The sequence below is a fragment of the Equus quagga genome, chromosome 9 (genome assembly GCF_021613505.1).
Source record: "Equus quagga isolate Etosha38 chromosome 9, UCLA_HA_Equagga_1.0, whole genome shotgun sequence".
NCBI classification, from domain to species: domain Eukaryota; kingdom Metazoa; phylum Chordata; class Mammalia; order Perissodactyla; family Equidae; genus Equus; species Equus quagga.
In genome coordinates, this window is record NC_060275.1 from 95,241,072 (window position 1) to 95,313,160 (window position 72,089).

A 72,089-nucleotide genomic window follows, 5' to 3' on the forward strand; every position below is an offset into this window, starting at 1 on the left:
GTCCCCAGTCCAGTGACCAGCAGCTGAGGAAGGGATGCTGAGTGGGATCTGTGTGGGAGGACAGGTCTTGAGCTCTGGTTCCCCCACCGCCTTCCTGGGGCAGGCGTCTTGAGCAGGCCTTTCCTCTGTCGGGGCTGATCTGAGGGCAGTGCTGAGCCTCCGAGAGCCTCCAGGCAGGGTCTGGAGTGGGGCTCGGGCCTCGGGAAGCAGAGTCCTCCCTGAGGAAGCTCAGAAGCTTCTGGACGTCTGCGAATGTGCGTGATTCTTGAACAGAGGAACAGTGATGAAAGAAATCCATGGTGGGTCTCACATAGAAAATCCTTCCTCACGTTCTCCAAAGAAGGAAGACACCAAAGATCCGTTTCATGTTCTAGTCTCCACTTCAAAAATGAGTAAAAGGAAAGAAACACCCCCGGGTGCCAGGAGCTGAGTGTAGGCAGTCGTCTTCTTCATAAACGCTAAGTGTCCACGGCTGGTCCAGAGATAGGAGAGGGAGCCCCCACAGCTTCTTCTTTTTTCTCTCATTTCAGCGTCAAGTGGAGCCAAGAGGGAAGAGCAGCAGGAGCAGGAAGAAAAGGGGAGCTTTGAAAGGTAAGCTCCTGCCATTAAGCCCCGTGCCCCAGAGCTGGCCCCCATCTCCTGTCCCTGAGCGCCCAGCTCCACGGGCTCGAGGATGCCAGGGGCAGAACCTGTCCCTCAGGAAACAGAACACTCAGGGAGGTTTGCGGGAAGGAGACGAAAACCTGAGGACTTGCCAGATTCTGTGCTGGGAACCAGGGCCCGGGCCAGGAGGGGCCTGGAACAGGGTCTTGTCCAGCCGGGGCATGTGGGCTGTGGTGGAGGTGGAAGCGCGTGGTCAATGACACAGCTCAACCCATCAGCAGCCTTGCCAGCCCCATCAGGGATCCGGTGGCCTTGGACACTGGTGCCCGGGTTCGACAGTCTGACCTCCCAACAGACTCCCCTAAAGGCACAGTGCACGCAGCCTCCTGTAAGAGCCCTATCCACCGCCCCCGCCTCCCCCGCCCCGCTTTCAGTGCTGTGACCCAGTCTCCTGATTTCTAGCTTCCAGAGCTGCTGGGAAGGGCCTGGCAGAAGTGCGGGGCCAGGTGTCGCTTTCCCACAGGTAAGGGATCTTGCCCTTCTCTCCCGGACTTCTTGCTCCCAGAGTCTCTGGTGTGGCCCCAGGGCTGCAGGCAGCTTGGGGCTGAGCTGGGAGGGGAGCCATGGGGACAGGGGTGGCCAAAGGCCTGCCGTGAGGGAGAGCAGGAGAATTTGGTGAAGTGGAGGTGGGGCCATGGAGGGCCATGGCTCCCAAGGGGCCACCCCCGCCTAGACTGCCCTGCTGTCCCGGGCCCCTCTGCTCCCGGCTGCAGCTTGTGCCTCCTGTCTCCCACAGCTCCCCAGGGAGGCTGTCTTCCAAGGGATGCTCCCATCGCTCATCATGTCAAGACTACCCTGGGGAGGCGAGCAACACAGCATACGCCAGAGCCCAGCAGCCATGCGGAAAGCCTGTGGCAGGTGCTACTCTCACCATGACTCCAGCACATTCCCTGGGTCCTCTGACCCACACCCCTATACCTCTGGCCTCCACCCTGCCGGCGGAACCTCCAGCTGACTTGACCAGAATCCCACTGGACACTACTGCCATGAGCACAGCTCCAGCTCACTCCTGTTGGCCATTTCCCAACTCAGGCCACGGCTGCATGAGCTGGCGCGTCGAGTTCCTCTCGCAGTGGCACATGATCAACGTCTTGTTCTTCCCCGGGTCAGCGCACCTCCAGTCCCAGCAAGGGCACCTGTCCTGCCACCGACCAGTGGCCTCATTCCGGGGAGGCCCCACACATAGGGAGGGAGAGACGGATAGCCCCTCAGTTGCCAACCCTGATGTCTGGAAGCTGCTCGAGACAGAAATCACGGAAAGAATACAAATGGAGGTCTGGGAAAAAGAAGAACAAGATGATCCAGGCACTCCTCAGATGCTCGAAGCACCCAGTATCATGTCTGGGCTGAATTTCCGCTGGCGCCCACCCCTCCTGTCCTTGGAGTCGGCTGATCTGAACGCAAGTGAGGCTCGACCCTCGGCCCTTCCACGGTCTACTTTTCCCTCCTCTGCCACCCGTGATTCTGGCACCCACTTGAAAGCCGACATGGCAGAGTTCCCGGGAAAACCTCTTGAGCCCCACCCAGGAGAGAAACATAAGACTTTGACCACAAAAGCATCAGTTCCGCGCCTGGCCCATCCCCTCCCTTCAACTTCACCTGTGAGTGAGGAAAACCAGAAGGCCCCGGGAGGGACCCTACCTGGCAATGGCTGTGGGCCCTCTGAGGCCTCTCTGATGGGACAGCAAGGCCGGCCACCTTCTCCGAGCTTCGCATTCAGCCTCTCGGACAGAAATGGGCAGAGCGGGACGGTCGTGGGGGCCGAGCAAGCCCGTCTACAGCTGAGTCCAGGGTCAGCAATGGCCAGGAACGAGCCTCTGAAAGAGAGTGGAGGTGGGGCGTCACCAGAGCCCTGCCGTGGGGTGGCAACACTGGAGGGGGAGTCAGGGTCCCAGTCTTGGAGCCAGGTCGGAGGAACAGGAGACGCCCCGGGACCAAACCCCTCCAGGCCCTGCCAGAAAAAGAAGAGGTTTTTCACGTCAGCCCTTTCAGAAAAATGTTCAGACGCTTCCTGCCCTGCCTGAGGCCCAACAAGGAGGAAGCACCAGAGGATCCCCTTGCAAAGGCAAGCCGGCGTCAGCCACCGCCCAGAGCCAGGCACGGGTCACACGCAGCTCGGCGTCGGATGGCAGGGCTGTTCAGGCGCCATCCACAGTATCATCCTTTGTCTGGGCGCTGGGAGAGAGACTGAGGGTTCGCCAAGGACTTCTAGTTTTTCTCCTTACCTCACCCTCTGTGCTGATAGTGCCTTCCAACCCCAATTTCCCCCAAATACATGTTTTTTTCTCCTGAGACCTGGTGGCCTCTGTCTTGCCCTGCTAAGGGTAGAAGCAGGGTCAGGCTCCGCCCTCCCTGAGTGTCTGCTGTGGCTTCCAGAAGGGACAGGGCCATGGGGGGAGGCTGACTGCAGCGTGGCTCACGCGCCCTGACCCCAACTCCCTCATTGCACGCGAAGTACCCATCACGCCATCCTTACAAAAACAAATGAAAGCTTTAGGATATTTCCAGATGAGCAAAACCTCTAGACCCCAGCCCAGGATGGGCCCCACCCGTCCTCTCCTGCGTTCTCTGGCCCTTGAGCTTCTGGGGCTGTAGGGAGGGGTTTGCAGAGGCTCCAGGAAGTGTAGAGACAGATTCACAGGTCACAGGGCGGGGAGGGGAGTGTGGGGCAGTGCTGGCCCTGAGTCCGGAGCGGGAAAGCTTGCCCCGCACCCCGAGCTCTTGGTGGGAATAGATGACGCTGCCCCAGGAGCTTCTTCTCTCCCTGCTGAAGCTGCCGTGGAGATGGGCCTGCGCAACCCCCTCAGCCCAGCGTCGTCCTCCCTCTGTCCTTGTCACAGTCTGGAACAGCAGCGACGACCACGACTGAGCTCCAGCCTCTGCGGGTGGGCGGTTGGGGAACACAGAGGCTGCTGCGGGCCTGTCCCCTCCGCCCAGAGGAGCACAGGGCCCTGCTCTCCTGCACCTGCCTTCTCCTCCTGGGGAATGGAGCCGGGGGTAAGTGTGTGGCGGCATGATCTGATGGTGGGACACTGTGCACCTAGGGTGGGACCTGGGAGAAGGAGACAAAGTGCCACCAGAGTTTAACCACTTACCTACTGAAGGACAGTTTTTGGTTTTTATAATTTTGTCCCCTATGCATAAAGCTGCTATGAACTTCTGGTCAAGGTTTTTGTGTGAACCTAAATTTTTCTGCACAGTAAATATCAATGGCAATGAGTAACGAAGGTTTGAAAATGGGCCAGCCTCCAGGAACTTAGAAAGAATGCAACTCGCATTAGATGTTGAAAGGCTGAAACAGGTCAGAGAGAGTAACCCTAACACCATATCTTAGATTGAGCCATTTCCTCAGGAAAATGCCATTACCTAACGCACGACAGGTGCCGAGGACGTGGGAGGGACAGGTATCACCACATTTAATAAAACACTGTCAGAACGTATCTGGACAGGAGACCCCTGACCTTTAAACTGTCAGAAGCTCTTTGTTCTTCGTCTCCAGAGAACATTAAGTAGACAGAGATCCGCACCTATGGAGCAGGTGCCCTGAATGAACTGGATTTCCACTTGAATTAAGAAGAAACTCATCGTTGCTGTGGACTCAAACTATTTGTGAATGAACAGACAACTTCAGTTTCTCATTTGAATACTAGCGCAGAATCACTAGATTAAACGGTAACGGAATCGAATGAATCCCAACAGAGCAAGAAAATGTCAGTGTGTTCCTGGCCTTCCTATCGCTTCTCTACTGAATAGAAGAGAAAAGGGAACCTTTCTGAAACTCGTCTTAATATCGGAGCAGCAGACAATTCCTGTACTTCTGTCTTCTGCTATGACAGAGATAGAAATCATCGTGTATGTCAGGGAAACAATCCAATTTCCCTAAATTTGGGGTGGGCGGTCTTTATTTAATACCAGAGGTTCCCCTCTACTATTGACACTGTTCCAGTTGGATCAGGTTTCCTGGAAGAGCTTTCCGATTGATTTACATTTTAAAACACATTCGCTCCTCATCCTCTCTCTGAGCTGGGAGGCAGGCCAATTCAGGGAACACGCGTGAGGCCTGAGTCATGTCAGTCCCTGCTCTGAGCAGCTGGCTGTGAGGAGACCCTGACAGACCCGGAACTCTTGTGCGGGAGAGCCTGAAAGCAGGACTCACTGATCACAGTCATGGCTCCCAGCCCTTGGTCCCCATTTGGAGGAACGGCTCCCCGTGTCTGGTCTCCAGATCCCAGGAGGCAGCTGCTGCTTTGGGTGCAGCTCCACCTGTGGGATGAGCCCACCAGGCAGTCACAGAGCAGACCCTTCCTCTGAGTAGCTGCCGGCCACCCGAGTGGTGTTCCTTTCGTTTCTGCTTTCCTCAGCAGTGACGTGAGGTCCCAGGCTGCATCACAGAGACTGTCCAACAGCTGGCCTCCCTGGGAATGCCTGATTGAGGCCCCATTTCCTTACACTCTTCCCTAGAAGATAGTGACTTCTGTACTCACCCAGAGAATCTTCAGGAAATCTATGGTGGGGCGTCTTTAAAAGGAGTCTTAAGGTCTTCACAAGAAATGGACACGGAGGTCAAGAACAAGTACCGAACAGGGTTAGCTTTAAAGTTGGTGAAATATAAGAAAGCCAAATTAAGATTGTCAAGAATATGATGCAATGGGAAAATAAGTCGTCTAAAATATTGAATTGCACCAACTGTTTCTTCAAGGCTGCGATGATCATTGGATTTTCTCATTCATTCTGTTAACATGATCTGTAATAATGGTTAATTCTTTTGAATGTGAAAACAACCTTGCCTTCAGGAACTCAACTCTCTTTAATGGCTTTTGTGTCCATTTGCATTTCCCCAAGAATTTTCATTTCTTTATCTGAAGCACTGGTGGATTTCTCTCATGCTCTTTCATTGCCTCCACCTTGCTGGAATATACCGCACGTTCCAATGCAGACATCAGCATTGTGCTTCCTAGCAGAGAAGGCTGGAACCAAAGAAACGGGCAAACTCGGAGACTGCAGTGGAGGATGTGGCATTGCTGTTAACGAGACCAGGAACCTCACATTTCATGAAAAGCCACAATCTCCTTCATGAACATAGATGCACAACTCGTAAACGAGTCATAAGCAAAATATAGCACAGTGAAGATGAGATTTATGATACTAAAGTGAACACATGTGTTTTGTTCAGATCTAGTGACAGCCTGTATCATCTACAGTTCATAAATGAGGAAAAGTACTAGGATATTTCTTCAAAATGGTACTTTATCATAAGGATGAAGGCTAAAAATTTCTATTTGGTGGCCTATTAATAAGTACATTATAGGTTCTTTTTAGTTTTCCCTTATTTCTTCCTTAGTCCTATGTTGCTACGCTAGGCATATTTGAGTGCCCAGTATCTACTCATTGGCTTACTGGAAGGCCATCCTTATCATAGAAGGACAATCAGGTCAAAATTGTGTTGAGCTCTGTGGGGTCAAGAACACAGGACTGAGAGTCAAGAGACTTTGTGATAGGCCTACCTGTGCCACAAACTAGACATATGACCTTAGGCAAGTAAGTCACATGGCTCAAACCCTATATAGGCCTTTTCTGGAAGAGGTATGCCTGGGCCCACAGAATCTCAAAATTCCTCCATTTTGCTTGTATCTTTCCAAAGTAGTTCCTGCTCTCCAAAACTCTGCGATCCAGGACAAAAGTAAGACATAGCTATAGATGATTCTGCTACCAAACGAATGCTAAAAGAGGTTTACTAGAAGTGGAATGATGCATGTGGACATATCGACTTTGCAAGGTTCTCTGAAATTCTTTTAAAGGAGGCATTTATAGAATTGGATTTTGAGTCATGGTTAGGATGTTAAAGAACTGTTGGAAGGTGCAGAGAAAAGGAAAACCTTGATCAGAACAGGAAAGTAGGGTTGCAATGCTTAGCACCTTCAGAAGTGGTGAGCGCACAGACTGTATCAGTGAGAAGTGATCCACTGGGAACGTGCTGGTAAGAATGCCTGGACAGAATGCAGAGCTGCAGGTTGACCCACTGCTCACAGTAATTCCACGTTCAGACATGCTAGTGATGCTCTTTTTTGTGTCAGATCCTACAGATATCTATTGTTTCTGCCACATTTGAACTATTAAACTATTCAAGAGTCAATATTTTAAATGGAACCATGCCTGACACTTCATAACTGCTATATAAGTGTTTGTAATTACAAAGTAAATAAATAAATAACTTCCCAGTATGCCTGCTCTCTTTGTTCATGTGCTTCCGTGTGTTTCTTAATTTGTCCCTACATTATTTGATGATAGGAGACAATCAAGTAGCAGACTTGAATTTCCGTCCCAGCTCCAGAAAAAGGTCTTTGTTTGACTTATGAAGAGTAAAGTTGTTTTATCTGTTCAGTAAGACTTTAAAGATTCTTTTGGTGACTTCTAAGAGAGTTAACTGCAGCAAATTATTGTGTGATCAAACTTATTCATAAATTGGAAGGATATTTATCAGCTTAAGGTAATAAGCACAAGTTATATAATACCTCTTTGGTATAACTAAGATTATCTTTTCATCAAGTAAAAGATTATCTTTCCGTAGGTGTGTGTATGTGTAATTGTGTAATAACTATAAAATTGGATATCTAAGCACTCACGTAACAAAGGGTTCCTAGAATCAATCATTTGTAGTCAGGAAATGATGCCTCTGTTCTCAGGTGGATGTCTAGATGTTTAAGTCCAAAGTGGGAGCCACACACAGTGATGGCTCTTTTTGTGCCCACTGAATCCACACTCCCGGCACTCTCCCATCAGCCCACAGTACCCCACTTACCTTCCTTCCACAGAAATTAGGAAAGAGGATGGGCAGCGGGTTCATAAAGGCTGACAACTAAAATGTACTATGAAATGTAACTCAGGGTCTCTAATGAGACACACACACATTTGCTCTGAGAAGGCTGTGCTACTGTTACGTGGACTTCTTGCGTATGGAATGGGAGAGTTATTTGTGGTAACTTCAATTTCATGAGGTGAAGTGTCTGTGTGGGTATATTTGTTTGTTTTATGTACTTCAGGCTGATCAATGAATACAATTAAAAAAAAGCTACACTGCCAAATAGAAATTCCCTCTCCTTTTCTGGGGCTGTTTTTCTTTCTTTTCCTTCCAAGCAATGGAAACATGTGGCACAGCAAAGCTGTGACTCAAGCCCACACTAGAGCCCAGGAAAATTTCCAGGACCCTAGGGATGCCCAAGAACCAGGGGCTCGTTAAATGCAGGAAGAAGGGTCTTCCTGGCACTCTGAGGATTGGGAAAGAATGATAGTAAAATCTGGAGTGACAAGAGCGAGGAAGCCAAAAGGCACCCAGGTCTTCCCATCTAGGACGAGACACAGACCTCCCACAAAAAGGTTGTCCCAGCCTGTAACAGCCCCTGGGGAGCTATGACAGGCCCAGCAGTGTGGGTAAGAATCCACTTCATCTGCAGCACCCATGGGGCAGGGGCTAACCCAGGGAAGAGTCACTGTCTTTGTATTCATCACACCGATGAGCGGTTGGAAGGACAGCAGTTAAGATTTGTGTCAGCAGAGCCAAGTTTGTGATGGAGACATATGTCGACGAAAACACACACACAGAAAATGAATGTGTCCCCGAAAGCCACCAGAACCATGTGGTCCTCTTGTTTCTCCAGAAAAGGGAGCCCAAGTATTGAAGAGGCATGGCACCTAAAACAAACTTTTTCCCTAACTATGAAGCTAATGTGACCAGCTCCCCCAGCTCTCCAGTTCCTGTTCTCTTGCACAGAGCTCACCACCTGGCAGAGCAGTAGCCTGCTGGGAGTCTGTGTTGGAAAAACCCAGTCTTTCCCTCCTAGGTAGAGAAAAACTCAGTTTGCCACCCCAGGTGTGTTTCTCCTTTACTATTACACAGAACACTTCACTTCAGACACATTCACCAAATGTGTGGGGTTTCTTCCCCACACCAAGCAATTCTCCATGACACCAGCTGGGTGTCCTACCTTTGAACCCGATTCTGACCACTCTAGTGTCATATCCCACAAGTTAAGGGATCAAGACTGCTCCCACCCCACTTTAGACACAAATCACAAAAAGTAGGTCCCCAAGTTACCCACAACTTCCATCTGACGTCTCTACAAATCGGAGGTTCCCATGACCCCCTTCTCAGGTTCCATTAATTTACTAGAGCAGCTCACAGATTTCAGGGAAACACTTACATTTACCAGTTTATTAAAGGATATGACAAAGGATCCAGCTGAACATCCAGATGAAGAGACACATTGGGCCTGGTCTGGGAGGGTCCTGAGTGCAGGAGCTTCTGCTCCCATGGTGTTGGGGTGCATCACTCTCCTGGAATGTGGAGGTGTTCACCCACCTGGAAGCTCTCCAAACTGTGTACTTTTGAGATTTTATGGAGGCTTCCTTATGTAGGCATTATCAGTATTAACTCCATTTTCAGCCCTTCTCCTTAGTCAAGGGAATGAGGGTTGGAACTAAAAATTCAAGCTTCTACTCATGGCTTGATCTTTCTGGTGACCGGTGCTCATCCAGGAGCTCACCTAGAGTGTCCACATTAGAACAAAAGACAGTCCTCTAACCTAGGAAATGACAAGGGTTTGGGGAGCTCTGTGCCAGGAAGTGGGGGCAGAGATCAATACATATGATCTCACAGAGGCATATTGGAAGGTGGTTCCTTGCATGCCCAAGCCTGATTTTTGAGGTCAAGATGAGACCCACCTCTCAGTCCTCCTGCAAATGAAGCAGGACCCATCATGGTCCCCATTGCCCCTAGTTGTCCAGATTGGCATGCTCCATGCTCCCCAGGTAACTTAGTTGTTCACACTGAGGACTGTCATGTCCCAGTGAAAATATCATACGGCATGAAGAGGCTGAAGACACATAAAAGCAATAGTAGATGCCAAAGGTGTGCTCTTGAACATGTGCGCTGATGACAGTGCAAGCAAATGACTTCAAATGCTCTCATTCCCATTACAGTCATGTGAACCTTTATGACCATCAGAGAACATACCGTCTTCTCAAGCCCATATTCCAAGTAGTCAGAACAATTAACACATAGTGATTGAAAAGTACAATCCCTAAGTGAATCCTCAGTTCCCAATGCCAAAAAGATGTCCAATGATGTCACCAGGGAATTCCTCTAGGACTCAGAGTGCCCTCTCTATAAGGTACAAGCAAGACTTGGGGTTTCGGGGGCCTGGAGGAGGCAAGAAGGAGAAGGCGAGGCCTCCTCTGAGAAAGAGAACATGTGTAGGGCAAACCAGGGAGACCAGAAAGGGCTGCTTAAGACTGGATTCCAACCCGGGCCATGGTCCCCAGTCCCAACATCCACTCTAACGAGCAGAACTTTTAGCTCACCTGACCCATGCCTGGCTTCTGGGCAGGCCACACATGTGTCTAAACTCTGGAGAGTAAAGAGTCTATTTTAGGCAGAGTAAGAAGAAATAGGGTAAAGACAACACAAAAAATTTAAATAAAATGAGAAAATGCTTAATTCTTGTGTTTGAAAATACTGAATAGGTCTGTTCAAATGTGTCCATGCGTGTGTGTGTGTGTGTGTGTGTGTGTGTGTGTTTGTGTGTGTGTACAGCATGTCACATAAGTCTTTGTGCAGCTTTTCTAACTTCAGAAGTATAATTGCTACTAACATAAAACACATTATTTAGAAGTTTATTTATACTTATTTTAAATAATAAATCAGATTAAATTTTTGTGTCACTCTTTCTGAGTGAAGATGACAAGAGTTGAGGGAAACAATAAAAACTTAAATATTCCATATTAAATAAGTATGAGGAGCTGGCCCCGTGGCCTAGTGGTTAAGTTCAGCACGTTCTGCTTTGGCAGCCTGGGTTTGGCTGCCAGGTGTGGACCTACACCACTCATTGGCAGCCATGCTGTGGCGGTGACCCACATACAAAATAGAGGGAGATTGCCACAGATGTTAGCACAGGGCTAATCTTTCTCAGCAACAAGAAGAAGATTGGCAACAAGATGTTAGCTCAGGCAAATCTTCCTCATAAAAAAAAAAATCAAGAAAAAAAAGAAAACCTCACTTACTTACTGAGATTTACTTCAATCTTAGCCCAATTGACCATACATAGAACTCTTTTTAGGGTTGCTCTTCCACGACTTTCTATAACTTTCTTTTTATATTCAGAATTTTTCCCATGCCTTTCTTTCTCCCTTCTAGTACTTTAGGAAAAATTCATCTTTCTTAACAAAACAAACAAAAATATTTCCATTCTTTATACCTTCTTTACTGAAAACATACATCTTACTTTCCTTGAATACAAAGATGCTTTCCTTACTAATTTTTAGTAGAACTTTTAGCCCTTACACACCTTAGTGAAAACTAAAAAGTAATCAATTATGAACTGTCTTTTATATTATCATTCTAAACACTTTTTATAATTTATAGAAACATGCTACTTCATAGTACAATCTTTAATAAAATACAAGACATATTTACTAATAGACCCACACATATTTTAGTTTCTCTGTAATAAGAAGCCAAAAGTAGATAAACTTAGATGTGTTTAGCTATAATGTTTCTATATGTTATCTTATTTAAAAATGACCCAGATATGCAATGAATTTTTTATCATTTAATTTCACCTAGCAGTACTTCAAATTTTCAGGTACCAAACAGATTTTGGAAGTTACATGCCATGCCATGTACTAATTATTGCTAAAAGTTTATCTATAAACTCTTATCTCACTTACAGCTAAATCATTTGCTCTCAACAATTATGTTTAGACTGCCCAAGAAAACTTCATGAGACTTTAGACAAAATTAGCTACCATTTAAAGCTATTATTTTGCTGATGAATTTGTAATAGGGTAACATGAGCTTATCTGAGTAGTAAACCCAGGCTGCATGTCTGCATCATATCCAAATACTGACAACTCTCAGACCGTGCCTATTTCAATCAAACCAACAAACTTAAACAGTTTTCACTTACCAAAGATTCTTACATATCATATTAACTTGAAAGACATTTGGGTTAGTTTCTATTACATTTAGAAATAATTTATGTAAGTGCTTACTTTAAGCCAATTGAATGGAGTTCTTTAGAAATTCTACCATCTGGGGATAAAATATCACACATATAACAGATATATAGACACATAGAGACTTCACAGCTATTGTTTTGAAAGTACTGCCATGAATCAGGTACAATAATACAAAGCTCCCTGATTATGAATCCAAATTTTATTTTAAGCATTTTATTAATACTTGTGGAGAAGACACTCAAGACGCTAGATTTTTGGCAAGGATGCTCTTATGGCTGTTTTCCTTCCTTTTTTCCTTTTTTTTCCTTCAGTCCTAGGAATTAGTGATGGGCTAGATATTCTCTGGGGGGGGTCTCCAAGCTCTCTGAGATAAGAGAAATGCCAAACTACCTCTAGAGCTGCATTTCCAGTCTTGCAAGGATTTTTTAAGGACAATTGCTCTTGATTTCTCAGAAATTGGGTTGTAACTCAGATAACATTATAGGTTGATCTACCTGTCCAACTACATCACAAAGGCACAGAGAAACCACTCAAGTTTTCTCCCAGATGGAGTTTCTGGGGCATATTTGCCCTATGAGTTTCTCATGTCCCAATATCTATGAGCATTTTGAGAGGAACAGATGAGGTTTTGGGGTTGGAAAGGACAAGTGAACTTTGAACCACCTTCTGGAGCCATACCTCTGGCTCTGCAGGGATTTGCAAGACGAAGACAGTTGTTTCCAGTTCCCCAAAGAACTGGAAAGAGGTTGACCCATGCTTTCAGCTACATTTTTTCAATTTAGCACTTTTTCCAACTTAAGGATCCATCCTCTGACTGTTGGCCAGTAGGAGTTTAATAGTGACTCAAACCACTAAGTATTAATGGCTTAACTGTGGACACAAGAGGCATCCCCAAAAGAGAGTGCAAAAGAAGCAGCCCTCACAAAATCCAGAAAGTTCACTCCCAAAAATAGTCCAAGAAAGCAAAGGCTTCTGCTGCATAGCAGGTAGTTCAATAATGAAAACCGAAGGTTGAGATGACAAAGGCCCCTGAGGAACTGGGACCCCTCATGACCAAAAGGGTCACAAAGCCAAGCCCTCAAGATATAGAACAAGACAAAAGAAAAGGCAACTTTGTCTTGTATGCACACTAACAGTTTTAGCTATGCTTTGGGTCTCTCAGAGCCAGACTAATAGCTAGGTGGGAGGTGCTGCAGGGTTGGGGATTGTGTGTGCTTTACAGAGTACCTCATCATTGCACAGATATTTTCTTGAGGTTGGCAGGGAACCTGTCATCATCTACCCCATTCTGTGACCAACTTATCTTATCACGGGAGTCTTCTTGAGGTGGCAAGCGCCCTAATGGCTCTTAACTGCTCAACCCATGTCCACCAATATGGTGGCCTTTTTTGGCTTCCAAGATGTCCCTTAGCAATAGCTTCCACCTTAGGCACATACTCCAAAGGTGGCCCTACGACTAAGTTTACTCCATCTCATCCAGACAACAGGCTTATGGAGATGTCTGTTTCTCGCCCTCTGTTTTTCCTTTATATGACAAACAACCCAAAAAAACAGAGACAAAGAAAAATAGCAACCGTCTCTGGGAGGAAAAGGGTCAATAAACCAATGCGTACTCAGTAGCTCGTACTATGTACTTGTAGCTAAAAGTCGTCTAATTTTGGAAAATGCAGTCTAAGGGTGGGGACTGAATTAGCCATTTCCCATTGTTTCAGAATTTAGACACGGCTGGTCAAAGTATATTTATGCTGCAGCTAGAACCAGATTATGAAGATTTCGGGCACCCCTGAAATCAAGACCCTCCCAATGAAGGTCCAGCCAAAGCTTCCTTCTAATGGTCAATGTAATTTCCCCAAGGCTGGTGGCAGTTTGGTAGGACCCTTAGCCACAAAAAGGAGTGCAGCCTGCATTTCTGTCCAGCCATCTCTGACCACAAAATGGAGTGCAACAGCATTTTTTTTTTTTTTGTCCTACCATAGTTTTGGGAACCCCCATCCTGATGATTATCAAGCCAAGCCCTCAGGACGTAAAATAAGCTTGGCAAGATTCTGCAGTTCTCCATTTACAGCTCCTGGAAACTGTAGGTGGAAAGGTAGAGATTGTGACTCTTTAAAGATTTCTTTGTTCCTCAGTTTGAAAACTCAAAAGGAGCCCAAAGTGGCCACTGTAATTTTAAATTATCCCAGGTTGTCTTGCCAGCTGTTTACAGCTATCCGCATTTTAGGGGGTGTTTCGCAAGGTGGTCACAACAAAGAAAGTAATTTCTAAAGAGAGTTTGTTACAGCTACTGAGAAACTCAGTCCCCAGAACAGCCAATTCAGTTCAGACAAACATCTAACACACAATACAATTCTACATATAACACAGACCAGAATACCAGCTAGTTTTCCAGGAGTAGCTCAGAACCAGTGCCAGAACTACCCAAAACCCAACTTCCAGGGGCAAGTAAGAACCAGTGCCAGGACTTGCCCAGATCCAGAAGCAATTTCATGGGTGCAGCTTTTTTTCCTACTTCTAATTACTTTGGGTGGTTCAAGCCCAAGGTTCAGGTCTCAGCCAGCCAGGATTCCCCAGAATACAAGCCAAGCATATATTTCCAGGAAATCAAACCAGAGAGACAAGGTAAAGGATAGTCACTTTCTTAGAGTTACTTACCCAGAGCCCAGAGATGTCTTGATCCAGAAGCTGTTTCTTCTCCCAAAGGGAAAAAAAAAAATGCCTTGGGGCCTGGAACACCACAGCAAAATAGGAATCTAATCAGTCAAGCCTCTAGACAAATTGTCTAGGCGGCTGCTTAGGGTCGATGAAAAGACCCCACACTCCGCCGAGGCTTCCAGAGCTTCTGGCAGGTGGTCACAGGACCTTCATCCCACCAGGGGCGCCAATTGTTACTGCACAAACTCGGAGTCCTCTGCCCGATGCACATAAACAAGCCAATTAATTATGGCATCAGTCTGTGAGGGACACATCAGCTTTTATTCTGTGAGATCCACCTGCAGGGAGACAAGGGGCATGTGCCCTCAGATCTTTCTCCCCATTCAGGATTTGGGGCAAAATTTAAGGGGTTAGGGAGAACAGGCTGGCCTGCGGAAACACTGATGGGACAGGCTTTGGCTGGTGGGCTTCAAGCATTTATGGGAAGATTTTTAAATATTTACGACAGGGTGGGGAAGGAATTTTAACACCGGATCTTCCTGAATAAGGGACCTCTCACTTCTGACAAAAGTCCAACTTTCAAGTTCCTGTCGTGTCCTGGTCCCTGGGTTCCGTGGGCAGGAGGATCTTTGGTTCTGAGGTCATGTCAGGTCCCGATTTCTTCTTTTACGCATGCTCTGGCTACATGACTTTGCAGTTTTTCTGAAAGACAGTTCTGAAGCACTTTGACGATAAGAGATGGGGTCAGGTGCACTCGTCCTGGAGGCCCCACAGTTACACAGCTAAGGAGTGGCAGATCTAAGACTCAAACCCAGGCCTCCTGACTCCAAATCCTATGTCATGTCACCATGAGGACATTATAAAGACAACACTACCATAGAAGCAAACAAAGCTATTCTCTTGTAAAACACAGAGCCCCTTCTGAAAGCAGACACCACTGAAGCCATTCAAATGAGTTCCAAGGCATTCGACACAACATGCCAGTGTTTTGAAAGGCAGGTTTGATCCACGTAACGCCCTGAGGTCAACAGGTGGCTTCTGCACTGACCATTGGGCATCATACTGCATCCTAAACCCCTGCAAGCTAAGTCTTCCCGTTGCAGACTTCAGGGAGGCCCAGCAGCTCCCAGAGTTTTATTTCCAGAGGCTTCCATCCTTCTCTTAAAACATTCCAGCCGCCGGGATAAGAATTCGTATTTAATGAGTTCAAAGATGCAGAGAAGCATTCTTTAATTCTTGCTTCTCCTCACAGCTCAATCCATGCACATGAAGAAACCTTGCCCTGTGCATACGCTTGGAAGTGTGCCATGGATTATGACTTATTTTCCGAGGATGTCCATGAACTTTCCTGACTCTAAGACTGGTAAGACATTGGACATTGAGGATCTGTTGCCAGAGGAGTCTGTGGAATTTTGTTCAGTGGAAATAGAAGCACAGAATTTTAAGGCTAAAAGAAACCTTCCAAGTGCACTTCTGTCAAAGGCACCACCGATAAATACCACATCTATCAACACACTGCCCCTTCCCGCCTACATCCATCACTCTCCAAACAGATGTGTGTGAGAAGAAAATGCATATTTTCTCAATGACTCAATTGTCTTCTTCGTCTTTTCATTTTATTATTTTCCTTTTAGAAACAACAACCATGCTGTAATAGGTTTTCTAAGTAGATTTCACCTTGACTTTGAGAAACCAAGAAAAGATGCAAATGAAAAAGTAACTATGATGTGACTGAGAAGAGTGGGCGGCAGGACGGCTGGGGAGGGCTCAGTCTGTCCACCTGCCCTTTGCCTCCCCGGTCACACGTTTCCATCCCCTCAGAACCCCAGACATTTAAAGCACCTGTGAGTCCAAGGGGAAGACGATGGTCTGGGTCCCCAGCAAGTGCCTCTGCCTGTGGCTCGATTGCTCACACAGTGGAGCTCAGACAGAAGCTGCAAGGGGGACGGGAGCAAGAGAGAATTTGAAAGAGAACCGGGTTTGGAGTAAAATCTTTGAGCATGCCCTCTTTCCTTGGCTTCCTGGGAGCATCGAATGGGCCTGTGGCCTGCAGAGAGCAAGCACAAGACATTGTTGGAAATCAATGCCCTTACTAAAAACATATGAACAGTGGGAGGCAATTGCCCTTGATCTTGGCTGCACTAAGAGCCGTGAACAGGAGCACTGAAGTGTTGGGGTGAACACAGTTCCCTGTAAGTGAAGGGACACAGACCCCCATAAGTGTGGGGATGCAACCCCTCATAAAGCTAACCAAGTAATGACGTGGTAATTAGTCAGGGGGTCTCCAGGGAGAAATGCACTGGCAATGAGCCAGCATCCTCAGGTGACCCCCTCCACACAGCCTCCTGGAGAACTTCAGGTGAATTCTACCCCGGGATGTTGATGGGTTTCCTGACGTGTGGGTTTCCTCAAGTGAAAAGAAGAGTAGATCTTTCCTTTTCAGCAAAGCATAAAACTAGGGTGACCCTATGGAGCAACAAACCGCAGCTCAATACATGGAGAGTTACTTTGAAAATTTACTGACTTCCAAAAATAGAATTGTCTGTCTCGTAAAGTCACAGTGGCTTACATTGTTTCAAATGTTCAAACGCAAAGCAGAGCTGACAGGCAAGAAAAGCGATTCCCGGGTCAGCCGCGAGCTTTGACTGGTTGGCTTGTAAGTTTCTTAGATAAATTAGAAAATATTGGAGCCAGGAAAGTGCATCGTAGAAAGTAATCCTTTGAGATAGGTTGTTCTAAAGCTTTGATCCGCTTTTTTTTCCTAATAATTCGACTTCTTTGTTTCCCTTTCCCTAGCTAAAAGGCATTTCTCAGCCCTACGCTGCTCACCAAACCCCAAGACTAAGCGGTCAGCCCTGAAGAAAGAAAAGTAAAAGAAAAGGCAGATGCCGTGTGGAATCAAATCTTGCATTCAGGTCTGGAGCACAGAGGAATCCAGTCGTATCTTCCATAGGAACTTGTTTGTTGATTGACAGCAAAAAGAGACTAGGTTCCATAAAATTTTTTCAAAACTCATGTTATATAAGGTTTTAGGTAATAGGCTTATCCTCTGAAAATCCTAAAGACTTAAAAATTTCTCTTTTAGTCTGTTAAAAATTGTAATATACTAGGATGACTATAATAAAACCAGAGTCCCTATTTGCCTTGGTCACCATGACTTCTCCAGGTTCTAGAACAATGCCTGGCATATAATAGATTCAATAAAGAATAAGGAATGAATGAATGAATTGGATGAATGAATGAATGGGAGGGTTGATTAGGTGGGCAATAGTGGGAAAGGAGAAGAAGAAATGTTGAAAATAACCTGAACAGGAGAGAAAATGGGAGCAAGAAAACAAAGTATTTGTTTAGATTCTTATCATCTCTTTACTCCAATATTTCATAAATTATATAGTCTCAATAGGGAACATTTTAATTATTAGATCTTAGTCTCTTTCCCCAAATTTTTCATTGGGGAATGTGTTGAATAATGTAATTTGACACCAAATGGCATACCATTGTGAAAATTTACAAAATATTGTGAAATTTATTAGTTTACCATTCATTTCATGTTCACTTCTGATCTCTTAATTCAGGAGAGAATACTATTGACAGGGTAGAAATTTAATTTAAAAAGACCTCGACTCTTAAAGGATTTTTAATAAGCATTCATTTCACCAAACTTAAGAAGTAAGAATTACCTTTATTTTATAGTGCTTTTTTTTTTTTTTTTTGCTGAGGAAGATTTGCCCTGAACTAACATCTATTGCCAATCTTGCTCTTTTTTTGCTTGAGGAAGATTAGCCCTGAGCTGACATCTGTACCAATCTTCCTTCACTTTATATATGGGTTGCCACCACAGCATGGCTGATGAGTGGTACAGGTCCACACTGAGGATCCAAACCTATGAACCCCAGGCCACTGAGGCAGAGCTCACCAACCTTAACTACTACACCACAAGGCTGGCCCCTATTTTATCGCTTTTTTTCCTTTTAATAAGACTGTAAGACAAAAATCAAATATTAACTAAGCAGGTGACATTTCATTGTTTTCCTAGTTTGTTGTTTTTTCTTTCCATTTGCTTGATTCACTTTTCATTGAGTGTTGACACTGAAATTTTTTACCCAAGGCCTGATTGTAACTTTGCTACCACCTTCTGGCAAAATCATGAATATCTTATGATCTTTGCCTAGAATGAGTTTCCACGATATTGTTAATTCATGTTGTACATTAGTTCACATGCCTCTACTGTCGTTAAAAGGAAAAGTAGGAAGTGTTGCTGCAGCTGGTCCAGGACAATGGGTTGAGTTGGGGGAACAGGCTTGAGCCCATGAGGGTAGGACACACCAATGGCTGTGTGGCATGACCCCTGGACAGGACATTTTGGTGGCTCAGCAGAGTCTAAAAGACTGGGACCCCCACCAGTGGCTGCACTTGGTCACAAAAGAGCTGAGCCTACTCTCCACACTCTACCCTCCACCTGGAACAAATACGGTGGGCGTACAGAAAAATGAAGGGACAGCCATAGCCAGCCATCCAACTGTCATTCGAAAGAAGCAAGACAAACAGATCCTAAACAAGACGGGAAACGTCGAGGAGGATTTACACTCACTGACTAAGAGGAAGAAGGTTTGGACTTAATTGTCCATGTTAAATAAACAATATGCAGAGAAACAGCACAACAGAACACTAAAGCAATGAAAGTGAGCAATCGATAACCACACACCCAGCAATGTGGATGAATCGCACAAACCAAACGTGGAGCGAAAGAAGTCCAATGCAAATGCATGCTATTTATGTGTCATTAAAACCACACAGGCAAAACTGAAGTCTGCTGGTGGAAGTCAGAGCATTGACTACCCTGCGGGGAGCAGACGGGGGCCAGGATATCCGTCTCTGGTGAATAGCACACACTCCTCTCCCGCTCCTGATCATTTCAGCCAAGGTTTTGTGGCCTTCTTAACAACATTAAGATAAAAATATAAATTATTTTATATTTTTATGTATAGATTTTATATATAGGAAAAATTTTGATGTATATGTGTATCCACTCTGTAACAAAATCTTTACCTACTGAAAATAATATAATATTGGATCATTTTACTCAGTATTCAATCACCATAAAAAAGACCTCATTGTGTCATACAAACAGTATGGATTCTTCAGAAGTTATGGGGAGTTCTCGTCAAGATGGCTCTGTGAGCAGACGTTGAACTCGCCTCCTCCCATGAACACAACCAGGTTACGACAATTTTGGGAAGAATCACCCTGGATTGAAAACTGAAAACTGGATAAAAAGAACCCCCACGACAAGGGACAATCCTCACGAAGGCAGAAGAGGCAGTAACTCCGGCCAGAGAAGAAAAAAGCCACCTTTGGGAGCAGCGGAGCTTCTCAGCTGGCCAGGCGGGAGCCACCCTAAGGTATGAGCCCTCCCTGAAGGAGTGAGGTCCGGAGCGGGGGCAATACTGCTATAAGCATCCTTCAGACTCAGCCCAACTGAAACCGGGGTCTTACTGTCTGGCTTTGCTGGCTATTAACTGCAGCGAGGACACCCCCAGAAAAGCTATCAGCCGAAAGCCGAAAAGATCCGGGTCTTAAAAGGCCCACGCACAAACTCACTCATTGCAGCAACCTAAAATCACCAGAGAGAAGGCTGACTGTCCTTTGGTGAAATGAGACTCACCTCGTGGGCTCTGGGGGCATCTTGGTGAGAGGAGGGTCCTCTCCGGAGACTGAGACATTGGTGGGGGCCATTGTTCTGAGCTGGCCCAGGCGTGCTGATACGGACACCAGTGGGAGCCATTGAGGTGCATCCCTTGGGCTGTTAGCCCAGGGGCCTGCCACACCCACTAGAGCACAGATTGAATCCACTTCAGCCAGGGCAGGCAACCCACCCTAGAGACTGGCCCCACCTAACTGCAAGCCCTCAGGCTACATTTCAGCCTGCATTGACTGAGTGCCTTGATCCTCTACAGGCAGGCAAGGGTGTCTGCCTCTGTGGGGCAGGGCCTGTGTGAGGACCAGGTGAACTGTGGGGGGGCACTGGGGAAGAGGTGGGGGCCTCTGCAGTGTGGCATTGGGGTACACTGCAGGGGGTTGAGAGGTGTGCACGGACCAGGACTGTGTTGACAGTGTATGTGGTCAGGTTGGGGGTGAGGCTTACAAGTGGCAGAAGATTTGTGCTTCACAAATAGCCATAAAAAGGATCAGCCCCACCTTCCAAAGCATGAAACAATTGAGTGCCCCCATGCCAAGGGCTAGCTGCACTCAGTTGCACTCCTAAGAGAACTGACAACAGCCTTGTTGGGCTCAGGCCTATCACAACTGTACGTCCCTGAACCTAGCATCCAGCTACACTGGGTACCAATCCAATTAAGAGGACAATTGCAATAAGAGTGTGCTGATAGGCTTTGTAGCCAACAGTGCTGAGGCCCCCCCAAACCGGATTTACAAACAGCTGGCCAGGGAAGGAAAGATCAGACTCCCTGGGTACCTGCAGTGGGAGCAACCCTGCCACAGCAGAAGAACACAAGTAGCCCACAAAGGGGTCACTCCTGGTTCTTAGGGACTGGTGACGAGAGGGAACCACACTGCTGGGCCTCATAAGGCATCTCATACATAAGGCCACTTCTCCAAGATCAGGAGACATAGCTGACTCACCTAGTACAAAGAAAATAGCACAGAGAAAGAGGCATAATGAGGAGGCAAAGGAATACTTTCCAAGCAAGGGAACAGTACAAAACCCCAGAAAAAGAACTAATTGAAACAGAAACTAGCGACCTACTTGACAAAGAATTCAAACAAAATACAATGAGGATGCTCACAGATATGCGGAGAAGAATGGATGAACACAGTGAGCACATCAGCAAACAACTGGAAGATATAAAAAAAAAAAATCAGAAATGAAGAATACAATACTTGAAATGAGAAATTCACTAGAGGGACTCAACAGCAGAGTAGAGGAAGCAGAAGAACGGATCGGCGAGCTAGACGAAAGACTAGAGGAAATCACCCAAGCAGAACAGAAAAGAGAAAAAAGAATTAGACAGAATGAGAACAGTGTAAGGGAACTTTGGGACAATATCAAGCATGCTAACATTCAGATTATAGGGGTCCCAGAAGGAGAAGAGAGAGACAAAGGGGCAGAAAATTTATTTGTCGAAATAATAGAGGAAAATTTTCCTAACCTGAGGAAGGAAACAGACATCCAAGTTCAGGAAGCACAGAGAGCTCCAAACAAGAGAAGCCCAAAGAGGCCCACACCAAGACATATTATAATCAAAATGTCTAAAATTAAAGACAAAGAGAGAATCCTAAAAGCAGCAAGAGAAAGGCCACAAGTGACATATAAAGGGAAGCCCATCAGGCTGTCAGCGGACTTCTCAGTCGAGACCCTACAGGCAAGAAGAGAATGGCATGACGTATTTAAAGTGCTAAAAGGAAAAAACCTACAACCAAGAATACTCTATCCATCAAGGTTGTCATTCAGAATGGAAGGAGAGATAAAGAGCTTCCCAGACAAACAAAAATTAAAGGAATTTATCCCCAAGAAACCAGTTCTACAAGAAATGCTGAAGGGACTTACTTAAGTGGGAAAGCAATGACCACAAAAAGAGATAAAGAAAAAATTATCAAAAAAATTCAAAACAACAACAACAAAAAACAGGCAATAAAATCACTTGTAAGGTAAAAGTATAGTAAAGGCAGCAGATCAACTACCTGTGAAGATAATATGAAGGTTAAAAGACAAATGTACTAAAATCACCTATTTCAATGATAAGAGGGTAATGGATAGACACACACCAAACAAAAGACTATATATGATGTGAAGAACATATAATGTGGGAGGAGGGGAGTGAAAAGGTAGAGCTTTTAGAAAGAGGTCAAGCTAAAGAGTCTATCTACTCAATATAGACTGTTATATGCATAGTATATTAAATAGGATCCTCATGGTAACCACAAACCAGAAACCTATAACAAGCAGGAAAAAAAGTAAGTCAAAAGAAATCAAACATATTACTAAAGATAGCCATCAAACCACAAGGGAGGAGAGCAAGAGAAAAAGAAAGGAACTGAGAAGAACTACTAAAACACCCAAAAAAAGAAAAAGTGACAAAATGGCAATAAATACATATTTATCAATAGCTACTTTAAATGTCAATGGACTAAATGCTCCAATCAAATGCCATAGGGTGGCCAACTGGATAAAAAAACAAGACCCATGTATATGCTGCGTACAAGAGACACACTTCAGACCTACAGACACTCACAAACTGAAAGTGAAAGGATGGAAAAAGATATTCCATGCCAATGGCAAAGAAAAGAAAGCGGGGGTAGCAATACTTATATCAGACAAAATAGACTTTAAATCAAAAACTGTAATAAGAGACAAAGACGGGCACTACATAATGATAAAGGGAACAATCCAACAAGAAAATATAACACTTGTAAATATCTATGCACCCAACAGAAGAGCACCTAAATATATAAAGCAATTATTAACAGACATAAGAGGAGAAATAGACAGCAACACAATAATAGTAGGGGACTTTAACATTCCACTTACACCAATGGATAGATCATCCAAACAGAAGATCAATAAGGAAACACTCACCTTAAAGGACACATTAGACCAGATGGACTTAGTAGATATATAGAGAACATTCCATCCAAAAACCACAGAATACACATTCTTTTCAAATGCCCATGGAACATTCTCCAGGATTGATCACATATTAGGCCACAAAACAAGTCTCAATAAATTTAAGAAGATCGAAATAATACCGTGCATCTTTTCTGACCACAAAGGTATGAAACTGGAAATCAACTACAGAAAGAAAACCAGGAAAGCCACAAAAATGTGGAGATTGAACAAAACGCTACTGAATAATGATTGGGTCAATGAAGAAATCAAAGAAGAAATCAAAAAATTCCTGGAGACAAATGAAAATGAAAAGACGACCTGCCAAAATCTGTGGGATACAGCAAAAGCGGTTCTACAAGGGAAGCTTATAGCAATTCAGGCCTACCTCAACAAAGAAGAAAAATCCCAAATAGACAATCTAAAAGCACACCTAAAGGTACTGGAAAAAGAACAACAAACAAAGCCCAAAATCAGCAGAAGGAAGGAAATAATAAAAATCAGAGCAGAAATAAACGAAATAGAAATTTAAAAAAAAATAGAAAAAATTAATGAAACCAAGAGGTGGTTCTTTGAAAAGATAAACAAAATTGACAAATCCTTAGCTAGACTCACCAAGAAAAAAAGAGAGAAGGCTCAAATAAATAAAATCAGAAATGAAAGAGGAGAGATTACAACAGACACCTCAGAAATACAAAAGATAATAAGAGAATACTATGAAAAGCTATATGCCAACAAATTGGATAATCTAGAAGAAATGGATAAATTCTCAGAAACATACAACCTTCCAAAACTGGACCAAGAAGATGTAGAAAATTTGAATAGACCGATCACCAGTAAGGAGATCAAAACAGCAATCAAAAACTTCCCAAAAAGGGTGGAACACTTCTTAACACATTCTATGAGGCCAACATCATGCTGATACCAAAGCCTGACAAGGACACCACGAAAAAAGAGAACTACAGGCCAATATCACTGATGAACATAGATGCGAAAATTCTAAACAAAATTTTGGCAACCAGAATTCAGCAATTCATCAAAAGGATCATACATCATGATCAGGGGGGATTCATACCAGGGACACAGGGATGGTTCAACATCCGCAAATCAATCAACGTGATACACCACACCAAAAGACTGAGGAATAAAAACCACATGATCATTTCAATAGATGCAGAAAAAGCATTTGACAAGATCCAACAGCCATTTATGATAAAAACTCTGAACAAAATGGGCATAGAAGGGAACTACCTCAACATAATAAAGGCCATATATGACAAACCCACAGCCAACATCATACTCAATGGGCAAAAACTGAGCGCCATCCCCGTGAAAACAGGAATGAGACAAGGATGCCCTCTATCACCACTCTTATTTAACATAGTAGTGGAGGTCCTGGCCAGAGCAATCAGGCAAGAAAAAGGAATAAAAGGAATCCAAATAGGGAGGGAAGAAGTGAAACTCTCACTGTTGGCAGACGACATGATCTTATATATAGAAAACCCCAAAGAATCCCCTGGAAAACTCTTAGAAGTAATCAACAACTACAGCAAAGTTGCAGGGTATAAAATCAATTTGCATAAATCAGAAGCATTTTTACATTCTAATAACGAACTAACAGAAAAAGAACTCAAGAACACAATACCATTCACAATTGCAACAAAAAGAATAAAACACCTCGGGGTGAATTTAACTAAGGAAGTGAACGACCTATATAATGAAAATTACAAGGCCTTTCTGAGAGAATTGGACGACGACATAAAGAGATGGAAAGACATTCCATGTACGTGGATTGGAAGAATAAACATAGTTAAAATGTCCGTTCTACCTAAAGCAATCTACAGATTCAACGCTATCCCAATCAGAATCCCAATGACATTCTTTACAGAATTAGAACAAAGAATCCTAAAATTCATATGGAACAACAAAATACCCTGGATAGCCAAAGGATTCCTGAGAAAAAAGAACAAAGCTGGACATATCACACTCCCTGATTTCAAAATATACTACAAAGCTATAGTAACCAAAACAGCATGGTACTGGCACAAAAACACACACACAGATCAATGGAACAAAATTGAGAGCCCAGAAGTAAACCCACACGTTTATGGACATCTAATATTTGATAAGGGAGCCAAGAGCATACGATGGAGAAAGCAGAGTCTCTTCAATAAATGGTGCTGGGAAAACTGGACAGCCACATGCAAAAGAATGAAAGTACACCATTCCCTTACACCATGCACAAAAATCAACTCAAAATGGACTAAAGACTTGAATGTAAGACCCGAAAGCATGAAACTTCTAGAAGAAAACATAGTCAGTACACTCTATGACATTGGTCTGAGCAGCATATTTTGAAGTCCCCTGTCTGACCGGGCAAGGGAAACAAAAGAAAAAATGAACAAATGGGACTACGTCAAACTAAAAATCTTCTGCACAGCAAAGGAAACCATCAACAAAACGAAAAGACAACCTAACAATTGGGAGAAGATATTTGCAAACCGTATATCAGATAAGGGGTTAATATCCAAAATATACAAAGAACTCATACAGCTCAACAACAAAAAAACCAACAATCCAATTAGAAAATGGGCAAAAGATCTGAACAGAGATTTCTCCAAAGAAGATATACAGATGGCCAACAGGCATATGAAAAGATGCTCAACATCATTAGCTATCAGGGAAATGCAAATCAAAACTACAATGAGGTATCACCTCACTCCGGTCAGAATGGCTATAATTAACAAGACAGGAAACAACAAATGTTGGAGAGGATGTGGAGAGAAGGGAACCCTTGTTCACTGCTGGTGGCAGTGCAAACTGGTGCAGCCACTATGGAAAGCAGTATGGAGTATACTCAGAAAATTAAGGACAGATCTACCATATGATCCAGCTATTTCACTGTTGGGTATTTATCCAAAGAACTTGAAAACACAAAGGCATAAAGATACTTGCACCCCTATGTTCATTGCAGCATTATACACAATAGCCAAGACATGGAAGCAACCTAGGTGCCCATCAAGGGACGAATGGATAAAGAAGATGTGGTATTTATACATGATGGACTACTACTCAGCCATAAGAAATGATGAAATCCGGCCATTTGTGACAACATGGATGGACCTTGAGGGTATTATGCTGAGTGAAATAAGTCAGAGGGAGAAAGTCAAATACCATATGATCTCACTCATAAGTAGAAGATAAAAACAACAACAACAAAAAACACATAGCGTTGGACATTGGACTGGTGGTTACTATTGGGGAAGGGGGGAGGGGAGGGAAAAGGGTGATTAGGCTCACGTGTGAGGGGATGCACTATAATTGGTGTTCGGGTGGTGAACATGATGTAATGTATACAGAATTCGAAATATGATGTACATCCGAAAAAAAAAAATTTAAAAAAAAAAAAAAAGAAGTTATGTGTGGGGCAGCCATAACAGCTCTGTTAGTTTGCTCGGGCTACTATCACAAAACACTACAGACTGGGGGCTTAAACAACAGACATTTATTTCTCACAGTTCTGGAGGCTGGGAGTCCAAGACCAAGGTGTCGGCAAGGTAGGTTTCATTCCTATACCTCTTCTCTTGGCTTGCAGGCGACCTCCTTCTCGCTGTGTGCTCACATGATTGTTCATTGTGAGAGAGAGCGAGCGTGCACCCTGGTGTCTTTCCTCATAAGGACACTAAGCCTATCAGATCAGGGCCCCACCCTTATGACCTTATATAACCTTAATTACTTCCTTAGAAGCCCCATTTCCAAATACAGCCACACTGAGGTTTAGGGCCTCAACATACGAATTTGGGGGGGCGGGGGGACACACATTCAGTCCATAACAATGGTGAGGTTAGCTCATCCGTGGCATCCCCTGGTATCCAGCCGTGAATTTGCTAGATCCCATCTCTCAAACTCCCTTTGTCTGTGGTCCCATTGGGAGAAAATGAATGAAGCAGAGCACACCCCCAGGTGGCTTCCACTTTCACCTAACCATGGAGTATTGCTGTGACTCACCCACTTTGAGAGAAGAGGTATACTGGTCAGGGTTCATAGTTGCAGACAACAGAATCCAGTCCAGTTGGTTTAAGTAGAAAGAGATTTGTTAGTGGGTATGTATATAGCTCACAAAATCGTAGAGAGAACTAAAGAAACAGATTCTAGGTTGAGCTTCCCTGCCTTCTCCAGGCATGCCATTCTCCCAGCACCTTTGCATGTTCACCGACCTGGAAGCTCTCCAAATTTCTTCCGTTAGGGTTCTCTATGGAGACTCTATTCTAGGAGAGAGACCAAATATGTATTTCTTATGTCACAGACACACTACCATTTTCCAAGAGTCCTTTCTGATTTGGGAATTAAATTTGTTGCAAAGGGCATAGACCATTGAGGTGTTGTCCCACTCGCACAATGAGCCGCATGCCCGAGCCAAGTGGGAGTGATGAGCAGCAGCCCAAGTTATAACATGTTCTATTTTACATCTCTTTGTCAGCTGTAACCTAAAGCATGTACAAATCTGAGAAAATGTAAGCATTTCTTTCTATAATTTGTAATTTTTACAATAATTTTAATTCTTAATCAAATTAATCTTTTTAAATTTATGGTTTTATACTACCAGCTAAATTAGGAAAGTAATTTATGTTGTCTATTCTATTAATTTGTTTATTTCTACCTTTTTAAAGGATTTAATAATGTTTACAATCATTATAGTAGACCTAAGATGTTGGCAGTTTGCATAAAAAAAGACAAAACTGTCCCATTTGCAACAACATGGATGGACCTTGAGGGTATTACGTTAAGTGAAATAAGCCAGACAGAGAAAGACAAACACTGTATGATTTCACTCATATGTGGAAGATAAATAAACACAAGGATAAAGAGAACAGATTAGTGGTTACCAGATTAGAGGGGGTGGGCGAAAGGGGTAAAGGGGCATACATGTGTGATGATAGATAAAAACTAGACTATTCGTAGTGAACACAATGCAGTCTATACAGAAACTGACATATAATAATGTACACCTGAAATTACACAATGTTACAAACCAATATGACCTCAATAAAAAAATAATAATAAATTAAAAAGGAAAAAGATTTTGGCAGTTTGGCTACTTCCCAGTCAAGTAATTACCTATTTTTACTTTTTTTTCTTAGTTTGAAATAATTTCAAACTTTCAGAAGAGTTGCAAGAACAATACAAAGAATTCCCACATACCCTTTACTCAGATTCACCAATTTTTAACATTTTGCCAGTTTGCTTTATAATTTTCTCTGTGTGGGTGTGAATACATACATATGTATTTTTCCCCCTAAACCACCGGAAATCAATGCCCCTTTACCACTTACCCTCTTGTATTTCCCCTTGTAAATCAATGCAATGTATTGCTCCCTTCATCAAGAAGGTCTTGCTATAAAAAAAGGTCAGACGATCTTAATATTATGTTTATTGACATAGCAAAAACTGTGAATGATGTAAAAGCTAATGCTTTGACATCAAGAATATTCTCTTTATTACATACTAGTATAGAACCTGATCATAAACAACTATTATTGCTTACTGAGGTACAGTGGTTACTGAAGGGGGGAGCTCTGTTTGAATTCAGGAACAAATTCTTAGTTTTAAAAGTTGGTTCCTATACAGCCACTGTGGAAAATAGTATGGAAATTTTATCAAAAACTTAAAAATAGAAATATCATATGATCTAGCTACTCCACTTCTGGGTAGTTATCCAAAGAACATGAAAACACTAATTCAAAAAGATACTTGCACCCCTATGTTCATCACAGCATTATTCACAATAGCCCAGACTTGGAAGCAACCCAAGTGTTCATCAACGGATGAAAGGATAAAGAAGATGTGGTCTGTATACACAATAGAATACTGCTCAGCCATTTAAAAAAAATGACATTTTTCCATTTGTGACAATATGGATGGCCCTTGAGGGTATTATGTTAAGCAAGATAAGTCAGACAGAGAAAGACAAATACAGTATGATTTCACTCATATGTGGAAGATAAACACATAGATAAGAATAGATTGGTGGTTACAGAGGGGAAGGGGGTGGGGGGAGGGGAATGGCAAAAGGGGTACATACAAATGATGAGGGACTTTTGGTGGTGAGCACGATGCAGTCTATACAGAAGCCAAAATGAATGATGTACACTTGAAATTTACACAATGTTATAAACCCACGTGACCTCAATAAAATAATTTTTTAAAAGTTGGTACTTTCGCTCTCTGCTCCTCCTCGTTCGACAGACAGCCGCTTCCCTTCCGCACTGCTAGCCGCGTGCCCGCGACGCGATGGTGAACGTCGGAGTAAACGGATTTGGCCGTATTGGGCGCCTAGTCACCAGGGCTGCTTTTAACTGTGGCAAAGTGGATATTGTTGCCATCAATGACCCCTTCATTGACCTCAACTACATGGTCTACATGTTTCAGTATGATTCCACCCATGGCAAGTTCCATGGCACAGTCAAGGCCGAGCACGGGAAGCTTGTCATCAAGGGAAAGGCCATCACCATCTTCCAGGAGCGAGATCCCGCCAACATCAAATGGGGCGATGCTGGTGCTGAATATGTTGTGGAGTCCACTGGTGTCTTCACTACCTTGGAGAAGGCTGGGGCTCACTTGAAGTGTGGAGCCAAAAGGGTCATCATCTCTGCTCCTTCTGCTGATGCCCCAATGTTTGTGATGGGCGTGAACCACGAGAAATATGACAATTCCCTGAAGATTGTCAGCAATGCCTCCTGCACCACCAATTGCTTGGCCCCCCTGGCCAAGGTCATCCATGACCACTTTGGCATCGTGGAGGGACTCATGACCACAGTGCATGCCATCACTGCCACCCAGAAGACCGTGGATGGCCCCTCTGGGAAGCTGTGGCGCGATGGCCGAGGGGCTGCCCGGAACATCATCCCTGCTTCTACTGGTGCTGCCAAGGCTGTGGGCAAGGTCATCCCTGAGCTGAATGGGAAGCTCACTGGCATGGCCTTCCGTGTCCCCACCCCTAACGTGTCAGTCGTGGATCTGACCTGCCGCCTGGAGAAAGCTGCCAAATACGATGAGATCAAGAAGGTGGTGAAGCAGGCATCAGAGGGCCCCCTCAAGGGCATCCTGGGCTACACTGAGGACCAGGTTGTCTCCTGCGATTTTAACAGTGACACCCACTCCTCCACCTTCGATGCTGGGGCTGGCATTGCCCTCAACGACCACTTCGTCAAGCTCATTTCCTGGTATGACAATGAATGTGGCTACAGCAATAGGGTGGTGGACCTTATGGCCCACATGGCCTCCAAGGAGTAAGAGCCCCCTGGACCACCAATCACCCAGCAAGAGAAGGAGAAAGGCCCTCAGCTGCTGGGAATGCTTGCCCCAACTTGACCCCCTAACATATTGAGAGTCTCCTGACCTCCACAGTTTCCATCTCAGACCCCCTGAAGAAGGGGAGGGGCTTGGGGAGCCCTACCTTGTCATGTACCATCAATAAAGTACACTGTACCCAGCCAAAAAAAAAAAAAAAAAAGTTGGTACTTTTTAACCATGTCACTTGAACAGCCATATTTACTTATTTGCCTGATAGCTTTGGTATTTTTAATTATTTCAACACTTTCACACAACATGATTTTCAGTGGCAAATAAGATCTAAGGGCAAAAACCAAAGTTACAATTTGGAAAGACAAAATTGACATATACAGTAATAACATTTACCATAATTTAACAATTATCAATATTTAAGATACTGGGTAGAATGTTTCAAATTTTATTTTCCATCAAAAGATGGAAATGAGGGGCCAGCCCCATGGCCAAGTGGTTAAGTTTGCGCCCTCCGCTTCGGCAGCCCAGGGTTTCGCTGGTTAAGATCCTGGGTGTGGACCTAGCACCACTCATCAGGCCATGCTGAGGTGGCATCCCACATGCCACAACTAGAAGGATCCACAACTAAAAATATACAACTACGTACGGGGGGCTTTGGGGAGAAGAAGGAAAAATTAAATCTTTTAAAAAAGATGGAAATGGCTCTTGAATTCATTTCTTTCATCAGAAGGTAATTTAATTTTAATGGTACTAATACAGGATAAATTGTTAGAATTGACTACTTATTAAGGATTGAAGATGGATTTTTAAAATACAGCCTCACTTGCTTCATTTTGCATAAAAGTTAAAAATTAATATCTTGAACTTGTCCCCGTGAGCTGGTTTCTCAATTATGTATGTTACTAAAACCAAACACAGAACCAGTTTATATATACATTATCCCCTGTCAATAACATGGTCATCAATTCAATCTAGATTAGTGTTAACAAATGAGAAATCAGTTCATTTATCACATTAAAAGCTTATATTTGGGGCCAGCCCTGGTGGCTTTGTGATTAAGTTCAGTGCACTCTGCTTCGGCAGCCCAGGTTTGGTTCCCACGCGTGGACCTACACCACTCGTCAGCAGCCATGCCATGGCAGCAACACACACACAAAATAGAGGAAGATTGGCACAGATGTTAGCTCAGAGTGAATCTTCCTCAGCAAAAAAAAACCAAAAACTTGTACATAACAAACATTGGTACATATTTGTATCAAATATTTGGTATAAAACTTACATATTGGTACATAGGGTGTTTGTTCAAAACTGTTTAGGCATTTAACATGGAAAATAGCTATTTCACTCTTTTGTTGTTGTTGTTGTTGGAATTAACCCTGAGCTAACATCTGTTGCCAATCTTCCTCTCTCCGTCTTTTTTTTCTCCCCAAAGCCCCAGTACATACTGTATATTCTAGTTGTAAGTCCTTCTAGTTCTTCTATGTGAGCCACAGCCACAGCATGGCTACTGACAGACAAGTGGTGTTGTTCTGCTCCTGGGAACTGAACCTGGGCTGCCAAAGTGGAGCACTCCAAACTTTAATTCCCAGGCCACCAGGGCTGGCTCATCACTCTAACTTTTTGTTTAGTTTTGTTCACACTTGTAAAGAACGGCACGTACAGTTTTTATTTTCTTTTTCTCTATGTTTTGTTTGTTCTGATTATATTACCAAAATGTTATTGTCTGTTGAATATAATAATAAAAATTGAGACGTATTTTGTGTGCACTTCTATTTTTACAATTTTCTAACAACTTTTTGTCATGTTTTATAAAAGTATTGCTCCACAACTGATTGGAAACAACTCTTTTGCCACAATTTGAGCAGCATCGCTGTTGCCTTTGACATTCCCTAGACAGCCACTAGATGGTACCCAAGCATCTTCTCCCTGACTTTGCTTGTCTGACCTTTGCAATGGTACCTCCAACTGAGAAGTAATAAGGCACTTTGTGTGCTACAAACTTTTCCAGTGTAGTCTGGCAGAATTGTCACACGTTTCCTATTCGTCGAGTCCACAGAGAAGGCAATTCAGGCTCCTCTGTATGGGACATTTGTAAATGTAGAGACTGACTTATACAAAGGAACATACATATTTTCATATAAATATGTTTTTGCTAATTGTTGATAGATTTCTCACATGAATAGAAGCATATCTATACACCAAACCTGTTAGAACTACTGTCACCAAGAAGATTCTATTTGAGATCCCTTTGTCCAACAATAATGACAGGAGCCAACCACATCCAGGCCAAATTACAAAGTCTATAATGCTTTTTCCATGCTCACATCTCCCAAAATCAGGGCAGTGAAAGGGCAGAACAGAATTCTGAAAAATAACTGGCTGAAATCAGTCCACAGATCAGACTGGAGAGGCCAGATCCTTTGCATGTAGCTCTCACGAATGTGAGATCCACAGCCAACAGAGAGACAATCTCCCCACGTTGAGAGACAGCCCACGACATCTGCTGCCGCGTCCGAGCCCCTCACAGAATAGTCCTACATTTAAATATATGCTGAATGCTATTAAAAAGTACAAATGAAATATGCCAAAGCTTTCCATTCACAAGTATGAGAGTCCAACCTGAATGGGCCCTGCCATACAACCTACAACCTACATCAAAGTTCACCAGAGTAATTCGTTCTTTCAGCCAAACTGGAGGGCTGATAACAGAGACCTGCTTATCACCAACACTTGTATAAATTGCCAAGGCTTTTAGCTTTCAGTACGTTCCTCCCCTGTAAAAAGACTTTTGCACCAGTGGAGCATCCAGCAAGGAGAATGAAAACCTGTCTGTAGCCAAAAGTTGACATCATCTCATGTAATGAATTATCAAGGCTTCCCGGTCTGCCACTTGTGACTGGGAGTCTGATGTCCACCTTGGGTACTTGCCTTGAAGATTTACTCTGGCCATTCTTCAAGGTGGCCAACATCTTCCACCACCTTTCAAGTACCCAGAAACTTTCTCATCTCCCTATCTAACTCCGACCAGGTTTGCTGGAGCCATCTGGCAACCAGCTTTGGGGGTGAATGTGCTGGGAACCTCTTCTCTGTCAAGGAAAGCACAGTGGGATGGCAGCCACTGGTCATCATCCATATGCAGCAGCAAGCAGTAACCCTTATGAGCGCCAATAATCTCACGTTCCTCCTGATGGCTTTGATTCTCTTTGGCATTGAGACGGTACCAAGAGAATATGTAGCCTTGGAGCAGAAAGGATTCTGCCTAACTCACTTAGGGGACCAAAATTTGAAGAACTCTTCCTCCTTGGATGGATGATTTTTTTTTCTTTTACTGTATATGTAGTTTATTGATTAAACTTTGTATTAATTATTTTGGTTATTTATTTCTTCGTTTTTACCTGAATTTTAAAGAGGCAAATATACTGCATAATTGAGTTCGGAATAGGTAGAGTGATACTTATTACCACAAGTGAGCTAGTGTCTAACAAATTTCACGGAACATATTCTATTGTGATTAGACTTCAAGAATAAATTCTAAATATTGGACTGACAATTTCTAATCGATTACTTTAGCAGTTGTTTCTGGTCATCGATATGACTGTTTTTAGAGGTCATATAGTGTAAGGAAAACAAACACACTAAATAACTGAACCAAGGTCTTCGCAAGACCAAAGACAGAGGTTTGAAGACACACTCACTTGATTTTCCTTTGATTTTAATCTAGAGGGCCAGGTAACAGATATTTCGGACCGATAATAGTTCTTCTGATAATCCTATTTGCCCATTATCAGTAAGGTTCCCAATTTGAAAAGACACACTCAAATTAAGCTAATTCGAGGAGTATGTTTATTAAAATAGATTATTTACAAAAATGTTGGCAAAGGCTCGGACAAACCAAAGGATAACCATGCTATAACCTCGGGCTTAATGGAGGAAATGTTACCATCCACACCCAAAAGGTGAGGGGCAGGAGCAGTTACTGAACCCCAAAGAAGAAACTCACATAGAAGTCACCTTGAGAGGGGCAGTGACGAGAAATATAGGCAGCATGATGTGACTCCACACCACCTCACTGTCCTTTCACCATGGACCGAACTCAATCGGAAACTAGAACACACAGCCCATTGATGTAATTCATACATAGCAGCCTCCCAGGACAGAGAACAAGGTACAACAGGTCTGGAGGAATAGAGGGAATATAGATATACACAGCACCACCCACGACTTTCTGCCTTCAGCATCCTCTCTGGCCCTTCATCTGGTGCAAAGACTGAGCTCCCATCACAGGGTGGGCATGACGTTCTATCACCTACCATGTCACTGCAAGTTGGTATCAATTTTCTCATACTCCCACCTAAACCTAAAACTTCAGCCAACATTGGTTTTATCCGTATGACTTATTTCTGAGAAAAGGGAAGGAGACAAGAGACAATTATGTTACACAAAATATTTTGTGACACTCCGGACGTCCATGAGGCCTGTGTTGGCCATTGCAGCTCCTTTTTCCATTTGCCCATTCCACATGCCCCTTAATTCTCCCAGTATCTTGGCTGGACCAGGGTTCTTTACCAGATGAGGAGTCCAAACTCTTCATTGCTACAATGTCTGAGTCCTTGGAAGTCTTTGTGGGTTGTTGCAGTTTTTCACTCACCAGGACAACTGGTCAAGTAAATCCCCTGGTTTCCACACACAGTTCAAGAACAATCAACTCAGCCCATAGAGAAACTCCCTTCTCTGCCTGCTGGTTCAATGGCATGAGAAGCCCAAGATGGCCAAAGGCAATCCTCACTGCCAAATCACTGAAACCATTTCTCCTTCCACACTAGGTGCCCCAAAGTTACATGCTTTGCAAAGAATTACATAAAAAGGGTGAGGGAAGGTGTCTTTAAAATGGAGAGATCTGGCAATCACCACTTGAACTAACCTAATGATCAAACAGAGTAAAGCAGCCTGGCTTAATACGCCTTATGGTTTGATCAATAAGTCCAGAACCTCACCATGTAGTATTCTTGCAAAAACCATTTAACCTGGGGGCTGGCCCCGTGGCCGAGTGGTTAAGTTAGCACGCTCCGCTTCACAGGCCCAGGGTTTCGCCAGTTCAGATCCTGCGTGTGGACATGGCACTGCTTGTCGGGCCATGCTGAGGCAGCGTCCCACACAGCACAACCAGTGGCACTCACAACTAGAATATACAACTATGTACGGGGACGCTTTGGGGAGAAGAATAAAAAAAGAAGAAGAAGATTGGCAACAGTTGTTAGCTCAGGTGCCAATATTTAAAAAAAAAAAACAAAAAACATTTAACCTGAATTGAGCCATGAGTAAACAGACAAATCCAGAATGTGGAATATACTGCAAGATACTTGGCTTGAACTCTTTTTAAAAAGTCAATGTTATGGAAAACAAAAACAGTAGGTCATTATTCTAGATTAAAAGAGACTAATAACCAAATGAAGGGCATGAAGCTTGATCAGATACTGCATCGGGGAAGAAACAAAGAACATTTTGGGGAACAATTGGGGAAATTTCAATATAAGCTGAATATTAGATGAAATTACTGTATTTCCCTAAGTTGTAATAATAGTGAGGTTAGGTAGGAGGATGTCTTTATTCTTGGGAAATGCATATTGAAGTGCAATGGCTGTCTCCGTGGATTGTGAACTGAACAACTGTTTTCTCCCATGGAGCAGCATTTTTACTTCCAAGAATGACTGGCAAACTGTGATAATTCAAACTTGTGGATTTGGAAGACATTTCTTAAAAATGAACAAACTGAGCCTGTCACTTCAAGGGAAATAACTGATAGTATTTATTGCCAATGACAGAATTCAAGCTTTCAAACAAAAGTTACACAGTGCAACTACCCTTTAAGAAACTACCACTTGTCAAGCTCTGTGGTTGTCAAAGAATAACCACAATTATCTGAAAAGGCTATTAAAATACTCCCTCCCCCCGGGCCGGCCCCGTGGTGCAGCGGTTAAGTGCGCACATTACTCTTCGGCGGCCCAAGGTTCACTGGTTCGGATCCCAGGTGAGGACATGGCACTGCTTGGCAAAAGCCATGCTGTGGTAGGCATCCCACGTATAAAGCAGACGAAGATGGGCACAGATGCTAGCTCAGGGCCAGTCTTCCTCAGCAAAAAGAAGATTGGCAGCAGATGTTAGCTCAGGGCTGATCTTCCTCAAAAAAAAAAAAAAAGGGAGAAGGGATGAAAATGGAGTTAATGACCCATCATGCCTATGTGATGAAACCTCCAGATAATCCCGAAAGTATGGGATAAGGAGAGCTTCCAGGCTGTTGAACACATGGAGGTGCTGGAGGAGTGGTGTGCCTGGAGATGGCGTGAAAGCTCCGCACCGTTTCCCACATACCTTTCCCTATGCATCTCTTCCTTCTACATATTCATCTGTATCCTTTATCATATCCTTTTATAATAAACTGGTAAATGTAAGTAAATTGTTTTCCTGAATTCTGTGAGCCACTCTAGCCAATTATTCAAATCCGAGGGGGTCGTCGATACGTCCTATCAGGTCTGTCAGCAGCACAGGTGACAACCTAGACCTGTGTGAACGCATCTGAAGGGAGCAAGCGGTGGTCTTGCGGGACTGAACTCTTACCTGTGGAATCTGACATAACGTCCAGGTACATCATGTGGGAATTGAGTGAAATTGTAGGACACCCAGCTGGTGTCAAGGAGAGTTCCTTGGTGGTGACAGAAGTGTCAGAGTGTGCTAGTAGTGTGAGGAGTAAAGGAAACACACAGGAGAAAGACGTACAGGTGGGGAAGACTGGGTTTTTCCAACACACATAGTTAACACATTAGGCCCAAAGGAGCGAGGTAAAGGAGTGACTACTGGAAATTGGGAGATAATTGGGTAGAGCTCCCCTTAGGAAGTCACCTTTAGTTGACAGACACAGCCAGCCCAAGATGACCTTGAAGGGTGAGAGTGGGCCAGAGGAATAAATTTATCTGACCTCTGTTCCTCCCTCTCCAACTTCCTGGTGGAGCTCTGCACTGACCAAACCCAGCCAGGAGTCAGAGAGCAGGGAAGCCTGTACAGTGCTGTCTGTCCAGGCCAGCCTACCAGGGACGCAGGGTAGAGGGCAGATCTGGAGAAGCACCAGAAGGCAGCCCACAAACAGGGTAGAGCACCTCTAGTTCCAATTTCACTATAGGCGTTAAAAAGTTAGGAGAAGGGAAGAGAGTAAGGTCAGATTTTATGTAATTCTTTTTCTCAGTATTACCTTCATTACTAGTTAAGTTTTTTCTAGCCAATCACAAGGCCTATGGTGCCTGGAAGTTGGCAGAGACCAAGCCAAAAGGAAAGCCTAATCCTTATACTCAAGAATAATTCAAGCTACCTCTATTTCAGTTGTTCTGGCAAGAGGCAGAATCTAACTGGTGCAAACTAAGAGACTTTGAGAGTTTAGCCTTGATTAAGGGTTCAGCAAAGCCATCTGACCCTAGCATGTGACCATGTGTGGGGATGCAAGTATGGACAACTGTCCTTTCTGTTGCTGCTGGGAATGTGGTGAAAGGGTTTTAAGAAGCTGTGAAGATCATTCACTGGGTTACACGTTAATCCTAGCTTACAATGCCAGCCAGTGAAAATCACAGTCAGGGTCACTGCCATAAAGTTCAGTGCAAATCAATGAACCAAGAGAGAACACTGCCATTGTCCAAGGTCTGTACTACAGGAACATAGGGAGGCAAGTAACAATCTCAGGTTTTGGAGTCAGTCAGATGTGGATTCAAATCCTACCTCTGTCACTTACTGTGTCATTTGACCAAGTCAACTATTCTCTGGAGACCTCAATTTCCACCTGTAAAATGTGAATAAGAGGAGTACCTTCTCATGGAATGAAGAATATTAAAAGGGAAAATAATTAATGCCCAGGATCTGCCACCATCCACGCTTCTGCACCCTGGCACTCAACAAACGGGGGCTGTTATCAACCCACTAGGTAGTTTACAGTAAGGGATGGTTTACTGAAACATAGCACACAGTGCTTCTGCCTTTCTAAGATAAAAAACTTCCAAACATCAAAGACTGTAACCCAAATTCTTTTCATTACTTATAGGAAAGCGTTGTAAGTACTCTAGAGGTGTTTTTTCCCCATGGAGTCTGCTAGTTGGAAAGGCTGCAAAAACCCAGACTTCACTGCATTTTTCAGTTGCTTTTTAAGTCAGCATACCCTTCAACCTTTGGGAGGCCGTTTTCTCACAGAAGGGGCTTGCTGACAACACTGCTTTGACAATCTCCTTACAGCAAGTAACAGCTTCCTTTCTGCTTAAAAATTCAAGAACCACTACAGGACTCCAATGTGCTGAAAACGTTCTCAACTGTTTCTAAGTGTTTTTTTCTGCCTACCAGTTAATGACTGTGATGAATAAGAAGGATTTCCCCATATTCAGATTAAAGAAAAGTCATAGATGAAAAAAAGACCTATTTATGAGTACTTGGATACCAAAAGACCTATGACTCTGAATTTTAAGGATTTTAAGGAATTTTAAGAATTTTAAGGAAAATCATAGGGGTTCTGAAATTATTTTTCAATTAATAATATAAAGGGTTAGTCTTCAAACCTCAACACCAGGAGATACTTTTGACCTGCATTGAGGGCTAAAATCCTCGAATTCCTTGAAATCTTTTGATTTCTGCTATATACCTTCCCATTGTCCTCTTTTCCTTTTGTATCACTCAAGCGTGAATAAACGCAAATATTCTTTCTCTCTTTTATTTTCCAAGGCCAATACTAAGTAGAAGCAACAGAGCTCACGCCACAAACATAATAAACGAGAGAGGCTCATGACCGGCTTATGCACCAAGCATGACTGCACAGCCGCCCAGGCGCAGGTGGACAAGCCAGTGGTGTCAACTTGAGATGCTCAGCTGCAGGTGGGAAGAGTGGTTTGAGAATCAAAATTATTATATCCAGGATGTTAAAATGAAGTAGATACAACTTTCTTCTTTAAAATTATTAAAAGTATTCATGCTTCAGGTGGCACTTAGGAAGAAATCACCAGAAAACCAAAGTGAGAAGTGATTGAAATTGTAGCTCATACCAAAGGTCAATTTAAACGTGTACTGAACCCAGCCAACTCTGCACTTCACTTAGATGCTGCACTGTTTCAACCACACAGCCTTGATCCCACACAGCCATCTCATTCTCCTTATGGTTCACAACCAAGCAGCTGTCTCCACACACATTCAACCAGCCTCTGCCTTCCCCACCGCTGTCAGCACCACCAATGTCCTACAAATTACAAAATCTTCAGCTGTCAAGATTGTAAAAGTTAAGGTAGAAACTGAGGAACTGTGTCAGACTGAAGACTAAAGGGACACAACAATCAAATGGGTTGGAAGTTTTTGCTATGAAGACATTTTGGAACAACTGGCAACATTCGAATGAGTTCTCTGTACCATTCTTGCAGCAAGTACATATTCCTTGCATGTAGGTTGGAAAATACAGCCAGAGTAGGAGCTATTAGAAGGCTCAGGCTTAATTAGAAGAGGGCCAAACTGGAACTTGACATCACGTTCCAAGACACGTGAGCTACCACGCACACAAGTTAGCTAAGTTCTGGCTTGGATGGTAGGAGAACCACCTTGCAGACAGTGTTTTTGTTACCTGTAAGGGAGGTTATACAATAGCCAACTGTTGAAATTCAGGCTAAGTGCTTTGTTTTTCCCACAGGGGTAGAGAAAGGAAGTAGCCTAAATCATTTCCAAGTTAACGTAAGTTATCTAGCAGAAAGAAAAACTAGTTAAACTCTCTATCAAGAGTCTGAGTGTGAACTAAGAGACAGGAGTGTTTCACTTTAGTCAGAGTCAGTAGGTCACCATTAATCCAGGACTAAAAGGGCTGTGAAGTAGGTCTGAACTCTAATGGACTTATGTGAAGCAAGTCGGGGGGGGTCCTGCGTAGCAAGATCTTTCACTCAGATGGACCTAAGTTTTGGGTGAATTGTTCTATCGTAAATAATGCCACATAATTTTTTAAATGTTTCACACTTTTCAAAACTTTTTGCTATGTCATAACTCCCTTGAGCCATACTACAAAACTATGAAGTCAGCGATTAATTGTATAAATTCCATGTACTATTTTTTTCTTCTTCTTGACTGGATTTTTGAGTTGTTATATTTTACTTAAAAAGAAGCAAACTAGGGTCGGCCCTGTGGCACAGTGTTTAAGTTTGCATGTTCTACTTTGGCAGCCCGGTGTTCGCCAGTTCAGATCCTGAGTGTGGACCTACACACGCACTGCTTGTCACGCCATGCTGTGGCAGGTGTCCCACGTATAAAATAGAGGAAGATGGGCACAGATGTTAGCTCAGGGCCAGTCTTCCTCAGCCAAAAGAGGATTGGTGGCAGATGTAAAAACAAACAAAAGAAACAAAACTACAGTTGATCAGCTGGAACAAAATAAGTGTCATACAAAGTCGTCCATAGATCTTTCTATACCTGTGTTAAGCTTCCCTAAACAGAAATTTAAACAATAAGAGATCTCAAGAAAAGAACAAGTCTTTCAAGAAGGAGGCATAAGTATTAGCTCAAGCCAAAATGTTGGACAGAACGAGACTACAAACATTTATTCAACTGGAAAGTGAGGCTAGCATATATATATACACATATATATGTGTATATATATATATATATAGCTATGCGTCACTTAGCGATGGGGATACATTCTGAGAAATGCATCATTAGGTGATTTCATCACTGTGTGAACATCATAGAGCATACTTACACACACCTAGATGGTATAGCCTACCACATACCTACCCTAGATGGTACTCATCTTACAGAACCCACCATTGTCTATGTAGTCTGTCACTGACCAAAACATCGTTATGTGGTGCTTGGCTATATATAACTAAGCAAAAGTACTGATCAAGAAGGGAAAAGGAGAGAATTTATAAATGAAAATATAAGTTTGAAATACTCCGAGGACTCCAATATACAGTTAAGCATACCAAGAAACAATCAGACTGCAAAGCACCCAAAGGGTAAAGAAAAAGAAGAGACTGTGTACCATCTTACTATTTACATTTTTCCATTTGGATCAGGTAGAGAGAAAACACATGCCCACACCACCCAATCCCAAGGGTCTTCAGAAAATTTAACACTCCAAGGCTAATTCAAATTCCAAAGCATTCACACAGAAAGGTCTTCAATTTGTTAACAAAATCCATTCAACAGATAACTTAGCCATTCATCTTCAAGGTTTGTGAAACTGGGATGACACATAGGGCACATTTCTCATTTTTATTTCAAGATTTAAAATATTCACAGATGCAGTATTATATCCATTGACATCTCCATGGAAGATGTACCAAACAAAGCAGACAGGTATTCCACAATTACAGAATTACATATTTGTGACTACGTGAATGTTTACTCCTAGAGTTTATCCGGAAAAACACCACTTAAAAAAAAAAACAAAAAACTTTTGAGTGTTTCACTGGATTAATTTTCATAAAAAGAGAGTTGCAAAGAATTTCAGAAAAGATCCCTAAATATTAGCACTTTTAAAAATTTCAAACTTTCAAAGTACTCTTCTAACATACCCCTATCAAGAACACTTTAAACAATTAATACTCAATTCTTTCTCCTTTCCCCTCAATAGCCAAGCCAGGATGTACACACTTTTTCCTTAAGTCTTCTTTTCAAACACGTTATGTAGGTTAATCATTACAGCATCTTGACTAGCTAATGAGGTAGGAGTATTCTTCAAAAGAAGTTCTTAGGCATTGATGAAGCAAAACAAAAGAGAATAATCTATTAGAGAGTTTTTTCTTTTTTAGTGGTTTTCTTTAAATAAAATGCCAAGAGTACTGGAAATTGGTCAAATGCTGCTTGTACTTTAAAAGACAAAGAGGAAAAACCCATCAGGAAAGCCCTGCTGCCAAGTACATTCAAGGGCTGGCGTTCACTAAACTCATTTTGGGATCACAAGGTAAGAAACCACTGCCTTAAAATGCCAAGCTTTCTTCTTGGAAGAAATCTTACCAAGAAGGTAAAGTTTAAGCAGACAACCAAAGTACACTATCTTTTCTTTTCCGTGTAAGTTAATTTGTCTCTTCTTTTAACCTAGTTCTCATCCTTTCCTACACGCAAATTGATAATTTCTGTATATTGCATACCCAGTAATATATTTAAATGAATTTAGCAATCAACTTAAATTCTGCCAGAGAAACGCTCCTTATATGAAGGTTTTAACAACATAGTGCTAAAACGCTAGAAAATGCCTAGGTAATAGATTTCAGCACCATCTCTGTATTAGCAGATTGTTTCAAAATGCATACACTCCCTAAATTCATATAAACCTAGGAAATTTACCCATTATTCCCTCTGCATCTACACCAAAATCAAAGTTCTGTGTTCTAACTACCCTTTCTGTATATATAATAAGGAATATTTTACAAATCTTTCCAATTAATAGGACATATATATTCCCAAAAAAGAGAGGAAGTTATCAATCAAAAATGACTTATCTAAAATATGTATTTTGAACACTTTGGTACCTAATATCTGATGAAGGCTAAAATACCAGAAGAGAGGATTTCTTTATTTCCCCAATTATGCACCTATTAGGGTTACTGCTAAAAACACTAAAAAAATCATCTAAAAATGTAAAAAAATATTTAAAACAGAGTATCTGCCAGAAGAAGAACTGATAACTATATGTGGCCTGGCAGACGGTTTTGAAATCAAGTCCTTGACAATTCTACTATATAAAATGTTTTAGATGTGATAATCAAACTTGTTATAATAGTGCAACTCTCTGATATGGCAGTAACCATTTGAGAATAGCTACCAAAAATAATTTGTCAACAAGAATTTTTTACGTCTTTAAACCTTTCCTTGTTACTATTCTATCTAAAATTGTGTCCTATCAATGTGTTCAAAGGATCACAGTTTCAAGAGAATTCCTTCCTCGTCACTGCCACCACCTTTCAGTTACAGTTCCCTTACATTCTTTTCCTAAGGCAACCATGCCCTATTTATTGCTGCAAAACTCCTGAAATCTGTGCCTCAATCTGTCTGCTTCATCATTATGGTTCAATGAAAACCACCTTCAGAATGCCTGCTAATATTTAGCAACGTTGAGTCTAGAATGCCACTGTCCAGTAGATGAACTGCAAAAGAACTTAGTCTACTGAAGCAAAGGCTGAAAAACACAAGCATATACTCTAAATGCTTTCCCCTAAAAATTGACCACAATACCTACTATGACAGTAAAGCTCAGTGATATCTCTGGCAATATATGATCCATACTCAATGCTATAAAATAAAATGTTAGGCCAGTAAGCTTTCATAATTTTTATTAAATCCTAGTCTAATTTAACAATATCTGATTCTATAGACATCATCCCATGGTGAACATGTTTAATAAGTAAAAGCAAATCAGACATCTAGGTCATTTTTTTCTGCAGACTAAGCAATAAGATAACAACTACACCAAACACTACATGTAATGACATACACTTACTTGCTGAGTTTTCATACAAGCCATGTTGTTTATCAAACTATATCTCCTAATGTTTAATACAGTAGAATTAGTGATTGTAGTTCTCATATAGTATTTTAATTACAAGTACCTTATCAAGATAACTAACATTTTGTCAGTTCCACTGACTTTCAAATTAGCATAGTATATTCAAGGAAAAGAGCAAAAAGTGAAATGAACACACAACATGACAAGATAAGTTATTAAAGAAAAATGAAGTAAAGAAAAAAGAGGAAAGTAAAATATTACTGGGGTGGAAAAACAAGTCTAGACACTTAGTTGGAAGGAAACAGGTCAACTATGGATTTCACAAATCAAAAGTTTATAAATTCAATGCAATACAAATTCTTTTAAATGTAAAAGCTGAGTTGAAACTAAAGGTCTATAAACTGTTACTTTTGGCCTTAAACAGTACAAATTCTTCTGATCAAAGAAGGCCACAAGAGCTAAGATCTTATTACTTGATTTTATTTTACACTAGGTGGTGGGCACAAAGCATCCTTCTTAATAAAGCTGACAATTAGCTTCACTCAGAACATTTTTAATAATGCACATTAAAAAAAAAGGTATTCATCTTACAAATTGTTCTGCAATCCAAATATACAACAGCTTGGAAAACAACATTTAGAAAACAAAAGCCAATGTAAAAAGACAGATTAAAACAACTAGAACAGTACAGGTTTTATATGGCTCTGATTTTACAGTTTTCTTACTGCATCATCAATGTCAGAAATCTGTTCCTTCAGCTGGCTCCACTGCTCAGGATTTAGAGAAATACCTAAAACAAAGTTTTAAAAATCAAAATTTAAAAATCTATTTAAGCTTTCTTAAGGATTTTCATACTTCCAACTAAAATATTGTTGTATCAAAACTCCCATTTTTAATGGTACAATATTAAGAGTCAAATCTCTTACATTTGTTAATTATAGACACATGACAATTACCTGAGCAGATCAAGGTTATATCCAGTTTTACTTCCAACACTGCACCCTGCATAACTGTCTATTATACCCAGTGAGAATAAATAACGATTTGAAGATGAATCTCACAAATGCTTGCAAACTAGCAGGCTAGGTGGCCAGGCCCAGATTTGGCATGTGACACCCCATTTCTACAACCAGTTGGTTCCAAAATTTGCTCAAAATTTCCCTAGGAACTGAAGATGAATAACTCTGTGCTGAGTTCTTCCAGAGGCAGTCATTTCACTTTGGAAAAAGCCCCAGGACATGAGCCATACAGGACTTCCCAAAATGTACACACTGAGTGAGAATGCATTCTGGGGTCATGCTGTCAGGGTTCAAATCCCAGCATCACTAACTGTATGACCTTTAAAAGAATTACATTACCTCTAAGCCTCAGTTTCCTCACCAGTACACCGGTGCAATGGTACTTATAACTCAAAGGGCTGCTGTGAATGATTAAATTAGCTAATCTGAGTAAAAGCTTAGCATATCATCTGACACAATAAGTAAACATTTAAAATGTCAGCTAATGACATGTCTTTCCTATTTAAGATGTAGAAATATGAACAGGGGCTGGCCCCATGGCCTAGTGATTAAGTTCAGCGTGCTCTCCTTCTGCAGCCTGGGTTCAGTTCCCAGGCATGGACCTACACCACCCATCAGTGGCCATGTTGTGGCAGCGACCCACATGCAAAATAGAGGGAAGACTGGCAACAGATATTAGCTCAGAGCACATCTTTGTCAGTGAAAAAAAAAATGAACAGAAAAGAACTCTGTACTTTAAAATTCCAGTGTTCTAATACTTGACACACATAAACAGAAATAAATATTGGAAGAACTCATTTATTTCTCAGTGAACTGCTGAGAAGCCATGAAATTGAGAGGGAGGAGGATAATGCATTGGGACAACATAGAGAAAGAGCCTTAAAGCTAATCAAATTGTTTTAATAAACATTTGCAGGAACAAGGAAAGAAATCTGGTATTGGCCATAATGGAACAACTTGAATGACCTATCCAGAAGTCGCTTGAACAAGAAAACATTACAGGGTATGAAAACACACAGAGGTCAAGTTTAATAAACCCGAAAATTGCATGAAGCAGACAAGTGGTACCTTTCAAAAGAACACGCAGGCAGAGTAGAAGAAAATAAGGAGGCATTTTTTCATTAGCTAAGGATCAACCTAAAGCAGGCTAACTACCCAAATATGTGAGTTTTTATGAGTACACATATATTCTCTACCCATTTGGTGAATGAATAAAGTATGCTCTTATGACGTTGACAGGATTGGGACCGGAAGAAGCACAAATGGAAGGAGGACGAAAACTCATTTAAAGGATACCACCCTAAAGAATATCCTTCAGGAGATGAACCAAAAGGAAACACTGTAAACAGGATTTTTCATTCTTGATTTTACAACTTTCCAGATGCTGCCTACTCTACTTCAGAATTGGCGTGAATTCAAAAAAAGAAACTTATATTCAAGTAAATTAGCAGCCAACTGAAGTGATATTAGGGGGATTATTTTTTCTGGGTTTTATTCCAACAGCTATATGTAGGACATCTCATTAAAATAAACTGTCATGTCCAAAAACACTACAGAAGATAACCAACTTAATGAGGATCTTCCACCCCTTATGCACTGCCGACATTATTTCAATTTCAAATAAGGCAGGTTTACTTAGATAATTTTCAATTTAATCCCAATATTAGGACCAAATTCAGGAAATTAAATCTCACCTTTTCTTCCTGGTTTCATTTCACCTTCCGGATCCATCCAATATTCCCTAATATCAATTAGGACTTTTCCTTTAAAGTCCCGAACACTCACGTACCTCATTTTCCCAATCTGCAAAAGAAACAAAAACATAGAAAGATACTCATTTCAACAATGGTGCCTATATTTACATTCACAACTTGCTGTATGCTCACTCTACTTTTAGTCATGAAAATAACTACTATTCTCAATATCAAAACTACACCAAAGGAAACGTCACTGTTAAAAAGAAACCTTTCTAGGGGCTGGCCCTGTGACCAAGCGGTTAAGTTCACATGCTCTGCTTTGGTGGCCCAGGGTTTCACCAGCTCGGATCCTGGGTGCAGACATGGCACCACTCATCAAGCCATGCTGATGCAGCGTCCCACACGTCACAGTTAGAGGCACTCACAACTAGAGTGTACAACTATGTATTGGGGGTCTCTGGGGAGAAGAAGCAGCAGTAAAAAAAGACGACTGGAAACATGTTCGCTCAGATGCCAATCTTTAAAAAAAGAAAAAACTTTTCTAAAAAGATGGAACTACACAAAGCACATCTCTCCTTTCCAATCATTTTTACTTTAAAAGAATCACTAGTAAAATAGTATGACCACTATGAAAAACAGTAATGGAGGTTCCTCAAAAAATTAAAAATAGAAAATATGATCCAGCAAACCCAGTTCTAGGTATGTATCTAAAAGCAAATGAAAGCAGGGTCTTGAAAAGATACTTACTTGCACTCCCATGTTAACAGTAGCACTACTCACAATAGCCAAGAGATGGAAGTAACCCAAATGTCTATTGTGAGATGAATAGACAGACAAAATGTGGTATATACATACAAGGGAATATTATTCAGCCTTAAAAAAGAAGGAAATCCTGTCACATGCTACAACAGGAATGAACCTTGAGGACACTATGCTAAGTGAAATAAGCCAGTCACAAAAAGATATATACTGTATGATTTCACTTATATGAGGTGCCTACAGAAGTCAAATCCAGACACAGAAAGGAGAATGATGGTCACCAGGGGCCAGGTGAGGGGGGAAAAGTGGAGTAATTATTTAACAGTTTGGCAAACTGAAAACATACTGGAGATCTGTTTCACACCAATGTGAACATACTTAACACTACTATGTGCTTTAAAAGGGTTAAGACGGTAAATTTTATGTTGTGTTTTTTACCAAAATAAAAATCATTAGAAAACAAAATCTTGCAGTAGGAACCACAACCGTAGGAATCCAGAGACTCAGCTAGCTACACTGGTTTAGCAACCATTCTGAATATAAGAATCCAGAGTTCTAGGCAGTAGTAACATGACAAACCTATTCCTTCTAGACATTCATTTCAAATATCTTTAACACTTCATTCGCAGCCTCAAATTGAGAACTTAAAACCATCCACAGAAAACTATTTTTCTAAAACCTTACACTGCTGCTTAACACCAGCCATGAATTACAGGGAGAAGGAAAAGGCTTTATTCAACAAAGTGTCTGTAAGCACTTTCCAGGATGTCTCACGCTGCTGGAACGTAGTGTCTAGAACTTAAACAGACACTAGTGTTAAGAAATCACACTTTCTGCACAACCAGAGGCACTCACAACTAGAATATACAACTATGTACTGGGGGACTTTGGGGAGAAGGAAAAAAAAAACAGAAGACTGGCAACAGATATTAGCTCAGGTGCCAATCTGTAAAAAAAAAAAGAGATCGCACTTTCTGATCAAAACTTCTAATACCTCTACCTATCTCTTTCTCATTCTAAACCTAGTCTTCAAACTTACCCACTTAAAACTAGCTACCATCTTTGTGTTTAAAACATAACACCCCGTAAAGGTTTGAGGTTTGGCCAGATTCCTTTCCCTACCACCCTGGGTCCTGTGATTATTAAATAACCCATTTTCTTGGAATACCAAGTACATCTGTAGGAGAATCAGAGCTGTGCGGGCCAACACGGTTTCATGGCCTCCATCTTGTCTACAGCCTTTCTCTTACACTGCTGTTTCTTGTCTCAGTTAGGTCTCATCCATTTCCCTTTAGTTTTCTATTCTCAAGTAAGTTTCTTGTCCTGCTGGTGCACCCCTTCCTTCCAGGGCATGCTCATGCTTCTGGAGAAAATGAAGTCCACTAGGTATGGGTGAGTGGTGCCTTCAAATCTTTCTTCTCTGTACTTACCCACATCATCAACATTCTTAACTTCTTTACCTTTTGTATCCCAGTTCTTGCATATGCAATCTCTCCCTTTCCATTGATTTCTTATCTACCATTTCCAAACATGCTCTTTCTCCTTTTTCCATAACGCATTTTCCCTAATCTCCATTTTATAACTTTCCCCATATTTCCTTCCTCCCTTTATTGCTAAATTTTGAAAGGAAAGAATTGTTGTTTCTATTAATTAAATTCCCACTGCCTACTCTAAAGTCACTAGTGATCTTACTGTCAGTTTTAATGGCTTATTTCTTAACCAATTTTCTTTGGATCCCCTAGTGCGTATCATATTGGGTTCCCAATAAACTGTTTTAATGGATGAACTGACTAAGACTAAAATAATTATAATAGTGAAACTGTTGATAGTATTTATAATATTGACTTACTAACGCTTAAGAAACTTACAAGGATCTTAGGCGATCATAGGACTGAATTGAACATTGTTTCGTTTTGTTTTTTCAGTAAGCCCACAAGGTAGCTGAATAGACAAAATTAAAATATATTGAAAACCTACTAAAATATTGATTAGGCAAGTCAAATAAGAGTTCATTGTGGGCTTGAGCAAGTAGAAGAGACTTTAGGTGGTGGGATCTGACCTTGAACAATGACAGGCCATTAAGTAAGTAAAAGAGAGAAAAACATGAGGACACAGGAGCAAGAAACAAAGATACATAACCGATGAGATTCAAGGGCAGGCTGAACAGATGAAGCTATACTGAAGAGGACTTGAAAAGCTAGGAAGAGAATTCTGAAGCCTTTACAGCTCCCTGGACTAAGGACAAAAAAAAAATGCAGAAGCAGGAAAATACTGCTACTATCACCTTCTGCAAGGTTCCTATTTCTGAGAAATGTAAAACCTGAAAATAGTTAAAACTTTAAAATCTCACTAGAAAAAAGGTTAAAAATCAAGACTGAAAGCAAACCTATTTTTAAAAACAGAGACAAACACATTATAGTCGTGGCATTTTGCCAGTCTTAAGTTAGGAATAACAAATACTCAATTATTTTATGTAAAGAACATGTTATAATATAGCAAACACACAACAAACGGTTAGCTGGTTAATTTCCATCCTTGCCCTAGAAACTTCACAGCCCAGCCCTGCCCTCTCATCCACAATTTCAACAAGGTGTGTATAAACATTTCTGTTTGCTACATACGAACATAAGAAGCATTTTCTTCCAAACATGGCTGACCATCCACATATTCAAAACTTTGTGAATTTACAATTTGAAGTCACTAATCACTTTTCAAATAACTTGTGTTTGATGTATGTTAAATAAGAAATTATTCCAAGTAGAGAAAAGGTGTAGGTCAGTAAACTGACACTCTAAAATTTGGTAGTAATATTTCAAAGAACATCAGCACCAAAGAGCTATGGGGTTAGAAGGAAGGGAAAACCTGGGGGCACAGACTAAACGCTGCTCTATCAAAATCTGAGTCTCCTGTTACAACCTAAAACTTACTGTGCAAAACTGTATATTACCCCTCAACATATCAGTGTTCATTTTAGCATTAAAAGTTTTAATGCAAATCTCCACATAAAGATGGGCCCTAGAGAAAAATACACCAAGTTTATCCCATGACTTTTCATTCTCCCGTCCCAAAGCAGCAAAACCATAGCATTACGTGCATTCATTCCAGAGTTTAAGCAACAGCAGCATCAGAAGAAGGAGAGTTAGAAGGATGCTTTGCCCCTAAGAGCAGGCAAAGATGTCTGCTCTCATCACTTTTTTCAATATTATACTGGAAAAACTAGCAATAAGGCAAGAAAAAGAATTAAAAGGATGATGTAAAACAAAAGGATGATGTAAAACAACAGACAAAATCATCATCCATGTAGAAAGTTCTAGGAAGTCTTGAAAAAATACATTACGACAAGGCCAGCCCCTTGGCCTAGAAGTTAAGTTTGGCACGCTCTGCTTCAGCAGCCCAGGTTCAGTTCCCAGGTATGGACCTACACCACTCATCCAGCGGCTGTGCTGTGGAGGCATCCCACATACAAAATAGAGGAACACTGGCACAGATGTTAGCACAGGGCTAATCTTCCTCAGGGAAAAAAACAGTACTAGTTTTATCCCTGATTTGATTTGAATCATCAAATCAACTAAGGTGGTATTACTGACCCTTTGTGTCCACCTTTGAAGAAAAAGGGATCAAAGTCCCCCGCCTGAATCATTCTGACCTTTTAAGACAGACACGAGATAGTTCTCCAGGCTATCTTAATAGCACATAGGTCCTATCTCAGGTAGGTTATATCCCTATGGAACCAAGTTCTTAAAATTCAGAGCTGAAGGAACCACACAAAAGGCAAGCATTGAGTAGTTATTTCCCTTCTAGTTAGGATTCTGCCCAAATTATCTTACAGTTTAAACCATTAGTGTAGTGACTCTCCCGAGGTACAATTCTCTTCAAATATTACATTTATTAGAGAGCTCCTACTGTTTGATATACGTTGCTTTACCAGAAACGAAGATCATTTCCTCTAGTTCTATTCTCAAGAGATGAGTATATAGTTTAAGGGGAAAAAAAAAAAATCCTGTCTTATAGCTACGAATCAATACCCAAACAATTCTAACTTAGATTTTAGTTCTATTTGTTTTTGGCGAAGTATACCTGATAATCTGAGTCCTGAAAGATTCTAGCAATGTCTAAAAGAGTTCCACTCTGTGGGAGCTGTCTTCGAGCCACTTTCTTGGTAAATGAAAAATACAGAAAACATATAGCCCTATTAAAAAAAAAACTTCACAAAACAATGAAAGTAACTGATTTTTCTTTCAAAAACCCAAACCTTCACCCATCTTTCTAATAAAATTATCAAACCACTACTACAAAGAAAAATGAAGTCCTCATTTTATATTATAAAACAAATATACTTTAATGTGCTCTTAAGCCGGTAAAAATTCAGTATTACCACCAAAGTATTTTTCTATGGGCAAAATACCATTTCAAGGAAAAAGCTATGATGGCAACAAAATTAAATACTGTATTAGCTCTTACAACACATACACTATTAGGACTGTGAAGAGTCACTTTGAAAATAAGGCCTATGTTCCTCCGAGAGGCACTTTCAAAAGGGTAAAGAGTCTACCAGCCTTATGAGGCTTGGGAACCTTTCTAAATAAAGGTTTAAGAACTGAACTCATTTTCTTTTTTTTAAGATTTTATTTTTCCTTTTTCCCCCAAAGCCCCCTGGTACAAAGTTGTGTATTTTTAGTTGTGGGTCCTTCTAGTTGTGGCATGTGGGATGCCGCCTCAGCATGGCTTGATGAGCAGTGCCATGTCCGCGCCCAGGACTCAAACCAGTGAAACCCTGGGCCACCAAAGCAGAGTGCGCAAACTTAACCACTCAGCCACGGGGCCGGCCCCAGAACTCATTTTTTTTGGTAAGAGAAAAACCCCTAAAAATAGATCCGGTCTTCCCAAAACTGCTCCAACAGAATAAAATCTCTAAACGTGAGTCCTGGTTTCTTTATCTACAAAATCAGGGGCAGAATGGGTAAGATAAAATCCATGAAATAGGCCACAGATGCTCTATTGTTATATAAGTAAAGGGAGGTATTGGGTGAAACAGAATTATCAGAAAAAGGCCCAAGATAGTTGCCAAGCAAATACTTCCAAGTTTTTAGCTTTATTGCAAATATTATGTTAAAATATTTCAAGGCAGCCCTTCATTCTACACAAGAGGAAAGTCTACAAAAGTAAGGATATTCTCTTGCAGATTTTACATTTCATTCTACCCCTTAAAATGGGTTCCCAATGCACTTTAATATAACATAAACTCCTAAAAATGTCCTCCCCATAAGCAGGCCCTGCACTCTCCTGGACCCCCTATCTACACTCTGAATCAGTTTCTAGGTTCCAGCCACAAGGGCTTATAATCTCTGCACAATCCAAGCTCTTTCCCACTTCAAAGTATTTGCACAATACTCTCTACTACTATGAAAATGCTTCCTTCTCCCCTACACTTCGCAGGACTGGTTCCTCCTTTATGTCTTAAGCTTCAGATGCCACTTCCTTAGAGAGAGACTGACGGTGCACCCTCTCTCTCATAATAACCTGTCCTATTACTTCTCAGCACTTATAACTTTAATTACATATATGTTTACCTGTATAATTTTTATCCCCATAAATTCCAAGAAACCACAGATCACACCTCTTAGTTCATCACTGCGTATCCAGAACTTAGCAAAGCCTGAATAAATACAATAAGCATTCAACTTACCACCCATTCAAACAAATGAGGGCCCTTTCACAATTCTTTCTTACATACAGTGACTTACGTTCTCTATCAAATTAATCTAGTGTGCTCCCAGTTGCTCAAGCTATACCAAAGTCACAGGACTAAAACTCATAACTAAATAATTCATCTGTATTTTATCTACTTTTTTACATATTTTTAAATTAAAAAAGTATATATTTAAGGTGTACATTTTATATACATATTCATAGTGAAATGATTACTCAAGCTAATGAACATTATCTCCTCAGTTACCATTTTTTGTGTGATCAGTGCACCTGAAATCTACTCAGCATATTTCCAGTGTTCAATATAGTATTATTAAGGATAGTCATCATGTGTCTATTTTCTTTATCCCGACATACAACAAGGCAAAAGTGAATAAAAATATCCAACTTCTATTTTCCCATTCTCATCCTAATCCTGGCACTGTCTTTTAAGGCCTTCAGTAGGTTTAAAATATATATATGCTAGCCTCACTTTCTAGTCAAATAAAGGCTTGCAGTCTCATTCTGTCCAACATTTTATCTTCAGCTGATACTTATGCCTCCTTCTCGAAACACTTATCCTTTTCTATCTCGCATGACTGTACTCTTCTATTTTCCTTCACATTCTCTGACCTATATCCTCTTTTTCCTTCCTTCCTGCATGCCCTCCGTAACCTCTTCTCCCTCTGACTTACACTACTTCAGTGGAAGGCCTCAGTCAACCATGCCAATGATCCCATGAGAACATTTCCCAACCAAGCCGTCCAAGTGCTACAGTACAGATGACTCTTTTTATCAAATTTATAATCAGGTCCAAAAGGCCAAGCTTAACGATCTTTGCCATTAAAACTAATTTCTTTTCCTTATTTCTATCAATGAAACCTTGATTTCTATGGTCTCTCTTAAAACCAGCCTTCGCTGATTGCTTCATTCCTCTAGCCCATTCTTCCTCACCAGTAATTTAAAATCCTATTTCTTCTTTGGTAAAAACCATCTAAGCTTTCATCACCTCACATACAGACTGAGGGCTACAAGTGCCTAGGAGACCTCACCTACATCCATGCATCCCCACTGCCTCTCCCCACAAATCCTTCTCGTACAATGACACCAATGACAAGTCTCCCAAAAACAAGGTAAGAAACACAAGCAAAGCAGCTATACTAGTCCTCTGCAAGTGATCTCATCAAATCCCTCCAATGAACTTCTCTCGTTTTACCTTGCCCTCCAACCTTATTCCCCATTACACAGAAACAGAGGGCCTCCTTTAGTAAACCCACCAGCCTTTTCAGTTCTTATCAAGCCAAAACTAGGCAAATCATATTGCTGCTTCCCCTCCAATAACATCCTATCCATACTTCACAGCCCAATACAAACCTACTTCCTCCAAACTGCTTTCTAAATGTGCAATTCTCGATCTTTTTGGATGTAACTTTTAAGTTCATTTTTAAATATAGCAAAACTACAGACTTCTAGACTTTAACAACAATCTAGCATCAAATAAATTACTCTCACTTCTACTAACTTGTTCTTATATTTCAATGAATATCCTTATTCAAGAGGATTAAAACATACATGAAAGATTATTATGTATTACCAGATTAAGGCATGCTTGTAACATTCTTCAGATCAAGCCAGATAACAGCTCTTCTGGACCTAAGGATACAGCCAACTTTACCTGAAACATGTTGTCATCTCTGCTGCTGCTGCTCTGCTTGGACGATGACAGGGCTCTTGAAGTTTCACCAGTCTTTTGCTTCTTTACAGGCTTTTCTGGAGCAACTTGCTTTTTCCTCTTTAACTTGAAAGAAAAAGAAGACTATGGCTAAAATTTGCACACATGAGAATAAACCATATCTCAGGTTCAAAAGATTCCACTACTTTTTAAGACTTAAAGGATCAAAAGACTACATTTACTAACCAAAAGTCATAAATATATACATAAACAAGTTTCACTTGACAATAGTACTATGAAACTAACCTAACATTGACATCTAATACACTGTTTTCAAACTGTTCTCAGCAGTCCAAAAGACACTTCAGGCATTAGATTGGTATTAACCAGAGAAACAATTATTTTATAGACCAGCATTCCACGTAAGGTTTCTTTGGGCCAAAAAACAAGATTGGGGGGCCTGCTGTTGTTGAACAAACTTTTAAAAACCATAGATCTACTAAAGCTAATTACTTATTTTTCAGACACAAGATATACTACTTAGGAAGAATACAACCAACTTACTCCATTTCTAGGATATGATTATTTATTTATGCCCTGCCTGTTCCAAAAGAGACTTAAATCAGCTTAGGGAATTTATGAGTAGGCAAAGCTAAGAAAGCTATTTTGCACTAGGCAGTAGACATCAACAACTCAAGAATTTGCTCATCACAAAAAAATCAGCGAGATCGACAGCAGTGTGTTAGACTAGCATTCAAAACCAAAACAATGTATGAAGAGCAGCACTACTGTCAAAGCTTTATTATACAGCCTACTTCTCATGAAAACAGCAGAGTACCCAACCCAAACAGTAGAGGGCAGTCGTGCTCCTTAGTGGAAAGTGTAAATAAATATTTCAATGTTTTACTAAATTAGATGCAGCTAGGTAGAACATAATGTATACCAACAAAAATTGGATGTATTTAATCCAAGTGCTTACAGGATAAATAGTACTATGGGGGACAACTAGCAAAATTAACTCATTTCAATAAGCAGAAAGCAATTATTCTTTACATCAGGGTCTGGATATTCCCTACGGACTGGTGCACACCTGGCACATAAAAGCTCAATAAAGGGGCCAGCCCAGTGGCATAGTGGTTAAGTTCGCACACTCCACTTCAGTAGCCTGGGGTTTGTGGGTTTAGATCCTGGGTGCACACTTACACACCACTCATCAAGCCATGCTGTGGCGGTGTCCCACATTCAAAATAGAGGAAGACTGGCCCAGATGCTAGCTCAGGGACAATCTTCCTCAAGCAAAAAGAGGAAGATTGGCAACAGATGTTAGCTCAGGGCCAATCTTCCTCACCAAAAGAAAAAAAAAACAATAAAAAATTTATTAACATATTCAAATACCATACCAGTTGCAAAGAAAAAAAATTAAGAGATTTTTCTTCTCAAGTATAGCTATGTATGCTCTTTAAAGCCTTATTTCAACCTTTCAGGTGGTATTACATTCTGTATTTCCCTATAATGGGCCATCTTCTCCAAGATTCTCTCATAAGCTCTGTTTTCTTTTAACTAACACCGCTAAGTTCAGAGACCCAACTACGTAAGGTTCTAGGATATGAAGGATAAGCCAGTTCTCCATGGAAGGAAGCCCTGGCTACAGTGTGAGATGCACAGTTAAGTGGAATGCACCACTTACAGTGCACTTGTCATCCAATGCAGAAAAAGCCTAGACTGCCAAAATGGGGAATTTCATGTTAGCTTTGCTAGGTATTGATTTAACTAAAAGGAGGGGACCAGAGTAAGTAACAGTCTAACTTAAAATGTACCAAGCTTATATTTTAACTAATTCTTGTGGGTTAGAGAAACACCAACAGCTAAGAAGGCTGTCAAAATTCATACCTACATTCAAGGAGTTCAAAATTTAGCCCAACTACTACAAACATCACCTAAAGATTAGGCAGATTTCTAAATAATGGCAAATAGTGGCTTTGGCCTAATTCTACTGCTATTCCCCTAGGGTCCAAGGCAGTGGTTCTGAAGCTTTAGGGTTCCTGAAAGTCCTCAACATAAGACTTGTTGAAGTCTGAAGACTTGCTCAAGTCTGATTTAGGGGCTAAGAGGGTGCACATACAACAAGCATCCCAGGCACTTCTAGTCAAGTGGTCCAGGGGTCATCTGCGCTTTCAGAAGCCATCTAGGCTCTCATTTAAAGATTCTGATATGCCTTTTACTGTCCTTCAGAACTGGATGGGGCAATACTACTGAATTATCACAAGAATGACCTGGTGCACTAATAGTCACCTTTTTGTCAACTTCACTGTCAGAATCGCTGCCAGAAGAGCTTGAAGAAACAAGTTCCTTTGATTTAGGCATTCTGTAAGAAAAATACATTATGTAAATAATTTACGAACAGCTCTATTACCTTCAACTTAACTCTGCCCCAAGCAAAAATGCAACAAGTTCCATGGCTCATTCTACCATGTTGTGGTACTGGAGCTGCTACACTGAGCTCAATGCTGGAAGTTACACTCTCACTCTATGCTCTTCCAAGTTGAAAATAACGAGCAGAATGATATGTTCCGAACCCAGAAAAGAGAAAGAACTAAATGTCATACACATCTCACACTCCTACACCTCTATCTTTCTGGAAGCTAATGGGTATCTTTATACTTCATTTTAGTGGGGTTAGATAGTTATGGGTAGGGTAGACTGCAAGGCAACTGACAGCAATCACTGTTAAAATCAGGAAAAACATGAATAATTCTACTCAGTACAGCTTTCCAGTTCTCACTGACGAGACTTAATCTACAATTATTCACTGCAGAACTGATCCCAACATTCACACAACATGGGGAACAGTTGTACTACACAGCTGTTGACAGCAAATTAACTTTGTCATTATAATCCTATTTTCTCATATTTTATACATGTTAATTTTATTTGGCTTTTGGGCCATGCCGTCGAACTAAAGCACAGTTCAGAAAATTATACATAATTCACAATTCATTACATTTTACACTGATTTTCTACTCTGGAATGATTAAAATTTAAAGAATCTGCTTATAGGAGCAGGAAACCCTTTCCTCAAATTCCTACCCTGACTCTAGTTCCTCAGCTCCCCCGAGACACAGAGGTACAGGCGGAGTACCTTGATTTCAAGTGGATGTTTACTGAGTGCCTGAGGGCGAGGCAGACAGCCTGGTGCCCCCATGTTTGCAGAGATTAAAAAAAAAAAAATAGGTCTAAATCCCAAATTTCAAGGAATTCCAACACACGCTGTAACCTCTTCTTAAGGCACTTAGAATAAACACCAAGTGGTGAAATGCTTATTATCAAAGTGTCTTTTGCTCTTTCCATCTCAATCGCAGAACCTGAGTCCTATTAATTTTTGTATGCCCTAAAGGGCCAGATATAAACAAGGCACACACTGTAACCGTTTGTTGGATAAAGGAAAAAGACTTCATTTTCTCCTAAATAAAGGGAAAAAAAGACTTCATTTTCTCCACAAAAAATCTAGCTCTCCAGACTAAACCTGCACTAGCACTGGCATTCAATGTGTTCCACAGTAAGAGGTCAAGGTAAAATAAGTGGGCCACCCCGATCCCAGCCACGAAATTCAAAAAGCTCAAACCATGCCCAACCCAGCCATGTTAATTTTAACTGGTAATTTCCTGATAATGAGAACAGTAAACCGGGAAGGGAGCAGCAACTTGGTAACCACGTTTTATACACTATTCCTGTTACCGCTCCTTTTTACCACTTTATCTCCAAAATCATTTTGTTTTTATGCTGACTGCTAACATTGCCAAGAAACACTGAAAGGGACTTAAAGTGGATATAACCTAGTCCTCACTTTGAAACCGTTGAGCATGACGAGACCGTCTGTTAACAAAAGGTGGCTGGGGGCCTAAGACCATTTCGAAGAACCACCTCATATTTAATCCAAATAAGTCCATTCAACCAGAACACAAGGTAATGGTAACTAAGGCCAACCTCTTTGAACTTACGGCAAAACATATTTCTACTTTGACTTAACCAGCCTCTACTGTTCAAAAATAGGTAGGCTCGTAATTCAGGAAAATGATACTAAAAGCGCTAGTGCTACCCACAAAACGCAACCAGAAAAGCGAATCTTCGGTCTTTGATGATGGCGTGGGGGAGGGAGGATCAGAGAAGACGAGGTGAAAATAACTAGGACTAAGGGACACGCATTCGGTACGACGGTGATAAGCAGGCAGGCGGGGGGCAAGGGGTCGCGCGGGCCAGGAAGCTGCCGGAACCCCTGGGCTGGCAACGGCTGGGCGGGGGCACAGGTTGGTCGGAGGGGGCGTGGGAGGCGGCGAAGTGCGGAGGCGAGCGAGTGGGAAGAGGAGGGACTTGCACCGAGCGCCATTTTCTTCTCTCGAAGCCTTCCCTGCCCCCAGCACACCAGCCGCGCTCCGCCAGCGCTCGCCACCGCTCCCCTACCTCCCCACCCCCCCGCCATCCAGGAACCGGGCCCGCTTTCCGCCGCCGCCGCCAGAGCGCCGCCCACGCTGGGGACGAGAGGGGCCCCCCGCGAGGCCTCGGGGAATGAACCGGCCCGCACGCGCCCCCACCGGCCCGGGCCGCCGCTGCATTGTCCCGGGGGCGCCTCGCTGCCCCCACCACCACCACCGCCGCGGCTCCTCGCCCCCTCCCGGCCGCGCCCCGCCGGCCAGGGCCCCCGCGCCCGCTGCCCAGGGGGCGGGCTGCTGGAGCGGAGGGCCCTGCGGCGCGTGAGCCACGGGTTCGGGGCCGGCGGAGGGGGTCTGGGGAGGCCGAGGCGGGGCGGGGGAAGATCGGGTAACGCCGCCATTACCCGCGGCCCTCCGTCGCCGACGAGGGACGGAGGGCCGCGGGCGGCTCGCGGGCGCGCGGGACGGTGGGGGTCGGCCGAGTGGGGGTCGGGGTGGGGGCGGGGTCCCGCACACTCACGCTCCGCCGCTGCAGCCCAACAACCTCCGGCTCGCACGCTCGCGACTGACAGAGAACCGGAAGTGACGGCAGCCAAGAGACGCCGGCCCCGCCCCGCGGGGACTGTGGCACGTGACAGGGCGTGGCCTCACCGCGGAAACCAACACCGAGACCCTTTCCAGGGCTTTAAAGGGGCCGCCGTTCGTTTTGAGTGGGTGACGCGAAAGTGAGATGCCCCAAAGATTGGGTTTGACCTGTGAGTGGATAAGGGAGCGAATAAAACGTGAATAACAAGCACTAAGCTATGCACTTGTTCAATAAATGTTTCTTGTATTAAAATGATGCATCCATACTAAAAAAGATCGACGCTTCTGGCCCATTTTCCCAGAAATGATCTTTCCCCTTCCTTCTCAGTATTTGACTCTAGCTGGTAAAATCCAGAGGAAAGAAGCCAAGATCACAGCGTTTAATTCAGGAAAGTGCAAGAAATCTTTGCAGAGGTCCCTGGCCACACACACTGTTATCCCTAAACTGAAGTCCTGGAGGTTTAAGGTTGTTCACAGAAGGCAAGAGAAAGCCACACTATGAGCAGGAATATAGCTGATAGATTAGTTGAATACACATTTAATGAATGCCTACTATAGCCAAGAATATATGTAAAGTTATATTTATCCAACAAACACTTCTCAAGCACCCACTATGTGCCAGGCACTGCACAAGGCGCGTTACATATATTCCTCATCCTAACGAGCACTTTCCAGAATAGGAATGATTGTTCTCCCCACTTATAGATGAGGAAACCAAGGGTCAACAAGGTTAAATCCGTTGCCGGTGGTTATACAGGCAGTGAGTCAGGATTCAAACCCTGCGCTGACTCACGCTGCATACTGAGGGAGAATGCAAAAGTGCTAACACGCTCCTACTTTATGCAGTGTCAGGCTAGATGACTACTTCTAAAAAATGAAACACTAACTGTGTAATTCCTTTTATATGACGTTCCAATAAAGGCAAAAATAATCTATGGGGATCTAGGTCAGGTTACCCTTGGGGGATGTCACTTGGGAGCCAGGATGAAGGAACTTGCTGGGATGCTGAAAATATCTTGGTCTGGGTGGTGATTACACAGGTGTATAGAGACGTAAAATTTCATTTGATATTTGTGCACTTTACGGTAGTAAATAAGATACACTTCAGTAAGAAAGTTGAAAAAGTAAAAAATAAAAATATTTAAATTAAATTATGAAGAGCTGAAATGTACTCAATAACCGATGGTCCAGCTTGGTAGCTCGGTAGCCTGGAGTTTGCACACCCAATGACAGTGAGGGAAGCTCCCCCATGGACACTATGGCCAATGGACAAAAGTTCCTCTGGGGCCAGTGGTGCCCTGGGGCATTGGGGGCCAGGCATGAGGGGCTGGTTGAACTGAGCTAATATACTTGGGTAATGAGAGGATCACCGGGCTGCCTGTGACCTGGGAGCCACAACGACGTGGTTCTTCCTCGAGAGCTGGGTGCTGGCTGAGGAGGGACAGAATTCAGAGCATGGTTGGAGTCATTTGACTCACAACCTTCCCTCTCTCTCCTCCAAGAAAGAGCTGCAACTCTCTTTACTCAAGTGCAGGAAACTGCCCAAAAGTCCTTTCCCAGCTTATGCACTTTTTCAGTAAACCTGTATCGAACACCTACTGTATACCAGCGCTGCTCTAAGTGCTGGGAATTCAGGAATGAACAAGACTGACAAGGTCACCATAAACTCGTGGAACAGACTATAAACGAGTAAGGAAGTAAATAGAGATGGTAACTTCAGGTAAGTGCTATAAAAAAAATAAAAGAAAAACAGGATGACGCCGTAGAGAGTGTTGGGGTGAGGTTAATTTAGACATGAGAGGGACGAAATGGAAATATTTGGGCAAGGACCAGAATGAAAAGAGATAGCTAGACCAAAATTTTTTTCCTGGGGGTTCCCAGCAGAGTAAGGAGCAAGTGCAAAGGCCCTAAGATCCAGCTGAGTCTGAAGAACAGAAAGTTCTCTTGATGTGGAACCCCATTGTGTGTTCTCTTGTGTGGACCCACACAGTAGCTCCCCAGCCTCAAAGCTGGGGCTGCCCAAGTCCTAGGAAGTGCTGGCTCTGCACAGCTGCAAGACGCCAGTTCCGGCCTCACTCCCAAGATCCACGATGGCACCACTGCCTCTTCCTCCTCACTTATCACTACTATTAGTCAGCGCCAAAGAATCCCACAGCTTCCTTCCAACGGTGTCTGTGCCAGAGAAATGGAGTTGTGTTACAAGGAGATTTGGTTTTTGAGATATTGCTATACATCAAATAGTACAAGGCTATATATGATCTATATAGTTGTCCAATGAAAGCTAGAACCACAAATCTCATAAAATTCCACAGAGATCTGAGCCTCTAGATTGGAATAGACTGGGAATGCTTCAAATAGGAAGACAGCCTAAGCTTCACCTAGCAAGATGAGAGAGAACATTTAGGGTAGGAGAAGAAGACCCTGAGCTAGGTAGGACCACAAAATGGGTAAGGCATAGTGAGAGACTGTGAGTAATTGATCCTATCTGAGCAGAGTTGGCATAGAGGAAGAATGGAAGATTCATCTGGAAAATAGGGTGAAGCCAGATGGTAAAGTATCCTAAATGAGGTCCAAGGAGTTTGGATATTATCTCATGTGAAAAAGAAGAGAGTGAGCTGTGAAAGGTGTCTGAGCAGGGCAGTGAAATGTTTTAGGAATGTCTGGGGTGATGTGAAGATTGGGTTGAAGAAAGAAGAAGAGCTGGAAGCTGGGAAGACTGTCGAGGAAGTTGCTCTAATTGCCAAGGTAGAAGCGATAAATTCCCAGAATATCAAAGTGACTGCCATTCAGACTTGGCCCCCACTGAGCTCTCTGTGCACGTGTCTGGGTCCAACAGAGGGGAGCACTAAGAGTAATAAGGATAGGGAAGATCTGTTCTTCTAAACTCAAACCCACTGGGTCCAAGCAACACTGCTTTGAGACCCATTTGCCCACATTGAATGCAGAGAAGAGAGAGCCAACCTTCCTTCTTTGCCATTGATTCTGGCAGAGCTGTGGAATTATGTGGGCTCCAGGCGGCCACCAAGAATAAACTCCTAGACCTCAACAAGCAGCAAGAGAGGGCACCTCCCCAGGAGGCAGAGGAGGCCGTGGAGCCCAGCAGAGCAACACTTGGTAATAAGAGTTGCTCAGTGGTGATCACCAGGCTCTGGGTCAATGTCGTTCCCTGCAGTGGGAGATCCAAGAAGTACATCCTCACAGCCACCACAGCAGAAAACATACAAGGTGCAGAATCCTGAAGTATGGAGAGGGACAGCAGGTGGAGGAATGGTCGGGGATTTGACAAAGTACAAGACAGCATCCTGTAAAAGCTCAAAATTGCAGGCCTGAGGTGCCATAGATGGCTGGGGGGCAGAGGGTGAAAAAAAGGGGGAATGGTTGGGTCTACATATGCAGCAATTAGATCTGTGGTTCCCAGCCACGCCACCCTCATAGAAGAAGGAAGCTCTATCTTCTTTGGAAAAGTTGGAGAGGAATGGTATGTGTGAAGGGCTTGAGGGGCAAAGCGAATCCAGGAGACCAAGGCAATGTCTGAGCAGTAATGTGAAACCATCCCTCCTCAGGCCCTTTCCCCTTCTAGCACAACTTGACTTTTAAAAAATTATATGCAGACAAAAATACAAATTAATTCCTTTAAAAATTTTTGTGAAACTCTGAATCATAATGAAATAATAGCAGCCATGAAAATAAACACTGACAGGGTGCACTGTCTTGGGATCCCAAACATCTCAACAGCTCTCTCTCATCCACACCTATCTAAGGAAACTGTAAGAGAGGCAAAAGCTTACCTCCACTGTCTTAGGGTCTTCAGCTGAGCCTGAGAATTGTATTGACACAATACAGATAAACAGGAGAAAAGCATACACATTTATTTAACATGCTTTACATGTCAAGGAAGGCTTCAAAAGGAAAGGAAGACCCCAAAAAAGTGGCAAAATCTAAATGCTTTTATAGTAGATTGAACTAAAGGTAATTATGAAAAAGTAACTAAGTTATGTGGGGAGGCTAAAGGAAGATGAGAGTTATTTGAACAGGGTCTGTTTGTACAGAATTCTCTCACTCTCAACTTCCTCTCTTGATGATAAGAGGATAAGATCCTTCTGGTGTGGGAAAGACATCTTCCAGATGGGGGTTTTAACCCCGCTTTTAGAAAGAAAAAGGGGAGTGTCAGAGTATCCTTCTTGCACCTGCTGGGTTTTTTTAAGTGCCTTTAGCTGAAAATAATTCTGATGTCCATTTTGAGGCATATTTTGGAGTGACACATTCTGGTTTCCCTCAAAATCATGCTCAACATTCAAGGTAAACCAAGCACACATAAATGGATAGAGCATCTTCTGCATCTCCATCCCTTCCCCCTTGAACAAAAGCTTTCATTCAATTTCTGTGCCCCTGAGGGAACTTGGATGTGTGCCTGGGTCAGGTTTAGGTTTCTAGGTTTCAATTCTCTGAGCCCCAGGAGGTAGAGAACCGTTAAGGAAGTATGAATTTTTAGAAGCAAGGAGATGAAATGCTTTGCATGCAAATTTAGTTGGCTCAATGTTCTCCGTTTGTGATACTTTGTGAACCTATTAGCACATCCTTGATGGTACGTGATGTCCATTTTTAAAAATTAAATATAATTCGAAAAATAAAAATAATTGTTTACGCTTGGGTGAAAGGGAGGAAAATTTGTATTTAAAGCAAAGTAGACTGCAGTTGCTTTCAAATAATAGGAGGGATGTGTAATTGGCATGCATTTGAACAGGATGGGGTGGGAAATTGCTTCTTTTATAGGAAAATTCCTAGACGGAATCTTTGGATGTGAAAGGACCCCACCCCCTGCTCCAGGCCTCGGTCTGGAAGAAGCAGAGGATACAAAATGGAAGCTAAGGAACTGAACTGAATTTGGAGTATGTGTGGATAGACCAGAAACGGTTGAGGTTTGGGGAGCAGGAGGGAGAAGAGAAGGAGTGAGAGAAACAGCTCAGAAACTGTGAAAGACCAGAGCTTGAGGAAGAGACATCTAGTGGGAAATTCCTGGAGGCCTGGAGGCTTTGGGAGACTTTTAAGTGGTTCCTAGCCATGCATTGTGCTGTTAACACCCTCCATTACTCATTTCTTCCAAAACTTCAGGAAAAGACTTCTTCAAGCAGCAGGATATTATTTGGAGATGTTATGCAATGCGACTCCTGTTCCAACACTTCCTAATTTCTGCCTCTTACCTCTTCTCCCTCCCCATTGTTTCAGCTACAGCATTCCACGAGGAGAAGGATGTTAGAGCAGAGCAAATGGGTCACCTCCTTGGATTTTGACTTTTAAAATCTTAGGATTCCAGGCATAAGTTATGGATTTAAAATAGTATCTAATAAGTCACTTTCAGTCCTTTCTGGCCCTACCCCACCCCGCTGGAGATATTCTCCAGACTGCAGGGAGAGTCAGAGAGCAATGAGATGAGACTTCTCATCAGTGTCTTTGAGAAGTAGCTCTGCTGCCTGTCCCCAGATCAGCTCTGAGGGAAGTTCCCCGGAGAGTTTGGGATCTGAGAGCAAAGCAAACCAATGCCTTGCTTTCTAGGTAAGCAAGCTCCAGGAGGTCCTCTGCACCCCACATGGTGTGGGTAAAGATGTTTGGGTGGCATATCAAGGATGGCAGGGCTCAGGCAGCCTTGCTGAATCCCAGGACTCCCCAAGGTGCTTCAGAACTCAGCAGAATGTCTTCCTCACTGGTCAAGAGTAGCACAGATGTGGCACCGACAGCCAGCAGATCTGAAGAGGGCTTGCAGTCAGAGCCAGGAGAGCTCACCAGCCACGATCCGCATTGAGTGGAAAGAACAAAGGACATCTCAACAAATACCAGTGTGAGGAAGTAAGAAGGACAAGAACCAGACAAGATGAACTCTTAAGCGAGGGCCGGCATGGACAGATCAGAGAAACTGGGCTAGACCCCACCACTACCCTCAGTGCTCTGACACCATGTTAGCTCACCCCACCCCTGCCCAGAATTTAGAAAGGGAGAAAGGGGGGAGGGGAGAAAGCATGAGTTTAACCTGAAATTGGCTAAGATGTAGTTTCTGCCACTAAATGGAATGGTGATCATTAAACGCAATCTTAGGAAAATCAAGAAAGCCACTTTTATCATGAGCCTGAGTTTGTAGCATGAGAGCCATACCTGTAACATACAAAGAGGAGGGAACAAGAAATAAAGGAAGAGGAGCAGTGTTATGTGCCAGGGATAGGGTGGGCACAGAGGAAGATCAGGAGCCCCTGGCTTAACATCTAGGCTAAAAAGGGAAGCAGACCACAGTACAGAATGACCAGAACATAACTCCCTCCAGAAAATTTTTGGAAAACTTTGGGAGAATGCTGGAGTTCTGCAATACATGAAATGGTAGCACCAACCATTCCATTTGAATATTAAAGGATTGGTGGCTCTGGATGTCTAAAGGTCTTGGGGCCCCACCCAGGATAGGGTCATCTGGATCATACATGCAAATGGAAAACAAGTAAAAGGGAGCCCTGGGAATCCCCCCAGTGCAGTGATTCTGAAAGTTGGGAAGGGATGGGGTACCATGTAAGGGTGGTGGCATACCCTCCCCCCAAGAGGAGATGCAGGAAGCCTCTGTTTTCACAGGGTATGAGTTATATCCCTCCGAGACACTGAAATGAGAGAAAGTTAAGGGAAAAAACTCATGCTTCACAGGCTTTGAAGACCACGGGAAAAGTAACTTCCTTTCTTTCTTTCCTACCCTGCTAAGAGTCTAGACAGTTAGGCTCAGAGACAGAGAGGGAAGGAACCACAAGAATATTCCCCTGGTGTTATGTGGGCCTGGCTTCAGTGGACATAACACCAGATCAAAAAGCCAACAGCAATCTAAAGCAAAGAGCGAAATTCCTCTGTTAGCAGCTATAGGCCATGGCGGTCATCTGGAGACCAAAGTGGACAAATTGACAGGAGCAGTGGGGGCGGGGAGATGAAAGGGCTGCATTTTCTTCTGAATGGACAGAGCTATGACCTACTCACTAGAATTTTCTTCTGCCAAACAAGGTGGAAGAGGAAGAGATAAATACAAGGCTACAGGCCTTGTATTTATCTGTTGAAATTAACCTTCATAGTACAACATTAAAATGTTAATAATTTATAATTCCAAAAGTTTAATACTCCTTCTCACTCAAGTAATTATAAATAAACATGAATTATATGTAAGGTCATATGCAATGAGTAACAGGAATATGTTTAAAGAAGCTATTTAAATACAAACTGCTAAGCATTTTTCCTCTAGGGTGACTTTTCTAACTTGGTAGTAGAGCTATTCTTAGATCCAACACTCATTAGAAATGCTTTTATAGAAGAATGCATTTTGTAATGGCAAAAACATACATACTGTTTTCACTAGGTGAATAGCCTAACTCGCCTTACTATCCATACCTGACTTATTTAATGTTCTATAAAATAGTGTAATTAATTTCTAGTAATTATCCCACAACTTACATCCAAATGAGTGTTTTCCCCTTCAAAAGTCATCTTCTTGGAAGCTATATAATCATCGCAATGACTCTGACATTGGTCAAAGTTAACTTTTAGAATTCTGTTTTAAAAATGGCTGTCAGAGCTTGCGGCATGATCTTTTATGTGTCCCTAGTGAAAGGAAATCTTCAGTTTTTGAGGTCAGTTTCTGTTTGTAAAAAGCAAAAACATTTCTCAGATCCATAATCAGTAATAAGAGTAATTATGACGTTTATAAAATGATATCCTTATGTGGATCACTAATTGGCCCTGGGGGCAATTCAAAACAAAACGACGTTGAATGTGAATGTGGGCTCACTGTTTGAAAAAACACACAACCTCCCAAGGAGACTTCCATGGAGGGCAGTCCATTTAGTGTAGTATTGCTTAGGTAAACTTTTTTGAAGTGCTCAATACTTAACATACATCCTATGTTGCTAGGCCTGTGATGGTCAATGAAACTAATATGAAAATACAATCAAAGCTGAAACTGGTAAACAGTTAGCCACTGATGATTAGGTTTTTTTCTTTTTTGCAATTACTGATTATAGCTTTTAGTTGTTCACTCACCCGTTGTTAACTGTGCTGTTTAGGAAATATGCTATCTGACTCCCACTAGGTTCCTGTAGATAATGTCTCCCTGGCACCTGGGTCACTATGAAAACGGGTGTTTGAGCTGTTTTTCAGGAATTAGGCCTCCTGCTCAGTTCAGGCTGGTTGAGACCACCAACCCATCAGCTGGGTCTGAACAGATGCCCTATAAGTGACCTTTTGACGTCAAGAGGCTAAAAGCTCCACCATCAGATCATGCTGTAGCCACCACTTTGTGAACATGTGGCCTATAAAGAGGCATGAAGTTTGACTACGCTTGCGTGGATCATCAATTACCTTACGTCTCCTCACCTCTAATCATCCTTCTCCACATTTCAAACCACCTTGCCCCCTACCCAATAAATATCCCTGAGTCCCCATTTTCGGGGAGGTGGATTTGAGACTCGTTCTCCCGTTTCCTCACTTGGCTGCCTTGTGATTAAAACCCTCTCTCTGTTGCAATCTCATCGTCTTGGTGTTTGGCATTCAGGGTAATGGGCAAAAAGGAACCTGGTTCAGTAACAAAGCATTCTCGTCTTTAGCTGGAGCCCAGTGCTAGGATTTACCTGACTGGTTGGCCATCAGACCCCTAGGGAGTCTGTCCAGAAGGATAGCATGAGCTATATCAGCCAACGGATTAGATACAGGAATTGAACAGATAATCAAATACTGGTCTCTGCTGAATCAAGAACTCAATCCACCAACAGCTCTGCAAAGCCACTTAACCAGAGACCACAGGGCTAAGTGACGCGTGCCCTAAGAAACCCAAATAATTTAATCTGGTAATATCTCCAGAACACTGGAGTTCAGGATAGCTATATAGGATATTTGACTCTGGACCATCACAGAAACCAAGAGCTCAGAGTCAAGATGATGATGCCACTTTATCTCATTCAAAACTGTGGTCTTTTCACATCACTGTATCTTCAGTAAACACATATTGTTCGAAAGCAATCAGCTTATTTCAGTTTCAAAAATTTAACTATGATTAACGAACCAAGACAGCTGTATAGATTCTGGTATCTCTGTTTTTAGTAACACCTTATATGGACATCTTTGTCCCTCAGTGACTTCTGCTAGATTGTCAGGCCTAAAATTAATAGTTTTATCATTTCACAGTCATGCCCAGGCTATTGTTGACTTTATATCTTTAAATATGACAATGCTGCATTTGGAAACTCATATAGAAATACATCTAACTAAGCCAGACTGAGACATAAAACCAAATAAGGAAAACGTGGACTCTCACACCTCTAGAGGGACATAGCAAGGTGGAGAAATCAGCAACATCATCTCTATTTTAATTATTTTTGATGAAACATATGAATGAATAGTTTTCCTCACCCTATTTAAAGGCTATTTCAAATTTTCAAAAAATCACTGGTAAGTGATTTCTCTACAGATACCTTTTTTCGTTTATGCTCTAAAACAACTTCAGGGGCCGGCCCTGTGGCCGAGTGGTTAAGATTGCATGCTCCACTTTGGCAGGCCAGGGTTTCACCAGTTCGCATCCTGGGCACAGACATGGCACTGCTCTTCAGGCCATGCTGAGGCAGCGTCCCACATGCCACAACTATAAGGATCCACAACTAAAATATACACCTATGGACTGTGGGGGGTTTAGGGAGTAAAAACAGAAAGAAAATAAATAAATAAGTAAATAAATAAATAATAAAAATAAATAAAATAAATAAAAAATAAAAAATTCAACTGTTACAATTATTAAGCAAATTTTTCAGCAATTCTCTTTCTTATACTCTGCGGGTTTACTTTTCTGCTTGTCCTTGTTTTTAGCAGCTGCTTAAAATTTGCTTTTATAGAAAATCCTAGAGACAACTTGCCACTTTAAGTGCTGCTAAAATATTTTATCAGATTACTAATTTCTTTGCTCTGAAGACCTAGATCATTTTTTAAAATGAGATACTTCTACAAAGTTGAATGGTTCTTCTCCAGGATTCTTTTCTAATAAAACTTGCCCATTTTCAACACTCTGTACAAATTCATGTTTCTTTAGGTCATTTATGCAATTTTTATTAATTCTTTAGTATTCTGACATGAGGCTTGCCTATAAAGCTCAATTAGGAGCCCTAATTCAATAGTGCAAATGTCTTTGTGTCAATTCTACATAGAAAGTGGAAACTTCTTCCTCATAAAAACTATCAAAGAGTTTCCGCTTTATTCAAGCAGAACCCTAGATGTACAGAAAAGAGCATATTCCATCGCGGTTTGAAGGAGAAAGGCGGTGGAACCAGAAAGTGTGCCTCAACAGTGATTCTTCCAGAGGGATGGTAGTCATGCTTTCTGAAGAGATGCTGATTGAATGCTCATCCTTCTTCAGACCCTCTGGTGCCAAGGCTACCAGACATTAATCCCTCTGATCTGGAAAATCAATCCCTAATAAACTTACTGAATACATACTATGTGCAAGTCACTGAGCTTGACTCTAGAAACAAAGAGGTCTGATGGGGAGTTGGCATCGTCTGTAAAGCACCCACTCTGTGCCAGGTGCATTACACATGCTATCTCATTGAGTGTTCGTATCAACCCAGGAGGATGGTATTTTACCCCCATTATCCAAAGAAAGAAAGTGCAGCCAGTTTGTTAAAGGGAGTTACCCAAGTTAGTGGGTTGAATTGTGTCCATCAAAAAGATATGTTCAAGTCCTAACCCCCAGGACCTGTGAATGTGCCCACATTTGAAAATAGGGTCTTTGCACGCATAATCGAGTTAACATGAGGTCATATTAAACTAGGGTGGGCTCTAAATCCAGTAACGGGTGTCTTTATAACAGAAAAGAGAGGGAGATGTGGATACAGAGACACAGAGACCAGGGCAGAGATTGCAATGAAGTATCTACCAGCTGAGGAATACCAAGGATTGCTGGAAGTCATCAGAAGCTCGGAAGAGGCAAGGAAGGATTCTTCCCTGAAGCCTGCATGGCCCTGACATCACCTTGATTTTGGACTTCCAGCCTCCGGAACTGTGAGAGAATAAATTTCTGTTGTTTTAAGCCTCCCAGTTTGTGGTAATTTGTTATGGTAGCCCTGGGACCCTAAAACATTGGTATCATGCAGCTGAGGAGTAGCAGTGCTGGAGTTTGAGCTCAACTGTCCGCTTCCCAAATATCAAGCCTAACCCACAGTCTATCAAAGAGGGGTTTTGTTGCCACCTGATTCCCAAACCTACTCAGGGCTGCTCCAGACTTCATAAGCTGAGCAGAGGTATTGAGCTGGCTGAATTCAAGGTAAGAGTTACAGGTCCCCAAACTATGTTATTCAGTCACTCAGAGAATTGATACATGGGGAACTGTATAGAGTGATGGAAAGAATGCCAAAGAGCCAAGTCCAGAGACCCACAGTGACGTTGGCCAGAATAGGGCCAGGGAAGTCATTTCACCTCTCTAGGTGTCAATTTCCTGCTCCATCAGATGTCAGACTAAATATTCCATGTGATTCCAGACAACTGTGTAACCAACTGGCTGGACCCACCATGGACTGTTCATATTTTCACTTTTGTTTCTTTGTTTAGTTTGCAAGTTTTATTTCATTGTTTATTTTTCTTAAATGTCCTGTCGTTGGATTTGTCACAACCACATTTAAAGTTTTCCTTCTTCTATCTGTTTGTTCTCAGGCATCAGGAGTTAAAATGATGGAACTATTTCGATTTTGATGCGGTGCACAGTATCTCTTGCTCCTTCTGAGTTGACTCAGCTCACACTTGTGAGGAAGGACACAAGCCGGAACAATGCCCTTGTAGCCACAGCAGGTGCAAAAGAGAACTGGGCTGTTTCAAAATAAGAGCAATGAACCGTCTCCAAAATAAGTATAGTACATGATTAACTTTTTGAAACCGTCAACCGTGTAGAGTAACGTAAATACTAAATTGGGTTGTTTCCCAGGATGACCTTTCTTTAAGAATCTAAAGTAGGCAAAAACGTATCTGCTTCTACAGCTGTGACACTCAACAGAATCAGGCAAACTCCCACAGTGACACATCCTGTCCTATCTGACAGTTGTAGAAAAGAGACAATCTTAGGTAAGAAGAAGAACTAGGCTATTTTTGCTTGGACTTGCCCTTCTTTGTGCCCCAAACAGTGCTATTTATAAAATATTCTGAAGTAAAAGATTAATGCAATTGAGGAGCTTTTGAGGCAACCTTCTTAACACTAGTTCAGTTTCTTTTCTTGCAGCTACATGAGCTGCAGTGACTGCCAACAGGGAGAGTAAGAAGGTCATTGCACGCAAGAAGAATGTGGAAATTGGAGGTGTGCCTTCCAGTCTCCTCATGAATTCTCTCCCGGAGGTGAAAGTGGAGAGCCCCACAGCCTCATGTCACAATAGCTTCCTTGCATTGCCTTAAATGCACAGCCAGGATTGTTATCAACATTATTATTGTTGCTGTTATTATTTTTG

General features: G+C 42.3%; 2 protein-coding genes and 1 long non-coding RNA gene across 3 annotated transcripts; 1 reads left to right on the forward strand and 2 right to left on the reverse strand.

Annotated features, from left to right (window-relative positions):
• Window positions 1–2,086: 2,086 nt before the first annotated feature.
• Window positions 2,087–18,667, reverse strand: LOC124245168 (uncharacterized). Its single transcript, XR_006890206.1, has 3 exons — window positions 18,655–18,667; window positions 12,355–12,360; window positions 2,087–2,478 (listed from the first exon to the last, which is right to left on the reverse strand). It is a non-coding gene; the product is annotated as an uncharacterized LOC124245168 (long non-coding RNA).
• A 10,558-nt stretch (window positions 18,668–29,225) lies between these two features.
• Window positions 29,226–30,464, forward strand: LOC124244864 (glyceraldehyde-3-phosphate dehydrogenase-like). The gene has a single exon (XM_046671823.1). It carries the CDS (start codon window positions 29,243–29,245, stop codon window positions 30,242–30,244), a length of 1,002 nt encoding a protein of 333 aa, XP_046527779.1. The 5' UTR covers window positions 29,226–29,242; the 3' UTR covers window positions 30,245–30,464.
• An 11,046-nt stretch (window positions 30,465–41,510) lies between these two features.
• SUB1 (SUB1 regulator of transcription) lies at window positions 41,511–59,619 on the reverse strand. The gene is made up of 5 exons (XM_046671659.1): window positions 59,540–59,619; window positions 56,885–56,957; window positions 54,596–54,718; window positions 46,471–46,579; window positions 41,511–44,547 (listed from the first exon to the last, which is right to left on the reverse strand). The coding sequence occupies exons 2-5, from the start codon at window positions 56,954–56,956 to the stop codon at window positions 44,468–44,470; spliced, it is 384 nt and encodes a 127-aa protein (XP_046527615.1). The 5' UTR covers window position 56,957; window positions 59,540–59,619; the 3' UTR covers window positions 41,511–44,467.
• Window positions 59,620–72,089: the final 12,470 nt, after the last annotated feature.

Bases quoted from the DNA above. Each gene is read 5' to 3' on its own strand.
- LOC124244864 (XM_046671823.1), top strand. From the start codon at position 29,243: ATGGTGAACGTCGGAGTAAACGGATTTGGCCGTATTGGGCGCCTAGTC.
- SUB1 (XM_046671659.1), bottom strand. From the start codon at position 56,956: ATGCCTAAATCAAAGGAACTTGTTTCTTCAAGCTCTTCTGGCAGCGAT. The intron at 54,719-56,884 runs GTGACTATTAGT...TTTTCTTTCAAG, and splicing joins ACAGTGAAGTTGACAAAAAG to TTAAAGAGGAAAAAGCAAGT. The intron at 46,580-54,595 runs GTAAAGTTGGCT...TTTCTTTTGCAG, and splicing joins GAGATGACAACATGTTTCAG to ATTGGGAAAATGAGGTACGT.